Genomic DNA, 61,968 nt, shown 5'->3' on the forward strand with positions numbered 1-61,968 from the left:
AGATCCACACAAGCTCTAATCAGACACAGAGAAGAGGGGGGTTGTAGCCCCCTCTGCTAACACTGTGCTTCTAACCTACTTTAAATGTCACCTTGAGAGAGAATCGACAAGCCGCTGCTCTGCAACCTCGGATGACGTGTGCGTGAGTGTGTGTGCGTGTTTGTCCACGGTGCAAATAAAATGCCAGACTGCAGAATTGACCTAATTTAGAAATTGATACAGATTATCAAGGCAACTAATGCTTGGCTTCAGGTGTGCAGGTTTCAACAACACTGGGCTGTGCATTCTTTCAAAGTACCCCCCGACACACACACACACACACACACACACACACACACACACACACACACACACACACACACACACACACACACACACGCGCGAACCCTCCGCTCCACCATGCAAGATCAGTTTAGTAAAACGTGAGGTCAACCTCACCGGCTGCTCCGCTCACTTTTACCCCCACTTGTGCATCCCATTGCGTCCCCCGGTGGCACGCAACAAGAATCTCGGCATGGGGAAAAAGAGAGGGAATAAAAGGAATCAGCATGCAACACGACGAGCATGCCTTCTCCGCAGTAAAGCATCTCCATAAAGTCACACTCACTCCCATGCACACCTCGCGGATGCAGAGGAAGAGAGGAGCAAAATATAAAGAAAAAAAGACGGGACTGACAAGTGGAATATGACTGAACTGCACCTGTAACTCCACGCTGTATCTCTGGTAGAAGTGTGTCGGGAACACCGCCAACTGATGTTGCACTTGGAGGGAAACTGTGTAATCCATGAACCAGAAGATGTTGAATAGCGAGCAGGCAGAGCAGGAGACGCGTCTACTGTTGGCAGCGGTACTCCACTGTAGTACAAACAATCTGCCGCTGCTCTCCGCCCCGCTGCGCTCCCATTGGCCACGCGGCGCTCAATGCACTTGAGGCAGAACAGGAAGTGGGAGCTCACCTTAGCAAATGTCATCTGGTCTGCCTGAAAATCACAGAGCGGAGCAGTGGTCGATGATGAGAAGATCTGTTTTTCAAATAAATAAGCTTTTTTTTATTTTTTATTTTTTTTAGCAGCATAGCGTTATTAACCTCTGTATATTATTATTGGTATAATTAGTGGTAGTAGTAAAGTAGTAATTCAATTAAATGTATTTATATAGCCCAATATGTCGTAGACCAGTAGTGGAAGTGGTAGTAAACCAATAATAGTAGTGATGATGGTAGAAGAGTAGTAGTAGTAGTAGTACTAGTAGTAGTAGTAGCTGCAGCTTGTGTACTTACGAGGACTAGGAAGAGAGATCACACTACTTCTGTATTAGCTGCTCTCCAATGACTTCCTGTAAGATCAAGTTTCTGTAGTTTTCACAGTAATATTACTGTATACTGGCCATATTCTTACTGTAGAACTAATATACAGCATGTTGCTGTAGATCGGCAATGCATCATGGTCAAAGTTAATTCCCAACTCCCAACAAATAAAAGTTGTTGTGAATCACAATACTGCAGCAAAATGTTGCTGTGAATCACAATACAGTAATTTTGAGTGTTTTTTTCCTTTTTCATAACCATAATTCGTTTTAACCTATTTTTCAACAAATTTTATTTTTGCTATTACGCATACATAGGGAAAATGACATTGTTATGCTCTTTGTTGTGTTACACAAATGATTACAGTACACTATAACATTGTGTGCCGATGGACACTTGCTTCTCTCAACATAATTTTGGAGCAGAAGCTACATCATTTCTGACCAGAGTCCACTTCAACTTCAGCATCAGCAAGGTAACAAAACTCATTATTATTTCTTAATGTTTACTTTTTGCCAGGCATTTTGCGACTGTAACTACATTAAATACAGACAGCACAGTCTTCTCACGTAAAGTAACTGTGTAACGCTACGTGTCTTTAAGAGGGAAGTATGGAGACATTTTCCTGCACTAGTAAGCTAACGTTAGTGTTACTAATGTTACCAAAATACAGTATTTTGTTAGCGTGTGTCAATTATTGGAAGCCTGGTGTAGCCTCCAGAAGAATTCACCGTCTAAAACAACACCTCGAACAGTCGTAAGTTCGGCTCCACAGTTTTCCGTCATCAACACATCATAAGCAAAGTAACATTTAATTGGCTCTAACCTGTCAAGAGGAGGAGAATCCCATGTTCTCATTTCTTCTCACAGAAAGGGATGTGCAACGTCCAGTCTGCTTCTCTCGTGTCAACTTACTGATAAACAGGTGTGTGTGTTGAGAAGTGCAGGCGTTTCACTAAAGTTTCTTTGAGAACCAGACATTTCTAGACACAACTACAGCTGCATCGCTGTGTTGTACTGACCTCGCTAACCTAACCTGAACTTCACTCGACATGAATATGAAAAGCATCTACAGAAATTTTAGATTCATATTATCAATTTGCACATTAAATTGTGATATAAATCATTTGACTTCATAGTTGATAAATGTCATGCTTTAAGTGTAACTTGTAAATTGATTGGAATCATTTATGTGTGTGTGTTGGTGTGCTAGTTAGCTAAAGCTAGCTCCATTTGCAGACATGCAGCTGACTTCTTTCGTGACCTCCAGCATTCACTGGGGCATTTTGCAGCCGAGTGTGAAGAGGCAGGGTTGAGAGTCAGCACTTCCAAATCTGACGCTATAGTGCTCTGCCGAAAAACAAGTGGATGGCTCCCTCCAGGTGAGAACAGAGAGCCTACCCCAAGCGAAGGGGTCTAGTATCTCAGGGTCTTGTCCACAAGTGAGGGTACGATCAGTGTGGCTGCAGCAGTAAAACAGGCACTGCACCGGACCGTCTTGGTGAAGACCAATTTACACGTCCAACTGGTAAGAGACCCCTTGTAGGAGACCCCGGGGAACAATAATCCAACCATGGTAAATATAGTGGCCATACTAGTCTCTGGAAAAAATATATATCATTGAGTAATATGTAAACCTATTAACCTGTATGTTAAACATGATTACCAAACACTGAAAATAAATATAATGTGAAATGTGTTGTAAAACGTAACAACGGAGCAGAGAATTATCTACATTATTTCACACAATTTTGTACTTTCCCTTACCTCTACAGAGAGTTCCAGCATGTTTTTCAGGCAAAGCAGGCAGCTGTTTTTGAATGGAAAAGGCATTGAAATCTTTCTGTACACTAACAACAGATGGACAGAAGTGACACATTTAGCAACCAGCTGGTGTATACCATTTAGGAGCTACAGACACCGATATTTCCCATTGGAGTTTCTGGGGACCAACAGAGAACTAACAGGAGAATAACTATTGGAGTTACATTCACCATGGTAGTCAGAAATACGACTGTTAAGGCACGCTCGGTATCAAAGTTTATAGCAGGTTAATATGTCAGTGTTGTGTTTACAGCTTATTGTGCTGCCCTTTGAGTACCAGAAATTAATTAATCCAGGATCAATCAAAGATTGTCTAATAACACCTGTGTGAGTCAACAAATTTAGACTCATCTCTCAATATCCTTTGATTCATGACTAGATTTAAATGAGCATAATCAAGTCTTAATAATTGTAGTGCATTGTCATGCCATGTAAAATACCCAGATGTGCTAGAATTGCTTGTAGAATTCCAGCTCTGCATCAGAATGTGGGTTGAGGTTTAAAGGCGGGTGCAATATTTTTGTGGAACTAGAGTTGGCAATGCAAATATCTCCACTTGAGATTATTTCAACTAGGTCACAATATCAGGTCAGTTCAGAAATGCATTAGGTGGAAGAGGGTGGGGGGAGGGGGTGGGAGGGCACACACACAAATGTCTTTCATCTGCCCTTGAGCACGGGGCCCATGGTCCAGATGGCTGGACTGTCACAACAAGCTATGTTTGCAACAGGAAACATGTCACATCCCTGGGGGCTTCTGTGGACCACATTCACATTTGTGAGTGTCTTGCAGTGGGCGAGCAGGTATAGGCGCTCAGCGGGATAACTGACAACTGGAACGCCGATCGCTTAGGGAATCAAACCTGTGACCATACCGTTGGGAACGGAGTCGACCGCTCCATGGTGCCACCCTGCTCCCTGTGGAAAAAAGATGCTCTTTGATCAGAGCTGCATGCTTGGCCACCAATTGGAGCTGCGAGGAAAGAAAATGTGTCAGGGCCAGATGATCTACTTTTGTTCATTTGTACATTTCTTGGCATCTCATTACTCAGTGGAATATATTCATGATATGCGTTGTGGAGGTTGTGTTTGTAGCTCAGTGCTGAGTATTAATTTTTCCCTCTCTTACATACTTCCCAAAATCGGATTCCCACTTCCTTCATAGGCTAAGCCTGTTAGCTCCATATTTGCATCAAGTTGAATGAATTTACAGAACACTTTTAATCAGGATTGTCACAAAGCGTTGCATTTAGCAACAAAGCACATACGCAAGACTCCTATTGAGTGTTAAAAGCACTAAGGTCTCACTTATCTCTATGAAGCATGAGCGGCAAAAAAATAGGCCATTTCTAAAGGTTGAGGATTTATGGATGAAATCCCTGCCTCTGGTAACCGAATACAATTTCACCAGGCTTCCAGAGGAAAGAAGCGGGAGTAATTTTTCCAGTGACAGTGGATCCTCACCCGGAGTTCAAACGAGTGCGCTTCAATGAGGTTATATTATTCTAAACACAGCAGGCAGCTGCAATTAGGCTTTTCAAACTCAGCCCAGTTTGTTGTGGAGAGCCTCTGTGTTAGCCTGCAGCACACATGCCTGTCTGTGGGTGGCATGCTGTTTTGGCTCTCTACTCTTCTTTTTTTCAGTTTGAACTGCCACAAAAGGAAAGCGACCATCAGTCAGTCTCTGCCTCGTAGACAGAAGCAACTCACCAATACCACAGGCATCAAACGGACTGTGACCCTGAAAGCAGGAACAAAAGCCAGCCAGTCCGACTTGTCTTTTTAAAAAAAAATATATATAATATGTATGGATATATATTTACATTAGAAATTTAATACAATATGTGTACGTACATTTCTTAATTGTATAATAATCGTTGTGTTTTCGTTACCTTAGAATGAGATTTATAGTTACATACTATAGTAAGCAGCCCAGAACGGACAAACCAAACACTGGCTCTCGATCAGTGGGTCGCGACCCGGCCCCATTTTTAATGGGTCGCCTTTGCTTGGGAAAAAAAAAAATTGAATTTTATTGTTATTTATTTAATCCTGTGTATTTAAATATGAAGGGACTTTTATGTCATTTTTTTCGCCGGCTCGTCCCTCCATGTTTTCAGAGTGTTATAGGTTGAGTGAAACCAGGGGGATACCAGGGAAATCCCCTAAGGGCCGACAGGGCAGAGGCCCACCTCCATCACCTACCAGCCCTCCCTCTGACTTCGCTGGCCCGACTACATTCTGTGCTTCATAGAACACGTCTTATCTTATTGTTTTGTTATGCATCTTCAACACCTCTACACACACAATAACACATCCAGCATGTAACACTACTGTCTCCATACTATCTCAGGTTCAAACTGCACCATCATGCACATTTAATACATTAGAGAGGTTGAGAATGTTCCTCGATTTTGGTCGCGGCTTGTCATTAAAGGTGATGGTGGGTCACGGAGCCAGACCAGTTGAGAACCACTGCTCTAGATTAAGTCATTCATGTTGTCGGTGTGTAGGATTTGGCAATAATAATAATAATAAATGATAAGATGATGATGGCACCTCGTTGTTGTGTTTTACACAGGAGGCTGTTTTCGGTCACCGCAAGTAAAATTATTCAACCAGTATTTTCTTTCTTTTGTAATGACAAGTTGGGTCTATTGTTTCATGTGTTCATTTATTGTGATCATTTGAGACATTTAACACATCCTGAAGTGTGCCATGTCAAACCAGTCCTGTTGGACCCATCCGCCTCCCCTCCTGCTCACCAATAGTCGTCTTTTTGGATATTATAAAGTAAGTCACTTGCTCTGAGTGTTGCTTAGTCACTTTGCTTTATTTGATTAACAATTACCAAGTAAGTCTGTACAAACAAGGAATTTGTCCTGGCGGAAGGTGCATCATAACAATGACAATAACAACAACAAAGAACATTTAACTATACAAGTGAAAGTATAAAAATTTGGATAAGAACAAGTAATAAGTAAATATGAAGTAAATAAGTACGGATGCAAGTACAAATAAAAAAATAAAGCGATAAAACAATTAATAATAAGAGTAAAGGTGAAGTAAAGTGCACGGAATGAGGTTATGATTTTTGAAAGTGACAGGTGATGGGTAAAGTAGTGAGTGACTTTAAATGTGCGGTGTGAAGAGATGTGCAGGGGAGAGAAGGGAAGGTCCAGGGGGAGACAAAGTCAGTTAGTGGGGGACCCGGGCTCTGTTGATGAGCCTGACTGCTGCTGGGTAAAAACGGTTTGTGTGGCAGGAGGTCTTGGTCCTGATGGACCTCAGCCTCCTGCCAGAGTGAAGGGACTCGAAGAGTTTATGTCCAGGGTAAGAGTGGTCGGCCACAATCTTCCCTGCCCGCTTCAAAGTCCTGGAAGCGAACAAATCCTGGAGGAACGGCAGACAATCACCCACTCGGCAGAGCGGATGATGCGCTGCAGCCTTGCCTTGTCCTTGGCAGTGGCTGCAGCGTGCCAGACGGTGATGGAGGAGCAGAGGTTTGACTCAATGATGGCGGTGTAGAAGTGCACCATCATTGTCTTTGGCAGGTTGAATTTCTTCAGCTGTCTCAGGAAGAACATCCTCTGCTGGGCCTTCTTAGTGATGGAGTTGATGTTCAGCTCCCACTTGAGATCCTGGGTGATAATGGAGCCCAGGAAGCGGAAGGACTCCACAGTGTCAACGGGGGAGTTATGCAGGGTGAGAGGGTAGGGGGGGGGGGGGGGGGGGGTGTGCTCTTCTTCCATCTCCAAATAAGTAAGTAATAAATAAGGCTCCTAATTGAATTACCATTGGGAATATTTTGGTGTTGAGCTACACAAATAAAATGAACAATTTGTGAAACTTAAATCTCCGGGCGCAAAAATTTGCGCCCTAGCCAATGACATGTCAGTGGACATTGTTGAGGTTGTAGAGTTTAATATTTTGTCTTTCCCACAGCAGAACACATGTTGGACATTGTTGGATTTGGGTGGATATCATATCGAACTATAACTTTATCTAAAATACCCCAACAAGTTAGTTTGTGTGTGTGGGGTATTCAAAAATACATCAAAATGTATTTTGATACAAAATACCTTTCAAATAAATGTATCAAAATAAAATGCAAAATACTTGTGCCAGAAAATGTAACAAAATACAATACATGAATTTTGTATTTAAAATACAGGAAATACTTTTTTTTATCGCAGAGCATTATGTTACGCAAACCATTTTTTATTTTTAACAAATGGACATCTACTGTCGTAGCCTGGCTAACTGTGAACTATATTATCTGCCAGTAATTGATAAGGCATTATGACATTCACATTGAAAAGAAACAGCATAACTTGTAATAAATTAGATGTCTCTTGATAAGGTTATCATGGACATACAAGCTTCGAATCTCCCTCTTCCTCTAGCTAGCTACTCGACTGGTAAGTTAACTTGCTAAACACTGGCTATCCATTAGCCTAGACAGCACGCTAGCATCATTAGCATGTTAGCATTCATTGCTAGCTTGACATTATAACTATCATCATGTATATAATACAATAGGCTATGTAGCCAGACCCAGACATAAATTATACATCAAGCTAGTTGACATCTGTCATACTCAGATGCAATATTTACCTTGACAGACAATGTTTTTTTTTTCATATTTGTGGAGAAAATATTTTGAGTATTTTAAATACAAAATTACTGCACTCTAAAGTATTTAGTTACAAATTACATTCTGTGTTTTATCGGCCTTATCAAATAAAAATTCAAAAATACTCAAAGTCTCTGAATTACATATTTCAAATACAAGTAACAGAAAAAAAACTGGCCATCTCTGGTTGTGTAATGCATTTTTTTAATGTATTCAATACATCACATCAGCAGCATTTCTTTGCCCGAGGTAACACCCTCCGCTGCACAGGGGTAGTTTTGATTTGGTTCTTATTATTATTATTATTATTATTAGTAGTAGTAGTAGTAGTAGTAGTAGTACTAGTAGTAGTAGTAGTAGTATACCTGCAGCACTGTGAGTTCATAATTGGAACAAATGTAATGTGCAAAAAAGTTGTTGCCACTTTCATTAACTGTTTATACTGTCATATCAGTATGTGTGAGAAAAGACTCATACTCAGGTTATGTGACTCACTTTCATGTGTCCCCTGTATCTCCAATATAGCAACTATATAAATATAAATAAATATTCATATAGTTGGAAACCATGACACCATGCCGCATATCACATTCTTACCACATATATTATTGCCAAAATCCCCACTGGCATCAACAGCCCCAAATTATCTGCTTAGAATTAAACATCTCCATAATTTTATACAGAGGCCTCACACAAAGTGGGAAATCTGTTTGCACAGTGGGCGTCAGCCCACTGCTGCAGTTGCCCGGTAACACAACATGGACTTCTGATAAACACTGACAAACCACAATGATCCTTCTTTCATTATAAAGTAATTAGTAAACAGCTTGTTTACACGTGAAATCCTTATATGTTGTGTTCAATTATGTACAGATCCATGACAGGACCAAGACAAACAGTATGCATAGTGTGAAAACGGCTCATGGTGAGGTTGTACTACCAGTCTTTTTTATAGTATAGATTTAGATGAGAGGGAAGCGCAATAATGTCTCTTGAGTTTGACTGGCTGATATTCATTTTTTTGGTGAAAGCCAAAATAAGCCTGGAACAATGGGCTCTGGGAACTGACAGCAGAGGAGATGACATATCCTGACAGGTGAAATATGAGTCACACTGATGCAGATGGATGAACTAGTAGGTTCCCAAACACACGTAACCATGCATTTTTATCTCATTGCACAGCTTTACCTTACAAATACATCACTGCAGAGACTTACAGATGGAAGGTGATATTTTTGAGGGCTACAAAGAAAAGATGCTTCCTCATTCTTTCTTGTTCCTCCTTCTGTCTAAACAGCTAAAACCAGCAAAACCTCATAACAAATGTTGTATTACTATTAATGCCAAACTAGCTATAGCAGTGCCGACAACCATCATTGAAGAAATTATCCTTTATTAATCCCGTGGGGGAAAATATTCTCTGTATTTAACCCATCCAACGTATTTAAGTAACAGTGTGGTTAATGGACCTGTACTTGTATAACGCTTTTCTAGTCTTCTGACCACTCAAAGCGCTTATACACTACATGATAATTCATTCACGCACACTGATGAGAGGAGCTGCCATGCAAGGTGCCACCTCAGGATTATCAGCCATTCATTCATACGCCGAAGGCGCAGCTACGGGAGCAATTTAGGGTAAAGTGTCTTGCTCAAGGACACATCGACATGCACTGTTTGGATCTAGCTGAGACTATTTATCAGGGAACTGGTACCACGGTGAGCAGGACTCACAAGCAGACGCAAGGCAAGGCGAGGTAGTTTAAAAAAAACGTTTACTGCGACAAACACTCACGGACATCAAAAGACAAACACGCACAGGACAGGTGGTTGACAGGCATAAGCCCTCAGGAAGTGCGGACTGGAGGGGAAACAAACTCAAAACATGTTAAAGGGGACTGGGACGCGAGAGAGGAATGGGACACTAAAGAGGAATAAGACGCTAAAGAGGAACCAGATTCGGGGGAATCAGACTCGGCGGCGGCCGGGACATGGCCTGGCATCGGCACGGAGGCGGCGGTTGAGGCCTGGGCTGGCAGCGGCACAGAGGCTTGTACTTTTAGGGACCTGGTACCATGGCAAGCAGGCCCCACAAGCAGACACAAGGCGAGGTAGTTTAAAAAAAACAAGGTTTACTGCGACAAACACTCACCAACATCAAAAGACAAACTTGCACAGGACAGGGAGTTGACAGACTAAATACACAAGGGAACGAGACACTGGTGGGTCTTGCAATCACACAAGAGAGCGGCAGACGAGAGCGGCAGAGAGGAGTCTGGAACGAGAGACAAGGTGAGTAACAGACAACACAACTGAAACACACAGAGAACACAAAACTCCCCAGGAGGTCTGGGCGTAACACTATTTGTCCTTGTTTCTGTAAATTAAAGTGACAGATTTCTGTACAAATCAAAGCAGAGAATGCACATCTGTTCACTTGAAAAACACATCCGACTTAATAAATAAATGAAGTTTTATTTAAAAAATGTATTACTTCCTAAATATGAGCGTTTACAATGTTGCCTAGAATTTTCTCCATCCATTATTCGAACCGCTTATTGTCTTTCAGGGTGCGGGGCGCTGGAGCCGATCCCAGCTGTCAATGGGCGAAAGCTGGCCTGGACAAGTCGTCAGTCCATCACAGGGCAGACACAGAGACAGACAACCATTCACACTCACATTCACACCTATGGGCAATTTAGAGTCCAATTAACCTTGGCTGCATGGCTGGACTGTGGGAGAAAGCCGGAGAACCCGGAGAGAACCCACGCTGACACAGGGCGAGACCTCCCAGACCAATAACCCAACTCCGCCCAGACCGAGATCCCAACCCCAGACCTTTTTGCTATGAGGTGTCAGCGCTAGCCACTACACCACCGTGCAGAATTTCTTTTTTCAATTAAATACTAGTCATTTTATTAGTGTGCTGATTGGGCTGTTATAATTACTATAGTTTAGCATCATTATATTTTTAAGTCATTAAGGTGCTTGTACAATACACAAGTTGGTAGGTAGTCAGAGTCGATGATGCACAATGTGCAGAACAGATTAAACGCTTGCTTACTCGTCTGAATGGCTGGGGTAAAGTGTTTTTTCTTCAGTTGGCAGCAACAGCTCTTCTACTGCCATTGTATTGTCATACAATGTATGATATCCAACAAAAGGTACTTCTCTTTTTTCGTGGGTTGTCTTTCAAAAACCTGCAACACATGTCAATTTCCGCTCGATACATGCATATGGTCTTTTCAAAATCAACTTACGTATTCAAAGGAATGCTTCCTTGGTTAGGTGTCGGAATAGATTAAGGAATGCTTACTTAGCTTGAGGAAAATAAAACTACTTAGTTAGGTTTAGGGAACTAAACTCGAGGGCTTTGTCTCATTGGGTCCAACAGGGTAAACATGCTTCTGGAAACCCAGGCCATATCTGGGCCTCCAGTAGCATGTAGACCCACTCGAAGGAAGGGGGGCACAGGAAAGCCAGAACCAACCAATAACACGTTGTCTGAAAATTTGCAGAAACATTCAGTATTTATATTTTTTATATTCTATATTCATTGAAAACATTTTCTATATTGATAACAAAAAAAGGGAATGATATTGGCAACAAAATGGGTTATTTGTTCTTAAATTCCTACCTGGTGAATCATAAATAATTCAGGACCACAAATGTCAAATATAGTGTCATAGAAGCACGTTAGCAGTTTCCCTACTTTAGGATCCCTCAATAAAACACTGAACCCAGCCTGGCTGATCACACAGGATCACACTTGCCAAGTGAGTTACATTGTATCCTCTCTCTCTGTCTCTCACTCTCTAAATATTGCAGGGCCTCTGATTTATATTCTGGGCAGACCCTGGTGGTAAATGAGCAGATATGGTAAGCGGACATAGACACACTCTAGTGCTCCTTTGTAGAGTGCTGGATTGAAATGGCCTGGTGAATCACAGGAGCATACCAGGCAATTACTCACATGCAATGCAATTATGAGACAATATGCGTTTGCAGACAATTGCACAGGGAATTGAGAGGAAAACAAGCACAAAACACACTTTGCTGAGAGATACACGCTCACAAATGAATATAGAGGTTTCAGGGGATCATAGTGGAGGTCTGCAGCTCTTGACAGAGTGGTGTTGTGTTGTCACTGACAATTAACCACTCATCTTTCGGACAACTTGGGTGATAATAGCTTTGAACTCTGGATTTTTTAAATATTAAAAATTTCAAACAATATCTAATAAACAGACTTAAACCAATATTCCATTCTGTAATTTTTGGATTAGATATTATAAAGAGAAGACAGAAGCCTATGAGAGCAACTATACTTTATAAGCAAAGAGATCAGGGACACACAAGCAGCAGCCTGCAGTGGTGAGAAATGAAGGAAGTGCCAAACAGCCTCTTACTAAAAACAACGGTTCGGGTCTCTAATAAAAAAATGTGTTTATATGACATCAGGAAGACTACATCCATATTCTTTAGTCTACGGTGACGCAACATTAAGAATGTTGTTCCTTTACTATTTGTTGCATTCATCTACACAAAAGACATTGGGAGATAAAAAAAAAATCAAATCTCTGCACACCTCATAATTTCAAGACATTTTAACAGAGAAGGATACAGCAGGGCTGGATCTTGTAATCCTATCATACAGACGCAACGGTCTGAGTCAAGCTCTTTGCTATCTGGAAGACAGGCACTCTGAGCCCAAAATAAGACTGCCAGCTCAAACATGCAGCTCTGAGTCAAGGCTCACTTGGCAGTGTACAGGCACTTCCTTCCCATCTTCATTACCTCAAGGGTGAGAGTCTGTGGGTCATCATGAGCATCACTCTACGCACCATATGAAGCTGACGGTCCCTACTGAAGGAACTCTATGACGCCATCCTGCTGTGACGGTGTATGACAGTGAACTGTCTTGCCCGGGGTCCCCTGGATGTTAAAACAAGAAAGGAACGAGTATCTGAGCTGCACACAGGGATGTATCATCAAGCAATTTGGGGTCAATTTTTGTGTTTTTTTCTTATGGAGAACTTTATTTTTTGCCTTATTTAATGTGCAAGTCGAGAGACAGTTGACAAGCTGGTGAATATGTGCCTAAACAGAAACACACCTGGCATGTTTCCAGCCATAACACTGCTTTACTATGCTTAATATGGTGCAGCTGTTTGCATGCCAACACGCACATGCAAACACATTCCACTTAGGTGCACAATAAAACAAACTGGCACATTCGTAGACACACACACACGCACACACATGCTGACAGGCGCATACACACATGCTCTTTAAAACGAGAAAGATGAGGTTGCTTGCCTTTCATTTTGCAATAGTAAAGACAATTCATTGCTGCTTTTATTTCTGCCATCACCCTGGAACATCTCTGGGAATTAAATTCTGTCAAGGGCAAAAAAAAGAGGACTGCAACCATCAGTGTTTTGCTACAATACTTGGCTCTTTCAAAGAGGAAAATGCACGGCAACCGCATCTCACTCAATCAGTCGCTCATCAAATGCTAGGGCTCGATCAGTGCCCTCCGGCGTCTGATAGCAATGCACCACACGTTCAACAAATTCTCATGTAAACCCACCCTCATTATCATTAGTCGCTCAGAGGACTAACTCCCCACAGAGCGGGTGGGGATCACAGGACTATCGTCAAGGTTTGTGTCCCATGCATAACTAAACTTTGACATTTTTTAATGTCAGCTGTTCTTGTTGCCTAAACCTGAATATGTTTTGCTGAGTAAACCTAACTTCTTGTGAAGATGAGTCAACACTATGCATGTAACAAGTGGAAACGTAGGGGACATAGAGCGTCATAGTCGGAAGCTTAGGGCCATTGACTAAGTGTCAGTATTTGAACAGTTGGAAGTGAGAACAGAACACTGCCACTACTATCACCACTGATACTGCAGTGACTCTACTGCCTTCATTTATACCACCACTGCTACTACTACTTTATTCATGTTCTTATGCTGCTGCCACTGTTGCCCATACTATTGCAGTCCGTACTAGTTCTACAGTTGGGAGAACTCATCAATCTAGGAGGCTCTGGATGGCTGTAGTTATGATGATAGTAAAGGAGGAAGTCAGGTTAGGTAGAATAAAGTATAATTGTGTCTTTGCCGGGAGCTAGTTGGGGTGGATGGATGACCGTGTTCTTTTAGTCGACGATGAATTTTGTCGACACACACTAAATGTCTCACAAAATGCCTGAAACATGCATGCACCAATTCCTCCTCCCCCATAACACAAACACACACACACACACACACACAGACAATATGTGTGTGCTTGGGTGCTAACAGAGCCAATTGCATGTAAGATACTTAGTGCAGTGGAGACACAGTTTTATGCTTCACGCTACAAAGCTTAGGTCAGGCCTCTACAGATATGTTTCATGTCAGCCCCAATACTGGAAACATGCAATGTGTGACAAATTAACATGAGTTAGCTTGATTCCCATTGGCTGTTAATGGCTCTGTCAAGCCTTATCATGCAAAGGCTGTAAAGGTCATCTCAGTCCACTGCACTGATCTATATCCCTGTGAGCTGCACTTTTGAGTTAATCTCCTTATTCAAACACCTTTAACTACTAAGAATATAGCAGCGAGAGCAGTTAGCTTGGATGAAACTTTTTGCAGCAGAAGTGCTGTGATCAAGGAAAGCATGACTAAGTGCTATTTTTTACGGGTTGTCTTTGTTTAGGAAAGTGGTGAAGTCCCTGTTAAATTGGGAGCTGGACATTGAGTGCGTATTATCCAGCCTGTCAGTTCTTGGAAGGTGTACTTTGGACCCTACCATGTTATAGCACTCTTTTTTGTGCATCATTACTGGGACTGGGACAGATAGGCCAATGGCCCACTGCGTTTAGCTGACATCCTAGATTACGACTTTGGTGAGTGCACAGGAGAAAGTGATAAGTAACTGTACATAAATGATTGTGGGGAGGAAGGATGCTGAATCTTCTATTTAATAATCTCCAGGCTTACTCACTCAGTCTGCAAAGCCCTGAAGCCCCACCCCCATTGCTACACATTGCGCTGTTTGCTTGTTTATTCAAAGTTTATTCAAATTTACCTTAACCAAATAACACACTGACAAGGAGACTCTTTGTTTTATGGTTAAATGTTCTTTTGTTTAAACTCAAATTGTGGTTTGTCTTGTAGGTGCAACTGGCTGGGTAAAGGCCAAAAATAGAAGCTCTTGAGTTGAGTTAATTGGGAAGATAAATGCAGGTACTGTAACTTAAGCTGCAGTTCTGCTGACATGCGCTAGCTGTCTAATAGCCATGGGTCTAGCTGTCTTATGTTTTTCTTTGATTGATTACTTATGTTCTTTGGACAACTCTTTTTTTATCACCAACCCATCTGAACTGTATTGTTTTGTCTGGCAAAATTAAACTAGAATTACAGTTTTACACCAACTGCTTCAACCACTCAAGTTACAGTTTACGTCCTTGTCTGTCCAAAATATCTTCAGTTTTACAGAAATTATCGAAATTAGTAAATAAATGATGATTGAACTATTATTAATTATTGCCAAAGATGTGTTTTGTAAGGTTACAGTGACCTGCATCACCAAAGTTCACTAAGACAATGTTATAGATGTGAGATCACAGTGACCTTTGACCTACAAAGTATAAGCAGTTGTTCTTACTTAAGAAGGTGGGCGTTTCTGCCAAATTTGAAGAAATTCCCTTAATTCATGACAACCTGAAAAAACATGCATCCAGCCACAGCTATTGTCGGTGCGCAGTCATAAAAAAGTAAATAAACCATACACTACAAATCATTCATGCCTCCATGTGTCTTTCCTCAACACTCAACAAGTTCCAACAATCAGGACTCATCAAACTCCATGAAGGAAGTAACAGCAGAGAAAAAATGCTTAAAAGCGCCCATATGTTTGCTCCTCATAGGTAGAAACTTTCTGAGGAGACAGACCAGACACCATTCTATACTGGCTGGGCTGGTCGTCTCCTTTCATAGCTTCTTTATTTCACTATTATTCTATTTATTTTGATGATATGCATTAAAACCTATAAAGGTCGGGAATAAGGAGTTCTCAATAAAACACACACAAATAAATATGTGGGAGACAAATCTTGCCTACAGCATGGCTTCTGAACAGGCCTATCCGGTACAAGCCCGATGCATGCTCTTATGCAGGAGATGTGGGTGCTCATGGCTGGTGAAGCTGATGAGGACGGCTGTCGTGTTGTCTGATTTATTGCAAAGATTGAAATGATCATTTGTACGGTTTTCCCTCTGTCCATCACATGCAAAATCGGATTTCGATGAAACAATGTGTTTCATGATTTCCTTTCAGCATATTTAGGTATGTTACAATGAGGGGCAGTTTAATTTTAAATAATGAGGCTTACGTCTACCTGATTGCCCTAAAGTCTTTTGTTTTGGGCATGTACCTTGTCGTCGGCTGTAGCTGCGAGAGGAGATGGTGGATCACATTTACTTGAAATCTTCCCGTAGTTGTTACCGTGCACTTATCCTCACCTTGCGAGACATTCAAAAAAGAGAAAGAGGATTAAAGCTCAGTATCTCTGCCAAGGTGATGGTAGAGGGAAGAAAACAATGGCAGGCGGAAACCACTCAGCAAATCCTTCGCTAACCTCATTATAACCTCAATTCAAGATAACTGAGGCAGAAAAGGAAAATCCCTCAGCTCTCAGCCATGACAGAGGGCTGATCGTTCCTTATCGGCAACACAGACCTTCAATTCTCTTGATTAAGGTTTAAGCAGAGGACAGGCTGCCATAAGTCAAAACAGACTAAGCTTTCCTCTGCTTCTAATCCGACTAAAATGAATCACCTGGGTTCATTACGAGGCTAAAGATCCAATATTGGCCTGTCAGCTCTTATATGATTAATATGATGCAGGTGGTTAGATTGCAGAACTCAAAGTTCACTGGTTCTCTACTGGTAACATGTCTCGGGTTAAATTCAGTGCAACATTCAATTGATGACACACATGAGATGAGCTTGTAAAAGTCCAACGAATTCAAATTAAATCACTAAATATTCATAATGAACACATAAACATCATACTTAATGTCTTTGTATCTGCCTTTTTTTAAAGGGGTCTCCACCACATCTTACAACCTTCATTATTGTTTATTTAGAGCAAAATAAAACATATTAAATAGATTCACTGAAAGAAACTTAAGCACTAGAGGGTGATATTTAAATATTCTTTTCACATTGCACATGTTAATTTATATATATATATATATAAATTTGCAGCGTTAATGAAGATATGAATCAGTTATTAGTAAAACAGTGTCTCTCTCTTATCTTTGTTGTTCTGTAAAAATTGTTAACAAACCCACAACAATCCTATGAACTCTGCACAATAGCTGTAAACTAGTTCAATCTATGTCCATCATTATCTTTCCATTGTGTGCTGAAAGAACCATCTCTAGATTTGCCACAAGCTTGTGGTGAGCGTGGACACACAACTGCTGATTAAGAGTTCACCCACCAGAATGGCTTGTAGTTAGAAGATCAATGGTCCTCTGGGGAGGATACAGTGGAGAGAGGAGAGGAAACTACCACATCTCCATGTACAACAGATCAATAGTCCACAGTTAAACATATCATCAATCACTGGGACACTTGGGACCCGGGGCCTGATACCCTCATCCATGATGATGAATAAACTATGAATCCTGGGACTATGCATCCAAACCTCAAAAGAGCCTGTCTGTAATGGCGGTGCTCTTTATTATTCATCTTCTTTCTTATGTCGTTTTTGGATGAAAAATGAGAGACAATAATTAATAATATGAGGAGTGTGCAATATAGAGCTGGGTGATGAATAAAGACCTGACGGGGGTCCTGAATAATATTGGGAAACAGCACCATCTCAAGGTAGTTGGTCTACCATAACATGTATTTTTTCCTAAATTTTATTCGTATTTTGAATTTATTTTTTTTCATCGGGTGATATAGATAAATAGATATGAGACACCTCTGCTGTTCAGGGTCATATTGACCCGCTCACTCAAAATCAAGACAAATGAGTCAAAAAGATTTATATTGAAAGTAAACTTTATGCATGTTTATTTATAGTGTTAAGGAATCTGAATTGACCTCAAGATTGTCTTCATCTCATATTTACTCATGATTAACAATGTGTTCCAGGGCCTCAGGGCTGTCATCCTTTAGTTGCTCATGTTGTCTACAGGAAGGGTACTTAGAAAGAGAGTGTGTGTGCCTCTGAGATTGGGATGAAATAGGATGTGTGTTACCCTCAGTCAGTATATTAGAAATCCAATAGTACCATATTTATTTGGAGAGACATGAAAGAAACCCTTACTTTAGTGTTCCCGGTCCAATGAAGGTGTATTCAGTGAAAAGATAAGCATTGTTTAGTCTAGAAGGTGTGGTTCAAGTGGGGCGATGGGCACATGAAGCAGGATATATATGGTTCCCATAACACACACCTGATTTTTTTGTTTGAAGTTTTACATGTGTACGACTTTATGTATGGGGCTGTGAACAGGTGTGTGTGTGTGTGTGTGTGTGTGTGTGTGTGTGTGTGTGTGTGTGTGTGAGAGAGAGAGAGAAAGAGAGAGAGAGAGAGAGAGAGAGAGAGAGAGAGAGACAGAGAGAGAGAGAGAGAAACATGGTGGGAGGGAGTAAGAAAGACTGCCTCTCATATGTTCAAAGAAAGGAATCATCTAAACTTGACACTTCTGAAACCTCATCGCCATTCACTTTCACTGCCGGGTCAAATTGACCCGAACATCATCTCTGTAATATAAACCTGCAGGTGGGGGAGGGGGGCGTTTACAAATACACTATATTTCTTTTGTATTTTTTTTTTATGTTGATTACACCAATTAAGGCAAGCAGAAGAAGTTTCATACAGAAAAAGTTCTTTAAAGTATTTTTCCTAGATCTTCAAACTTTGAAACGGGTCAATTTGACCCTGAACATAACAGGAGGGTTAAAAAAAACAACAACAACTAATTTCTTGCTTCACTCTATTAAACAACAGTTTATAATGTAAAAGTTTAAGCATTCCTAAAAGGTCTGTTGATGTGCCGTATTTAACCATTGTGTTTTATTATAGATGTTTTTGCGATTTAGAACCTCGGGGTCGTGGTGCACTTTAGCCTCTTGTTGCTCAAATTAGTATGACAACAACAAACACAACATAATTATCCAACCCCTTCCCAACCTTTTTTTCACCCTGTTGTTGAGGTTAAACACACGATTTGATCAGACATGTTTCACCAGAAAGTTTTTCTCACCTGGCTGTCTGTATTGTACTCTTGGTTATACTTTGTATACCGCCTTGTATTTTCTTGAACTCACAGTACTGTTTGTCTGAGTGAGAAGTTTCTTTTCCTCTAATGTTATATGTAGAAATGTATTGATGTGGTAACCCTTTGTCACAAACTGAGCTAGATATAGCCACCAAAGGGATGTTTGATGTTTTATATGGATAAAATATGTATTATTTTTGTTGGGTTAGGGTTAGGGCCAAAAAGTCATTCACGGGCCACTAAAAGCATAGGTGGCCCGTGAATATTACTACATAATACTAATAATACAACATACTTATAGATCGAGAGCCAGTTACACCCCAAAGAGGTCTTTTTTCTTGATTACCTTTAAACTTAACTTTAACCACACATACAATTTAAAAGCAGATTTGGATTTGATACACGCAGCACTGTATAAGAAGCAACAAAAAATTAAACATATAACAATGAATCAATTCAAAACCATGTTAATAAGAGATCCTCTTTGAATGAGGAAAAGTAATGCAGTATCAACTACAATGTTAGCTGTTGAACTTGTTAACCAGTTGGACCTTAAAGTTAACTTGTTTGTACTGAGAAATAATGGCAATGACACTGAAATTGTATTTAACTTCTCTTTACATGAACGGAAACAGGTTGAGGACCAAAAAAGTAAAGAAGAGAAAATGTATCATGGTTAACCCCTCAACACCTCTTTCGATGGCATTTCAACCCAAACCACTGCCACCCGCTTCCAACAACCACAGACAGGCAATGGGACCACTTCCATTTAAGAACAAGATTCCAGGAGGCAGAGAACAAAAAGCCTAATCTTGGGAGGAAAGGAAATAGAGGCACACTGTGAACACACATGGATTTCACCTAAAACGGAATAAGTTGACGGGGGGTTGCTAGTCGCACGCCAGTCGAACCTTCAGTGATAGAGAGCTGCCAGGCAGCTGCATGTTTGGTTTGGCATCCCGGCCTGGAGCAAATAGAGAACAAGGAACCTCCTGTGCTGCCATGCTGAGGATTGAATATCAGTGTAAATGTCCAACAGCATCTCACCTCATCCTCTCCTGGCCTAGTGAAGGAGCGGCTGTATTCCAGAGACCGGCAGTATGTGAGCATCATTTTATCATTTGGTTGAAGCTTCTCGGGGCTCTGGCTTGATGGGATTTACTGTGAATCAGTTGTCAGCCAGATGAGCCAAACTTGAACGAGTATCAACTTTCTGTCACTTTTACCTGTGGCAAAATCTTTAATCTAATAAATATAAATGATTCAAGAAAATTGTGTCCTTGACTTTAGGACAAAACAACCTACATGCGATATACTTTCTGACCAAGATGTTTTTTCCTTCTCCTTTTGGGATAGGATATATTTAGTCATTCCCAACGGGAAATGTGGTTGTGGCAGCAGCAAGCAGTTACATTTAAGATATTTAAGTAAATGAAATAATAAAAGTGCAAAAATGCAAAGTACATGAAGTGTGTAAATATAGTGGTATATACAGTGAAAGCGGTTCACGGATTATTGATGTTGATGGTTCAATTGACGGAGGATCTTGCCAGGGGTGATTTATTTTACAGTCTTATCCTAGATGCAGGAATATTTTCCTGTATCTTTCAATCAGAGGATTGGTGGTTGGATCCCCGGCACTGCTAGCCCATGTCGATGTGTCCTTGAGCAAGACACTTAACCCTATATTGCTCCCATACCTGTATGAATGAATGATGTTACTGATGTGGCACCTTGCATGGTGGCTCCTCCCATCAGTGTGTGAATGGGTGTGAATGGGTGAGTGATGTCATGTAGTGTTAAAGCGCTTTGAGTGGTCGAAGACTAGAAAAGCGCTGTACAAGACAATTTACCATTTATTGTTGAGGAGATCCATATGTTTTACCCACATTTGATAGAAGTAATATTATACTATGTTCTTCTGATAATATACTTTGTAACAGAAAACAACCACATACTTGATCATGAACGTTTGTTGTTGACCCTGGAAACAGTCATAAAAACAAAAAATCCTTGCTTAAGGAACTCCTATCCCCCCGCCCCTCCAATTTCTGCATCTTACTTCCACCTCAGCAGTTGGTAATCTCCATGTGGTAGAAAGCTACTGAAAAAGAAGGTGAAGCTTGAGCTATGTTTCTTTTCAGATAGTTTAAAATGGTTTGGATTGATTTGAAAGGATAAGAAGAAAACGGAAAAAAGAACAATATACACTGTTGTTACGATTAAGTGGTGAAGGACTCAAGTCCTTTTCTCCCAGGAAGCCCACCTCTGAATTGATGCTCTGTTTGGCTGTGACACTGACTCTCATCAAGCACTAGAGGGAGCCCCATGCCAGCCACGTATGGTTCAGTCCTTGAATGTAACACTGACACATAACCATTGAATGACATGTCAGGGACTAGCTCTTTCCAGGAGAGCCATAGTGCCATTAGAATGTGGCTCACATGATGTAAGATATCCATATTGCCTCATAGGATCAGAAAAGGATGTGAACATTAACACAGAAGCCTCATCAATATATGTGTATTTGTATAATCAATGAGTGTTTACAGCTGGTTGTTGCAACAGCTGAATTATACCAACTTATAAATTCCAGGTTTTTAAATACTTCACAAGTATCAAGTCAAACTACAGGACACCTATCTGTCAATTGTCCTTTAAACTTGCATTGGCAGATGTTTTTGACCAATCCTGCATGACTTTCCATGTGGACTTTTTACATAACTTTTTATGTGGAAAGAAAACACAAAATGATGTTTTATGCTACTTTATAGCCGGCATACCTTTTGACTTCTTGTTGAGATGTGTGCTATGCCTTCCCATAATTAAGATTTATGTCAGCCATTAACGTAGGAACTGTGATTGTATGCGGGGTTTCCCTCTGCTACGTCAGGCTACATCAGAGAACGGTGGAAAGTGTTCGCTTTGGTGAAATGACCTTTGAAAGGAAAGAAAACTACTCTTAAATGAGAGACAGGTGTAGTGTGTCGGGAACCATGTGATTATTAAGGCACATTGTCTTCCCCTTCTAATAACTGCTCAGCTCTGTCACTCGCAGCTATTGGCACAAAATCCATCCTGGGTTTCAACTGTATCACAAATCGCTTTCTGCAATTTTTTCTCCTGATTTCAGCCCGCTTTAGTATGTCAACATCGACCTTTTAGATAATTCCTGACATTAGCCAGTCAGTGCCATAAAATGGATTTGATGGATGCTTCCTTCGTGGCTTTTTAAAAAAGGGCTTCAGAGGTTTTTCCACATCGACACGTCTGTCATTTTCTTAAAAAGTGTTAACATTTACTATCAGCAGCTTCAGTAGGAAACCCTGGTTTCAGCTCTCAGAAACCCATATCCGTTAAAGCTCAGTCGGCAAAGCTTTTGCTGACGCTGCTGATCTACGGCATGATACTTTTGCCCTAACAGAAACACTATGGCGTTCATTATGAGCCCTGCAGGTTTGGACAAATAGCAGTTCAATATCTCATTCAGGACCAGTGAAATACGAACTGGCCTTTTCTCCAGACTCATTTTTCAGATTATCCTGCTGTCCACAGTTCACACAGGCATTCCTCTATTTCTACTGTAACCCCGCTAATAATCACCATCATAGCACAAGGTATGCATTATATTACCAGGCAGGGGACCAATTCTAGTTTTTACCAGTCGTTTATTCACTTTTTTCCAGAGTGTAGATGACATGTTGAAGGCTGAAAAGCTTTCAGTGTTGTATGTTCTACTCAAATAAGAACCAAAACCAATGCAGATCTACATGGTGTCACTCCTTCATTGTCTTGTGTGGTCTCCCTTCCTCACTTTATGTCTGATAGTATAAAACCAGTAAGGCTTTAAAACTTGTTCGTCAAGAGTAGAGTCTATTTATTAAACTATGTATTTACGTGCTCTGACACTTTGACTTTCCGTGGTGGGAAAAGTATATTAGAAACTAATTTCATTAACAATGGTTCAGCTCCAGTAGGTGTTCAAACACAACCACAGGACTTTCACCCTGAAGACAACTGATTGTGTCCCACTTAAAACCAAAAGTAAACCCTGACTTAATGCTTGTTACGTAACTCTACATAAGAAAGTCTACTACGGGCAGTTGTTGTTTATTTACGGTAGTTTCACTATTACTATTTCAAGTTGTGGGGCCAATGAGCCATACACACACTTTACAGCCTTGTGCCTCCCCCGTTCTGTTTTAGTATTTTTTTTGCCACCGTTATTGCAACACAGTAAAAATACCGACCACCAACACCATTCAAAATAGGAGTATAGCTCGATGCTGCTTCTTGGAGGGTCACAGTGCACTTTTTCCCCCCTGCACACAGTAGTTGGACGATTATTAACTGTCCAACAGTACATCTGTCAGTGGTGCTCCACTAAGCCAACAAATCTGGCAGGTGAGTTAAAGTAAGCCTGAGTAGGTTTTTACAATCCCATGTTTTAAAGCCCACACTGCCATCTTTTGTATAAAAGATATAGCTGCATTGAGTAGTATAGGAACTATGTGTAGTGGTATATATTGTGAATATTATCATATGATAATATGTCTCGTGTGACTCACCGTGAGGTTCACAAGCCATGCAGTGAGAAACACTGTTTTATTATGCGAGCATGCTAACATTTGCTAGTCAGCACCAGGTGGCAACCTCCAATTCTGCCAAGTATATCCGATGCAGAAGTGTCTTAAAACTTGCATTATGTCTACTGACCAGCAGAAAGGCAACTCCACTGGATGCTTAAAGAAGTCAGATTGTATGAAAGTCTATGAGAAAATGAGACTACTTCTCACTTGATTTATTCTCTGAGTAAATATAGCAAAAACATGAGTGTATGGTCTGCATCTCTCGTTCCAAGTCTTTCTGAATACAGCGTGACATTCATTGAGTAAATGATGGTCTATTTAGAGTCAAATAAACCATAACGTGGAGCATGCTTCAGGGCGGGGCTACTGCGATTGACAGATTGTTGGCGCTACCAGAGACGTATCCCGCATCTTTACGTCACTCATCCGCATTCCAAATGTTGTAATTCCGGTTCATTAACTGCAAAACAACAACATGGCAATTGGCCTTAATCAGAGATAGCTTGATGTTGGTGTTTGGTATGAATGCCACTGTTGATGAAATCTGGATCGACCGTTTGAAACAAAGTGGCAAAACTAAACAAAATAAAAAATGTTTTTGATTGGAAATTAGCATTAAGATTAGGTTTTGGTTTGTGATTTAGGTTTTGACAACTAAAATGTATTTAATGTGAGCTTCTGGTCACTTTAAATGAAAAAAAAATCCACAATAATAGTAAACTTCAGAAAGAAAAAATCCTAGCATGAGTTTTGAATGAATGTTAAATGGACCTGTACTTGTATAGTGCTTTTCGAGTCTTCCGACCATTCAAAGCGCTTTAACACGTCTTCACTCACCCATTCACACCCAGATGGGAGGAGCCACATTATTAACAGCAACCATTCATACACCATAGGCACAGCTGCGGGAGCAAGTTAGGGTTAATTGTCTTGCTCAAGGACAGATAGACATGGGCTAGCGGCGCCTGGGATCAAACAGCAAGCGGCACCGGGGTCTGAAACACCAATCCTCTGATTGAAATCTGATCCTGCTCACCACTGAGCCACAGTCGTAAATGCGTCCATTAATCTAACCTCATCAATGTTGCTTTTATTTCTATGTCAAACTGCTTAGTTCTCAGTGCCAGGAAAATGTGTTTTTAAAGCTTGGACCACAGCCTGAATTCTTGGAGGATTTGTGGATCTATGGCACATTAACACCCTGTCATCACTCTATTGTGACAGGAATTAAATTACACATTGATGCTATTTTCAGTGCCATAAATTCCCTGAAGGATGATACTGAGTCCTTGGGTTCCTAAAGTTTACACGGATTTAAGGAACTGCGTTACTGTTGGCTTTCTGTGGCAAACTCTGGGATTAGAGAAACCTGATTCACAATCAGATTGCTCCTGGAGAAAGCCAATACTTTGGTCATGTTCCAGGTAACCAGGTTTCTAATCCTTTTGTGATACTTTTAAACGGATCTTTAAGATAATATTGTTTTGGGTTTAATATTCAATGCAAGAACAAGAGAAGGAGAGCATTGTTGTTAGGTCAGTCAATGACAACATCCAACAATGACTGTGCCTTTTTGAAAAGCAAAAGTGAAAAGCAATGACAACCGTTCAGTCTGTAGATTATTCAGGGTAACAAGAACAGGGAATCTAAAGGGAAATGTTACTATTGTTTTTTTAATGTAATTTTTAACACCATGATCACTTCATTTACAGAATTTGGGTGTGGGGTAAAATCTCAGAATTGGATTTTGCATAACAGCCGGGCAACTATTTACCATTAGATGTAAATAAGAAGCTATGAGAACACTCCACTTTACCCATCATTAGTGGGTCATTCAAACTAACTTTTCTCTGAACACAGTACACTATATCCACTTAAAGGCGCAAGACGTGGGATTGGGCGCATTTTTTAATTGCCTCTCAGCGTCCTACTGCTAACAACTACAAACTACAACTACGTTGTTGGTTGGCATAATAAGTTGTAATCACAGTATGAGAGCAGCACAGAGCTTACCTTGTGGGTGAGCTCACATGCACTAACGTGTATTCAATGCATGCACGGCCTATGTCAACAAAGCGAGGAGAAACTCATATAGCAACACATACAGAAGGAGATTGACTTTCTTTTTTGCTCAGGTAGATATTACTCCACTCCATCTTTACAAAGCAAATAGTTTTTTGCTGCTATATCAATGTTCAGAATGTTCAATACAGCTCATTTAAAAGAATCATTACTTCCCAGAAGCTACTTTTGGCTAGAGAAGATTTTATAATTTTGAGTTCCTGGAAAAACATCCACAGCGAGACATCAAATCTTTGATTGAACTACTCCCGTCAGTATGTCACAACCACTACTTTTACAAGGAGCTCCAAGAAAGGGACAAAAACAACTAATAGGACTAACAACTCAAGTGTTGACAGAAGTATAAATGTCTCATCAAGCTTATGATGCATTTCCTGAGCTTCAATCCAATTTGATGAAATTTGTAGCCCGAGATCATGAATTGCAAATTTGCCTCAGAGGGGCTTACAATCTGTACAACATACTACATTTTCTGTCCTTGAGCCCTCTCATCGGTTAAGGGAAAAACCTCTTAAAATAGTTCTTAAAATACAATACAACTGAAATGGTAACGAGCCACTCACAGAGGGTTTAGATATAAACACTTTCAGGTTGGCCTTGTAGTTGAGAAGGGCTATCAAAAGGATACGACAGTAATCCAACCCACAATGTCGCTGGAGTTTCTCAAGCTTAAGGGTCAAAGATTTATTGGGTTTTGTTTGCGGTAAAATATGCACATGGAAATTTCAAACACAAGCTCTGCCTTTGCTCTTGATTGCTGGAATGATGCCAATTTATGGACTTCAAAATTGGAGGACCTGTCTGAAAAAGTTGAGAAACCCTGGACTGTGGCTGTTTCACCACACTGTATAGTGCCAAATTACGGTAGACGAACACGTGTCGATGAGGCATGGATTTCACTTCAGTGTGTGTATGCGTGTGTCAATGTACTGGTGTCTGAGAACTCTCACACATGAAACAGAGGCCCCCAGGGAGTCTTTTTTCCCCGTTTAGTGTACTATATAAACAGATAGAGCTGGGAAAATCCTCCCTCGGGATCATCATTCTGACATCAAAATCATGAGTATTTTCTCAGCAGTTTGTGATTGCAAGTTTATTTAATCAGAACAAACACAAAGGCCCACACCGTCAGACATGTTGCGAACAAGCCACTGTTAAAAGCCTTGCACAGACTTGATCAGCTCATCACAGGGTGAGCCCAGCCTCAGGTTCTTTTTCACGAGTGTTGTCTTGGCAGTGACGAGCAGTGTTAACTGGCGTGGTGAAAACACTAACAAATTGAAAAGAATAAATGTTTGGCATGCACACACAAGTCCTGTATGAAATAAATGTTGTGTTTGCACAAGAATAATTCTTAAAATAATAATTTTAGGTATTTCATTGTTCAAAGAATGCCTGTGTAAAATTCCCAATTACTAAATTTGACATGTTTTATACAAATTGTCAAAAGGTTGCACTGGATCCCATATAAATGTTCCTGAGAAAACGTTCAAAATCATATTGACATTTGTGATAACTAAAATTACTAAAAACATCCAGTCTTGGAATGTAGCCTGTATTTAATTTGTCCAGATAGGAATTGGAATTTTTTAAAATAAATACTTCCTGTAAAACATGTAGTTGTTTGTGCTATATGTTGACTAAGAGCAGGACCAATGTCAGAATAGAGAGGATGTTTTTCTATAGCACAGATTACATCTTAAAAGTAAATCAGGTAAGAGGATTGTTGTAAGAAGAGTTAACACCTACCATGCTGGAAAATCTGGTACCAACTGTTTTAAATACATTGTTAATATTGAGGATTCTAACAAAACTACCTGTTTGGGTTTGTTCCGTTTTTGTAATTCCTTATATTTAACCTTTTATTCTTTTCCTGGCAGAGATAGGCTTCCATAGGTTTGGGAGAGTTACATTTTGAGTGCTTGGTTAAAGATACAATCCACATCATGACTTATGATCTAACCCAAAATACTCAAGTTAGTTTTAATTTGCTTTAACAATCACAATAATAGCCATCATGAATCTAAATTGTAGGTCATTAGCCAAACAGACACTAGACTGTCTTTCTACCATCACCTTCCATTATCAACCATAATTTACAAAATTATCTGAGCGTCTGTAATCTAACAATTATGATGTATTTTATTTTCACGTCCCTGAGTCCAAAAGCCTTTTTTAAATTTTTTTAACAATTTCGTTTTTTTCAGTAACTATTTAACCCTTTGCTTACTGTTGCACAGTTAAACACATACAACATAGATTATCTGAACGATATAATTTAGATATACTAGATGTTGCAAATGAAACATGGGTAACACTGTGCATTTAGTTTTTCTCGCCAATTCTGAGTGACTCTTATGTAAATTGTTACCTGGAAAGAGTACGTTCAGAATTACAGCTCCTAAATGTGTGCATACTTATAAAAGACCACCTGTGCCCTTCAACATTTTCCAAAGGGAACTGTGCCAGGAAAAGTAAATGCAATGTGCGTTCATATCAGGCGGAAAACCCCCATAAAGCTGTCGTTTTTTTGCATAAATACACCATGATAACATAATAAGTAGGCGGCCACAGTTCAAAGCCACCCCCTGGAGTGAGTTAAAAAGTCGACGCAGAGAATAATCTCAAATGTACTGAAGTTACAAAGGGCATGATGGAACAAACCTGGGAGAAAGATAGTATTCAGTGAAAGCTGTTATTATAAATGAGTAACTACCCTTCAATACTGCTGGCTCGATGGATCTACTGTTAAATTTCCAGTAGAATGTTTGACTGAATCAAAGACGTAAAATCATGTTTGATTTGTGGAATTTTTTCATTGATGCATGAAACAATCAACCTTTGAACACTGTCATGTCTTTTTTCTTAGTTTTCCATAGAGATGATGTTTAGCCATCCGTCCACCACTTTGCTCCAGATGGAATTATCGCAAAAAAGAACAGCATAAAATGGGGAACAGACATTCACGGTTTCTAGACAAAAACTCCTCTTGCACCACCATGAGGTTGACGTTTGTGGTTTTAAGTGAAACATCTCAAGAATAATGGAATGCCTTGCCATGAACTTGGCTGTACACATTCAAGCCTCTGTTAGGATACACTCTAATCCCTTTGACGATGATCGCGATCTTTCATCGAGCATCATCTTCTGCACAAAGTTGTCGAGCCATTGCGTCTGGCATCAGCCTCAGATGTACTTTGCTTTTATTCCTATTGAGCAAAGTTCTTCCATGCCAACATGTTAAACTAAGATGGCAAACATGGAAACTATTATACCTTATAAACATTAGCATGTAGCATTGTCATTGTGTGCATGTATGCTGACGTTAGTATTTAGCTGACAACACAGCCCCACAGTGCCGATAGCATGGCTATTGATGGCGTGTTGTTTGACAGTTGGTAGCAATCACTGCTCGTGTTTAGAACACAGTTCTTCTGTTCATTGCACACAAACTGAAAGATCAGTGGAAATAACAAAGTGAAACTGAGGGCTAAAACTTTCAGTAGATACAAAAGAATATATATATTCAAAAAATTATTTTGGTCGGATGTCTCCTGGAATCAAGAATGGATATAAAATAGATACTTAATTGAGGAATTATACATTCCCCCTTTGAAAGGCCCCCCTATGGTTTGAAATGATCTTATTACAACTCTTCATTGAAGCTGCATGTTGTTACGGCTGCATCACTGTATCAGATGAAAACATTTTAGATGGGTTATGCATATTTTAATCCCATAATTCAGACTTTATTTGGCATCTGTGAAAACTCTGGATTTGAGCACAGTTTGGCAGCAAGGCTGGAGTTTGTAAAAATTGTTGGATCTTTTTTTAAAACTTTTTTCTTTATGTCATTACGTCATGTGAGCTGTTGTATTCCAAAGCTGCAATTCATCTGACTTTTAAGTTTTTTATTGAAACATCGACTATAGAATAGTTTGCTCTGACATTTGGTGCGCATATTTGTGGTCGTCCCAGAAATATATTTTTTTTGTTCCAAAACTTTGATTTATGACCAAACACCTGTAAAACTATAGGCATTCCTCTCAACTCAGTGTGTATGTATGTCTGCATGCTGATTGGTAGTCAGCAGCTCTACAGAACAACAAGATTGGCTGTACTCTTTGTCTTTTCTTCCAATAAAACTCAAACCATATTTTTTTCTGACAGGTTTGGAAAAACAATGTTGTCCTGTTTAAGGGGTGTCGGTTGATGCATGCCATTCTAGAGGGCATAGACAAACAATGTACTTTGTCATGGAGGCCTTGTCCTTCTGGCAAAAGAAACATTACACAACTCTCTTCCTTTTTCTAAATGGTGCATTGCCAACATTAGTACAAAGTGTATATTTATACTTTTATAAAATCTTGGGTGGATTTGAGTGAAAATGGTTAATTTGTGACCGGAGAAATCACATGACTGTATGTAAGTAATGGTAATGAAGATTCATGTCAGTGGAATGAGTGTGCAGTTAAAATTCTGGTAAAAGTGAGTTTAAGTGGGTTTACGCTCCCCTACATCCTGGCCATAACTTTGCTAAGTAACAGATGTTTGTGGTTTATTAGGGGAACAATTTATGAAATTCACTTGGCTTTGGAAGCAGCAGAGGCATTATTGAGCAACAACTGAACTTTAAACAGGCTGTCAGGATGGATTCAGCTGATTCTGAGCCATGAAGCACTCTCCTCAGTCCTTGTTTATTAACTACTGTACGGTAAGGCTGGCGCAGCTGGAGATTTTGTATTTGTAAATGTACTTTGAACAACAAAACCCACCCAACTTAACTTGCCTGCTAGTTTTTTGCTAACTAGCTAAGTTTTAAATATTTTCAGCAAAATGTAGCAAACTGATGTGTGCATTTTTGTGGGGGGAAAGAGTACAAGATGACCAACATTCTCCTGAATCACAAAAACATTGGAAGATCAGGTCACCAAGTTGACCCAGCCGCTTCCATTACAGCACTCTCAACTACACTACTGATGATTCCTTACAGGTCTTTGTGGTTTTAATGGCCACTGATGAATTCTCATTTTCTCACCAAATATTTTTACAGCCATATTGACACTGGCATTACATAACTTTATCCAGAGACTTGTATTTGCTCACATCCTTGCCCAAGTCCATAGGTTTGAGGCTCCGTGAGATATTTGTGAAGAGGAAGCAGGTTTGTCTGTATGCTGAAGCCTATTAATTAAAATCGAAATGTCAATCAAAACATCTACCACTGCTGTTAGAAGTCTTGATTGTAAGACTAATCCCTCACAACAAAAGGAAGGTTTGATTTTACTTATACATGATCGGGCTCAGGAAACACACCGGTTTATGTTTATTGCAAATATTTGCAATAAACATCTTCCTTAGTGAAGAATAAGAATCATGCAATGCAGGAGTCATTTCAGGGATCCGATCCAGGACTGCAGGAATATAGTTACTGGAAAAGCAACAATGACATCACCCTCTTAAAACTAATGGCTATTATTCAAAAACATATGTCCGCAATCCACATGTGGAGTCCATCCCCACCTCCTCCCCCTGCTTACTTGTGGACTGAAAAAGAAAACAATTGTTTCTCTGTTTAATTTTCCTTGCAAGTAATTCCCTTCTCCCACTGAATAGTTGTCAATTGCATGCTATATCGAGCGGCAAACAGCCTGAGGTTCAGGGCGGTTCACAGCCAGAAGATTGATATGACTAATCTACCCATTTGACTAAGATCCCAGAATTCCAGAAGAACCTGGTCCCTCACGCAGTGCGCCGACTCATCCCTCTTACTGTGTCCTGCAGACAAGCCAGAGACATTAAATGGTTTGTGCAGTAGCTCAGGGTCAGTTAAGGAGCCCAAAACATTGCTGTATTTAGGAGACTTTGTAAATGTATGCAGTCACTCACTGGAGAAGCTATAGTCAAGCTAATGTTGTATTTTTTTAAATGTCTAAATCCAGTCCAAACTGTTTTAAACAGTATGGAGCTGCAATACATTATTTAAAATGTGATTTTTACATATGATTTGACTTCATAATGATGCATATTATGGCTGACTAAGCTGCCCATCAAAATCCTCCTAAACTACCCTTTGAATGTGCTGGCTACTGGTGATGTGCCATAAAACAGAGAATACTGCTATGCCCTTGAATACAAAGACACTTTTAGCAGTCGGGGCAATGGCAGCAGCTTTGAAGCCATATAAATAATAACAGAGAAGTGCCTCACTTTTTAAAACCTCAAGACTCAGCCATGGTTCAGTGATCCATAAAACCAAACATTTTGACCTGGTGAGGACAAAAAATAAAATAAAATATAAAGTAATGTTATGATGGCTTATTCACTGACAATATTGCACTATAAGTCTTTATAACACTTTATTGTTTCCTCCTTCCCTCATGTAAGGATATGGTGTTGCATCTTAAATAGTGGTGTCCAAAGGTTCTCCAGATGTGCCTTTGAAACGCAGAAGGGAGAAGAAAGAGAGGTAAGTGAGCCTTCTCTGGAATGGAGTTATTAGTCACAGACTGCATTCACTGTGATGTCATAGGTTGGACAAGTCTTTGGGAAGCAGTTTTCTAAAATGTTAGGGTGGTAAAGTTTTTGTAGGTACTTCTAAAACTATATGAAACGAGGTACAGAACAAAAGTGTTCAGGCCCAAATAAGTTCTGCACACTTTAAAGTTACACTACTTATAGTCAAAAGAATGACATACCAAAGTACATCTGTCCTTTTATCAGCACTCTCTATACTCGGCCTGTGGGAGTTAGCTCCATTGGTTCCCCTGAAGATGTACAATTTCAAAGGTTTCCAAATATTGTTTTTTTTTTTAAAGGCTCAAAATCAAGAAAAATACCTGATAGGGATGGACCAAAACCCGCACAAACAAACTACGCTCCTTACTGTAAGTGAAAAGCCAATACGTCAAAAACCTCTCTTCAACATGTGATATTTCATTCTGCTCTGTCTCTTTTCCACCATGTTTTTAACAACAGTGTGCCAACTCGGCAAATAGCGACTGTTCCAAACGAGGTAAATCAAAAGCTGTCCGTCTGTATGTAGTGTAGTGTAACTGTTTAGCTTAGCTTGCCATGTATGCTCATAAAATGTGATATCCATCCCCACCTGCATGGTACCAAGAGTGAGTGGAGTAGAGTCAAGTCACACTGTCTGATATGGGAATGAAGCACTTGTCTGATTACCGGTGCTTATTGCAACAGCATTTTCCTAAAGTTCTCAGAATTCTTTCAAAATCAAAAGAAAATAATACAGCAGACTATCGTGGGCAGTCAGTAGTTTTGTCTTGACCCAGAAACACTGAAATCATGATGAAATATTCCTCATCATCAGCTTTGTTTTTTTTTTCTCTATCCAATCAGACTTTCCAGTTGTCAACTTCATCAGCTTTGTCAATTAGAATGAGACGACGAATCCAACAGGATGTTTTTTGCGGATCATCTCTTAATAGGACGAAGCTGGATCTTGGCCGCTGGTTTTCTGGGCCTCGTTTGAAGGCAGCTGAAGTAATGATTAGAAAGTTATGTTCACATCTGAGATATATTTTTCAATACCAAATCCTTTATTGAAACCAGATGGGGCAAGATGTTGGTCCGTTTGATACTTCCTGGTTTTTAACAAGCCTTTTTATTGACAGAATGGTTTCATGTTTTGTTGTTTACGCTTGTTGCACTGGCATGATGGATTTCAGCTCGTAAAAGTTTTTACAATAAATAATCAGGTTACTCAAATCTATATTTTTTGTGCAGTGAAAATACAAATTGCCTCGGTCATTTGATTGTGAATGTTCATGAGTGGAATGGGGAAAGTCCTGCCTCTTCAGCATGGAAACCAAATCCATCATCACAGACTTTGTGAAAACAAATCTTTTAAATTTTACTGCATTGCCGTTTGGTTAAGAAAGCATTGGAGTTTACTATCGGCGTGAGCTGTTGATGTACATCTCGGGATTAGCATTTACACACCACATACCGAGGCGCCAACTGCCTGTGAAACCACAATGAACCCTTCAGAGAGATGGGGGTGAATAAAAACATGCCAACGAGAGAGATCCTTCGGTGTGGAGATCTGGCAACGCCATACTTTATCTTTACAAGCGTTAAAGTGTTACTTTGGCTGAGCTTACCGTGCTCTCTGTTTGACATTGACATAGCAGAAGCTAGCTGTTTTGGCAATGATGTTTTAAGAGCATTGCACGTGCAAGACCGAGCTGATAGTTTATGGTAATAAAAGAGGTCTTTGCTAGAGAGTTTTAAGAAGCCAAAAGTGTAGAAGTAACTAGAGTTACTTCTACACTGTAAAACACATTGATATGGTTCGTATGCACACATAAAGTTAGCAAATTAACTTACATATATACATGCTGTATTTTCATTTATTCTATAGCTGATCGTATGAGTTCCTCCACATAAATTGATTTTACACAAAACAGCTGTAACATTATTACAAAAAGACCTGACATTTTCAATTTTTCATAAAAAGTCCTACTTTATTAGGATACACCGCCTAGTAGCAAATGTCTGAACCGAATTTCTTGACATATTACATTTTTCCTGTTTCTGGTGAAATATTTAATTTGACTGAAGTACCAACCAATCAATATTGCCATCTTTATACAAATCTCTAAAAAAGAGATTAAATAACATAAGAGACACCATTCACTTTTCAATATTTATGTAAAATTTGTATGTACATGTAATAGGCAGAAATGCACTGCTGTCAATCAAAAACAAAATAGTGCTAAAAAAAAAAGACCAGCAACAGTTGAGTGAAACAAACCAGAAAAAGAGTTGACAATATTTGCACTTTGAAAACGTATGCATTTTTAAGCATGTATGACTAAAAGACATGTTCCATTACTATTGTATACTTATTACTGCAGTTAGACTAGATGTAGGAATACAGAAGAGGTGTGTGTGTGTGTATATATATATATATATATCTATATATATATATATATATATATATATATATATATATAGCCAAATGTCATGTGATTTAACCAAATGCCATATGTTTGTTGCTGAGAGTTAGATAAGATGATTAATACCACGCCCAAGTCTGTCGGCTAAATATGAAGCTAGAGCTCGCAGATGGTTAGCTTAAAGTAGCATTAAGTCCGGCAGCAAGAAGAACCAGCTCGGCTGGCTCTGATGTGCCTCCCAGCAGTTCTACAGCTAACTAATTACAAACATTATGGAATTTGTTAAATCTATACAAAAACCTCTACAATTCATGGGTTCCTTATGCTAAGCTAAGCTGACAGCCTGCCGATTCTAACTTCAGATGTATGGTCTAGACATCCGATTTGTTTTAATCTTCTATTTGAGCTCTCAGCAATAAAGCAAAATTGTATTTTCAAACATGTCCAACAATCCCTTGAAGCAAAATCCAATTGACCTGTTAAATGAAAGTATCTACATAAAGTGGAAATGATTTTAGTGAGAAAGGGCTTTCACTACCATGAACTTTTCTTAAAGGAGGAAGAAAAATAAAAAACCCAACCGATTTTTTTGGGGGTGTCATCACACACCACAATCAATTAACAAGTAATAATGAACATTTCACATAACTGTAAATATACAAAGACAGATCGATATATAAACAGGAAAATAGAAAGCAAAGTTTGGGATTTTTAATGTTTGTGCAAGTTCATATGTAGAATGAGATGCGACCAAAAGTAAGGACAGGGGTCATTTTATTTGAAGACATTCTCAAAGGCGGGGCATTTGTAGGTCTTGAGTTTCTTGATGGCCTTTTTGAACTCTTTGCTGGACTTGTCCCACTTGTGGATACCTGTCAGGAGGTACTGCTTATCCACTTTGCGGCCCATGATTAGGTACTGGTTCCCCAGGTTGTCGAGCTGCTGGCAGGGGCAGTCCGCTCCATTCTTCAGGTACAACACCAGCGTCTTCATGTCCTTCTTCTTAAGGTTGCCCTCTTTCAACATCTTTTTTCTCTTCTGCAGGGTCACCTTGCGGTCCATGTTTTCTCGGGTCACCTCCTTGATCTTGGTCTTGAAAGCTGCATTGGAGAAAAGGTTACAGTTACATTGTGCTTAAAGGTGGATTAGTTATTGTACAAAATGATATTGACCTTGGGGAATATTGCATTCACTGTCTTTTCTTTCCTTTATTTTTTTAAAGATGTACTTTCCCTACTCTTAACATAAAATGGTTTAGCCTGACACAGACAATTTCTTGTTTTACACCATTAAACTTTACATCTGCACTTTCTGGACTACTGTTTAGATAGATATATAGATAGATATGTCCTTTATTAATCCTTAAGGGGACTTTTTTTTTGTCAAAGTAGTGTCCCACATTTTCAGACATCAACATCAATGGAATAAACTAAACACACAACTGAAGTAATAAAAGAAAAGCAGGGATGGCAGATATATACAAAATGAAAATAGAAAATATATGTAAACAAATAAAATATATATATATACCAATGGTCCACATACATATACATATATATATGTATATATATATATGTATATGTTTATATATATATATATATATATATATATATATATATATATACATATATATATATATATACATATATATATATATATATATACATATATATATATATATATATATATATATATATATATATATATATATATATACATACATACATACACACACATATACATATATATATATATATAAACATATACATAGAAACATATACACAAACAAATGAAATATGTATATACATACAGTAACAGTGTTTACTGTATATACAGTAACAGTGTTTTTCTGTTTCCTTAATGTCTTATTTTTTTGGTCTTTCTTTTATATTCATCTTTTTTTCTGATTTCTGATTCTGATAAGCACATCCCCTCTGGAATGCGTGGCTCATGGGAACCTTTCACTTCTAATTCAACGAACAAGAATTAAGAAATATTTCATGAAATAATTTAACTCTGACAGATTGTCAGTGTAGTGGTTTTCTGCTAACTTTATATAAACTATTGCATTGAGTATCATTAGGTGACTATCATAAACCAAAGCAAGACTGGTGAGCATTACTGATGTATATTTACATTTATATCCACGCATATTGTGAGATAAAATATTTTCTGAAAAACAAATGCTGATATCATTGATTGATGAAATAACTAGAAAGGATTTAAGTTTTTGGGTAAATTGAGAAAAATAAATATCTGAAAAAGTATTTCACCAAACTGATGCAATGATGATTGACAGCCAGAGATAATAAAGGATACCTGTATACGATGGTTCAAATGGTAGACCAATTAATATATATTTCCCAACGCTTCACAGCTTAATGTTGTTTTCCATTCCATTTCCTATAGTTGTCAAAGTTTTGATGAAGATCCTAAGGAAGTTAGGAATGACCCAGATGTGTACGGAGTGGGACATTTTACATTCAAAAAATGTAAAGCTAAAAAACCTTCCTAATTTCTGTCCTACAATTTCATTCCATTCTCAAACACTGATATTTTGTGTATGATGAACCAATCACCTCCTGCAGCACACGGACGAGTGTACATGTACAACAACATGGAAGGTCCCAAGTAGTCAAACTTTGCGAAGTTTGCAAACGTTACTCCTTTCAATCAGGACAAAGGTAGGGAGACATCACCTCCTTCCGTTCACACCTTTTACAATAAAAGCCTGATGCAAAAAAAACTTATACCAGTGGGAATTCTAAATCACTTAGAGTATTTTGCTTAAACTAGCTCGGGTTATACAACAGGTTAACTGAGAAAGACTGCCAGATACTACTCTAGGTCAATAGGACCAGGGTAGTTGGTCCACTGCCTGCACAAACCTATTTAACCCTTTACTGAGAAAGTGCTGCAACTGTCGCAAATTTGCATTGATGGATTTCAATAGTTTTGATGCAACATATTCACAGAGTATTTTACATTTTCAGTTTGTAAAGGCCTTAATTTTCATGAAAATAAGGTAGAACAGTAAACCAATGCACACCTCTGGATTAGGCTTTTACCTCCTTCTGACGCTGCTGGTTTTTTAGATTGACCATACCACTCTTGATGGTTCACTGAACTCTATTTAATCTTCTAATCTCTCTTTCCCCCAGTTCCCCTATTAAAACAGAGCACAAGTCCGACTTTGGTGGTCCAAATCTCAATAGGCCTTCCCTCCATGTGTCGTCTTGTTTTCCACTGACATTCAGGGATGTGTGTGTGGCACAGACGACCTTGTGACAGGGCAACGTAAAGGAAAAAAAGTGGAGCATGCTATGTCCAATCTAAGGGAAGGAGCTGGTGTCAGGACGAATCATAATTCATGCTGGAGACAAAGTCTTGTAACCTCTAACCTCAATCAGGAACGACATGATTGAGCATGAATCATTTTTACACTCTAGCAAAGATCTGGATAGAAAAAAACAAGTTCTGTCTAATCTCCTAAACAGTTTCAGACATCAAATCCCTCTTGACTCACTTTTCACAGAATTGTGCTTGACATAAAAAACCTGAATTGGCACTTTAGGAAGCGTCCGACATTTCATCCCTTTCTTTGTGCCAGTATCTCCCATTGCTAATTAAAGTGTTAAAACAGAGCTGCCCTGTTTTTCCCAGTATTAAGAATGCACATGCTCGGGATTAAGACTTTTATCCCCTGCCTCTAGTCTCTCAAATGGCCTATGTGACGAGGCTTAGTGTTCAGTGAAATCAAAAAGGGCAGCATTCATAATTAGTGAGTCATAAAAGAGAAACCCCGGCCCACCCCTGAAAGGACTTCATCTTGATAAATCCATCATCCTCGATAATCCTTTGATGCTATGAACTTTCTTTGCACCTTGTGTTGTTTGAGAGCTTACTTGCTTTGGCAACTGTGTACAGTAAGAAGTTAACACCAAATAATTGAACAGTTTTAACAATGCTGTCTTTTGCTCACTCTGTATCTACACATAATTTGAATGTGCAATAAAGCAAATAACTGTTCCATGAAACGTGAAAATCCATGCTGTAGGTCAGGGGGTCCCCAACCCTTTGTCTTCTCAGAGCTCATTCAACAAAACTAAAGTAGTGTGAGCTACTCAGTAACACATTTTCATTGATGATGAATGGCCCTTCCACTAAAAGGCAACTGTGGCTCATGGACATGTTTAGATCAGTGGTTAGAGCCCCTTAACCCTGAATTGCTCCCCGTTGCCGTATAGAGCAAAAATGTAAGCATCAGCTAAATGTAATGTAGCAAAGCCTCTGTTGCGACATTATCAATTTTTTAAATAAATACTGTTGTTTTTCAGTTCCTTTGCTTGTTCGTTAACTGCTAACAGCCCAAAAGGTCCATTAAAGGTTGGTGTGAAGTGGTGCTAGACAATACATTTATTTACTGACTGCAGGCCAGCTCATCCAGCATTTCTTGCAAAAGCTATGTAAATAATGTGCCTCAATTCAGAGATATCCCACAAAATGTCTTTGTATCTTGAGTAAAGATGTACTTCCTTACCTTTTTTAAAACTAGATTTAGGTGTTTATGTATGACTGTAAATATTTTTTCTTTTAAAAATCTCAAGTAATGCACTGTTACAATGGTAATTTGATTCAGAGGATTTCCCTGACCTTTGACCCGATTTCCTCTGCTGGTTCAGAGGCACAGACGGGACCTCCAGCTCCCAGGGTGTCATAAACCCAGCAGGAGGGTGTGTACTGTGCCCCATTCACAATAAAAGAAACACAAGAGATCAGATAATCTGAAGTGATCAGTGATGGGCTGCCCTGTCGTTTACAGCATTAGTAAAGGAAAGGAGCAATTTGGCAACGACAAGAAAGTGAGCTGTTCAAGGCCGTGGAGAGATTTAATTGAAAGGCACTGGAGTTTTTTTGGGACAATGAGGCACCGTAAAACCTTAAGCATCGAGGTAAATTGCGATGGGAACAAAGTGTTGAGTGAGATGAGCTGTAAATCTGTTACTAGCTGAGTGCCGCTCAAAGTGTGTATGTGTGTGTGTTTTTGTTAGAAAGAGGTTCATCACACAAAGTCAGTTCTTCCTGAAGAAAATTGCTGGACCAAGAACCTGATACTTATTACGGTAACTCATCTAACTTACAAGAATTTTTCCTCCCCTGCCAGAATGATTTCACATCCAACCGCCTTAAAACAAAAGCTTTCTCTGCTTTTATCAGCATAAAACTGCCAGGAAAAGTCAATGCGCTGGAGCAATTGATGGGAAGCAAACTTTGTGAAGTATTATCACAAAGAAACTACTTCACACTCAACTGTTACCTTAACTGAGAACAGACCTTTCACAACTTCCAGTAAGTGAGTTTTTCAGTGTCGAAAAATGTTATTTCACTGCCAGGTTGGGGATATTTAGACATGATTGGTCCGTGCAGATGATTAAAGACTTCAGTGCAACTCACAGGTTCCTTCTCTGAGCCAATCTGTGGTTTTCCATCCCTGTGTTCCATGGAGATGAGCAAGACATCGATCTATCATATCTATTTTGTGGTCTTACTACAAAATACATTATAAAAAGATACATCCGCTCCTAAAACTGCTGCTACTTATCAAGTTTGTCCACTTTCAGTTCAGTCAAAAGCAGCAGGATGCAATCAGAATGCTGCTCTATACTGATAATCATGATTAAAGCTTGGGATTTTTTTCATCTGCATATTTTTTTTTCCTTAAGACAAAACATTTACTCATGTTTGGCTTCAGCTGCTGTCAGATATATTTATACAAAACTAAATTCCATTGGCCAACTGGAAAAAGCAACAAACAAATCGTTTAGCCTAGCTAGTGATGGTATCTCTGTGCATTAGATGTTTACCCGCTGTAATCAACTCAAGCACCACGCTGGAATCACCGTGACATGTGTTACATTCCAGAGGAGACTGGGCCCTTGTAGGTTCAAACCTGCAACGTAAGCTACACAGTGTCTCATCCTCGGCCTGGTACTAAATCTGTCTGTGTATCCTCACTTGTCAGCTCGTGAGGGGGCTTATGACAAGCAAGCAAAACAACATCTGTCTTCATCCGAGATGAAACAAGCCAATTATGTGCCACTCTCCTCTTGGCAAACCGGGATTCAAAAAAGGCGAGGCCTATCACCGCAGCATAAACAGCAAGGCAATTCGTTAAACAAATGTAACTTTTAACTTTTCCAACATTGAAGAAAGTCTGTTTCCAATGTGCATCTAGGCTGTGTTTGCCCTGAAAGGCACCTGGAATTCAAGCTGCCACAAGTCTTGGTCCAGCCAAGGAATAAAAAAATGAAAGCCTAACATCTTGCATCTTGTATGCATCATGCGCATATCATTCCTGGAAGTAATCCTAAATCAAGTGGCCAGATCAGCTAAAGACCTTCTCTCTTTCCTTGTTTGTTAATGTTGTTTTCTGTCTTGTTTCTAATCCAGTTGGATGCAGACTATTAAAATGAATATTTTCACGAAAGCTCTCTCTTATAACTCTTACATTTTCAAATATTCCTTGACTTGTCCAGACATTGTCTTCAGTTAAAAAAACTACTCTACCCCCCATGAGCTACTAAATAAATAGCCTAAAATTACACTGATATTGATTTTCTTCGATGGCTAAAATATGTTTTGCTGCTGCCCCTGTTCAGAGCAGTAGCCTATATTGATTAACTTCGGTACAGGTACTCCTGTCTGTTTTTCCACGTCGACCACATTCCACTGTAGGTAATAGGAATATGCTGAATAATACCTCATACAACCCAAATTTAAAAAATCCAAACTATATTTTGAAGGGTAAACCAAATTAAAGGGTTTAAGATGTATTTCACCGCATCAGAATTTAATTTTAAAATTTTTTAAAATTTTTCAAATAGATATATTTGTAGTAGAAGTTATTAAAGAAAAAAAGGGGGTCTATCATTTCTTTCTTCATTTCGGAATACATTTAATGCCAACATGTGTAGAAAGTATTCTGCAACAACAGTCCGTCCAGACTGCGGAACAGACATCCCACTTTACTACTGCGAGGACCTGCCACATAAAACCTTTATTGACCCCAATTCATTACTCACAGAACATTATCCTCAAGCAAACCAGACAGGCATGGTTCATTTGACTAAGAAATAATAACTCAAATGTTATCTTAACATGAATATTTATTCTATAATCTAACCAAGAACATTGCTGGCAATTAAGAGGTTCTATGGAATTCACTGGGTAGGAAATGACCAGGTATGGCTTGGTCTGAAACTAGAGGCAGCTTTACATACTTTGTTTAGGTTTTATGGACTGTTTTAAAGCTTGAAGATGGAACATACACCAAATGCAATCTCATGCTGCTCTTCTGTTTCACGAATCGCTGTGATACATGTCAAGGCGTATCAGAGTGGGGTGTGTTCATTTGCATGTTGTGTTTGTGTTGAGAGGACGCTTACCAAACTCGCTGGCACACATGTGGTCGAGCATGGCGTCTGTTTTCATTTCATTGTCACATGGAGGGCAGACGGGAGAGAAACCTGTGGGTAATTGGTGGGAGGAAAAGAGGCAAAATATTAAATGCAAGTTCCAATGATACCAGCAATGAATCATTCACTTGGTATTATTCACATCACCACCCACTTGGCATGTGGTTAAAAGAACGAATAGAGAATCAGTAGGGAAACAAAACACTCATTCCTCATTTTAAATTACACACATTGCCCTTAAATCCCAATCCTATACATTTCTGCACACACCTTAACTCTGTGCAGGCAGAGATCGTATCTAGTGTCTGGTCGCTTGGGTTTTGTATGCTCTGATGACCTGACCTCAGTGAGGAATGTCTTCAGCTTTTATAGCTAGCTGTAACAAAGAGCTGCAGTAAACACTCTTCTTCACTCTTTGCCTTAATATATTAGGCTGTTTTCTAATGGAGCTTTCCATGAAGCTCAACGCCGATGCACACACCTTAAATGCACAAAAAAAGGATTTGAAAGGTGGAAGGAACAAACGGTAATAATATTCCATCCAAGTTTGAACATACAAAAATAAAAAAAGACAATAATTGCCAGCCTAAGGCCAAAAAAACAGACTTAAGACAAAGAGCCAAAATGTGTTTTTGCCAAAAAGTAATTTAGTCTCGAGGCATATCTGCGAATATTTTACCAACACGATTTTTCACTTTTTTTTGGACTACCACAAATGGTCGCTTCATGCCAAACAGCTGAGTTCACTTTCCAAACCAACTTGGACCTGCAATGCAATTGCAGTGTCCTGCAGCGTCTAATTCAAACCGAATGAATTTCAATGCCACAGCGTGGACCTGTGTGTGTGTGTGTGTGTGTGTGTGTGTGTGTGTGTGTGGGAGGAGGAGGGTGGGGGGGTCTGCCAGTTGTTCATTACATGTGTTTAACGAAAGCTTGTGAAACTAACACCCAGGTGTGAGGAGCTTATGAAAACAGACACTGTTTACAGAGTCACAGGGTCCCTTTGCCTATTTAAGATGGGTTCCCCTTTAAATCAATTATCACCTTGGTAAGCGCTCTTAGCTGACCTCTATTAACAATCATCAAGGGGGCATGACTGAGAAGATTACGTTGCTTTGGTTTCGGCTTCATCAACCTCAACATCAGATATTATTACTTTCCGTGGAATATTGATGGCAGAAAACTGAAAACCTGTGATCCTGCCAAGTAACAGGCCCGGCTCTGTGTCCTGTCCGCAGACTGCTGGCTTTATTTATCACCTGCGCTGACGACGAATGGTAGCAGGTGATGGTTGCAGAGCATGGAGCTTTGTGTGGTCCCTCTTTTCCATTAAAACAGGCCTCTGTCCGTTCATACCACCATGTCAGTCAGTAACACCGACCCCCTCTGCAGTCACGCGGGACATGTTCACTCGACAGATACAGTGAGCACTGTGTAAATGCTGGAAGATCCACAGTCCCCCCATTTATGGCCAATTTATTCAGCCAAAATGTCCTCAAGTGGTGTATTTACAGCTTAGGGTTGAAATATAAGTAAGTTGATGATTTCGTTGATGATTGAAATCCCTCTCTATTTCATGGTGAAAGTCAATGAGGTGGTTGTTCTTTTCCTTCCCTGGTGGTGTTCACCTTACTTAGGCAATAAGAAGGAATACCGAACCGGAGTTTCAAACCAAAACTATTCAGAATCACCCCAGCTTTATCTTCTTTGGACATGTTGCTCTTGTTTTTTTCAGGATTTCTTTGGTATGTGTCTGCTTGGCCCATTGGGTTTGTGCTGAAAGAGCATTTTTCTGGACTCTGTTACTGCATCCCCCTTTTCCCTGATGTTGCATGAGGTGTCTGACTCTGTTTCATACCGACGTACACAGTGCCAACAGATTTGGCGAATTTGAAGCCAGGGAGCCATTAGTGATAGCCTCCAGACTAGATTTTAATATGCCTTATTTGGAAACTGTGTTTTTTGAATTATGTCTTTCCATCTTTCGTCAGTTTTAACGCATTTGTCAGGGATGCTGCGGTAAAATTAATAGATGCAGGTATTCACTGCTGGACTTCCTCCCAGCATTGTACTCCAGCTCAACGAACACCTTGGAATAAATCACTACCATCTGTTAGAGCTTTTTCAATACATTACACCAAGTCAAGAGCGAGCATCTTTACATTCACATGGAAACCAGAGTTTAGCTGTTTAGAGATTGAAAAAGTGAAGGTAACAGCATGAGACGTGTTGGGGTTGGAGGTAAGTTGACATTGTTAAAATGAGATCAAATCCAGGGTGTCACAGATGATTTTCCCCCTAAAAGGTCGTATTTGGTTTGTTTGTATTGGGATTTGCATCTGCAAACAGAACTTCAGCCCTGAAACAACATTCTCAAGCCCATTTAACTGAACGGGTGTCGACAAAAGTGGTGGCTGTTTGTTTTCCCAGTGAGGTAGTTACTCTGAGTTAGGTAGTCAATGTTTGGTTGTATTAAGGAATCACAAATGGCAGCATTGGAGCCGATTAATGGCTAAGTAATCGGTAATCCTTTTTTTTTTACAAGAAACTCTGAACTCGGGGCAGTGTGGAGGCTTGGAAATGTCACTTAGACCTCAATGTAGGGAAATACAATTGATACTAAACATTGTTGAAAGCAAATCAGAAAGCCCAAATCTTATTTAGTGTAGGCGTATGTGTCAGGATAACTTGCTTATGAAATTTTATTAACAGGTTAAGGCCGTGGCATTTGTAATGTGGGATAGTTTATTTGCCACTATTTTCTGGGATTTTATAACCCTACATTTTTATAGAAACAAATTAATAGAGACAAAGTCTTATAAACAGCAGTGGAATCCATTATGAAGAAAGAAATTTAAAAAAAACATTAGTTGATGTCAAAGGAGAAAATAGGCCAAGATTAGTTTGACTACCACCACTTTTTACTTGAAGTACAGACAATAAGGCTTTTGACAATAAATGATGCACCTGTCCATCATTCGCCGCTAACGTGCTCTTAAACCAGGCGTTACAACCACAGATAGACGTCCCAACTCAACACTGGCAACATTTATGTGACAGGTAGGGCTAATAATTAACACCTCCCATCAGGGAAACCAACCCCAAAGTGTGGATTACCTGTTGGATTGGTGGCCTCGGTCGAATTGGGCTGCGTCATAGCAATGCACACTTCGTCTTGGGGAAACTTGTCACAGGTGAGCATTTCCGGCCAGGGGAAGCCAAACGCCTCCATAATGGGGATGCAGCCGTCCCGCACGGCCTCGCACAGCCAACGGCACGGGTAGATGGGCCGCTCCAGGCACACGGGCGCAAAGAGCGAGCAGAGGAGGACCTGCGTGCCCGGATGGCAGTTCTTGTGCACCAGTGGCACCCAGCTGCTGGCCTGCTGCTTCACCTCCGCCATGGTCTCGTGCTCCAACAGGTTAGGCAGCAGCATCTGATTGTAACCCACGTTGTGGCAGAGCCGCAGGTCCTCCGGAATGTCCACGCACTGGGGAGGCTTGCCGTAACTGCGCCCGCCGGTGTACATGTCCGACTTCCAGCTGAGGTACTCATACTCTGATGCTCTGCACGCCGTCATGAGCGCCACTGTCGCAGCCACTCGGATTATCCTCCAGAAGGATTCAGGAGCGGACCTCATCGTTTTATTGTTGTTGTTGTTGTTGGTTTGCAGCGGCAGTAAAAAATAAAATAAATGCAATTCAGCGCAGCTTGGACAGCACTTACTTCATGAAGAAATTCAAAGTAGAAACAAAGTGTGGGAGGTGGGGGAAGGGAGGCTGAGCTCTGCGGATCGATGCGCGTGAAGCGTGTTGAGTTTCTGGTTTGGGTAAAGTCCACAGGCACTCTCCTCTAGCTGCAGCCCCCGTCGCGCTCCTTTGGTGCGTCTGGCTCCTGCGAGAGTTCAGGGAGGTAGAGCACTCTGCCTGCGCGGAGCCTGGAAACAAGAGCGGGTTGTGGAGTACGCTCCAGCCAATCGGAGTGCGTCTGCTCCTTTTGGCTCTGCTGTCAGTCAAAACGCTTAATTACACAGTGTGTAAAAACTCCCCGGGAGCCTCCACCTCCTTTCACTCCCATGCTCCTACTTCCTTTGTCAAAACTAAACACAGAATAAAAAAAAAAAAGTAAATTAGAATGGTAAATGGAGGCACACATATAGATGCTCATACAGGCACCTTTGCGCTTTATCTATTTATTATCATGTAAATTGCATAGCATTAGAGTGCCCTTCTTTCACTCCCTTCCCAAAGTGTGGTGAGGATGAAAGAACTTTTCAGTAAACTCCAGTAATGATTAATGATAATAATTAGTATCCCAACAAGATAATATATGAATACTCCAGAGTCCCTATGTTGTAATTGTATTCCTGTCACAAAAATTGTTTTACAAATATTGCATATTGCATAGTAGATGTGTCACCTTGCTTTTTTGCAAAACACAAGTGTTATTTTCCTTTAAATATATAATGTAAAAGTAACATCAAAATGGAAGAATATATGTAATAAGAACTATGTCATTACCGGCTACCATCTAAGTTTGGATCAACAAAAGAGGAACAACCCCGGAAATGAGTGACAAATCTTTATCTTGCAGCTGACAGAATGTGTTTTTAAATTTCTTAAGTGGATTCTAATTCCTCTATAACTGCACTGCATGTTGTTTCTTAGATAATGCTGACACATGAGAGTCACAAACTAGGTCAAGGGCTTCATTTCTTTCCAGTGGTTCCCAAAATGTGTAGCAGGAACAAAGCGAGTCCCTGTGGACGTAGCCAAGTCTTATTTGAGAAATAACAGTTGTCGTAAGGAGTTCTTGTGCTCATCTTATCTTTTTTACGGGGGTTGGTGATCTAATGCAGCTCTCTTTGTGGTTGTTGGACATGCAAACGTTCGAGAAGTGCTTCCTTATCCAGCCTCCACACTGCAGGCTGAGTCAATTTGCTGAGCCCCGGGTGTCCATCTCCTCCCAGCTTGGCCTTGTTCCGTGGTAAGACTGAAGGTGTAAATTCCCTCTATTTAAATGTGGGCCAATTTGCATTCCATTGTGTTGGTAACAGTTCTCGTGGAGCAACAGAAAACACACAGCACTTAATTAGATTTTAAGTGTGGATGCAGCAAACACAGACCATTTAGAGTAATAGCTTTGCTGAAGTTATTCATCAAATGAATGTGTTCTACAGCTGCCTCCGCGTACCGCAGAGGACGCCGCTCACCTTCTTCTTCCACTACTTGAACGGAGGCCAGGAGAAGACATCCTGCATGCTGCTGCTGAATGTTAAATGCATTATTCAGCATGGATGGATGGCGACAGCTGGCACCGTAATCAAAGTTTGCTGGTTGACAAAAGGTTGACGTGACAAATTGGAGTGTCAGACAATTACTCTCAATGATCATTGAGTTGTAATCAAATCAGACGTCAGGGCAACATAAAACGCTTTGATTGCTCATTAGTTAGATTAGCTATTGACTAAGACCTCCGCATAGCCTTCTGTATGCCAAAGGGGTGATGTGTGCTGAGAAGAAGGCCAGCCGATTCTCCAAAGCACGTTAAAGACGACACCCCTGGTAACATTTCAAATAAACGGTGATGGTTTAATAAGGGTGGCTGTGTTTCTGGCGATGATACACAGACAGCTTTATGGGCCGATGGCATCCAACAACAGTTTGTACATAGCTGGTTGCTACGGCAAACATCACATTTTGGAGACAGGGACAGGAGTTTTTTTTTTCTTCTCCGGACTAGACCTGGCTTTGCTCACATGCATAAGGAAGGCTTGTGTCAGAAGCAACAAGCCTGCTGAAAACACACCAGTGGGTCAGGGGTGAGCCAAAACCTCAGTGAGACAGAGAAAATGCCGTCAGTGGTGAGGTTTGCATTTACTGATTGTGTACGGCAGAGAAATGGAGAGGAAAAAAACTTCTACAAACAAAAGCAGATATGATTATTTAGGTGTAGATGTCACTGTTATCACTACCACGTTCATGTTCCCAAACTCTGTACAGTGTGTGACTAACAATAGAGCGACTAAATATTTGAACTTTCCAGCCTCTGTTAGGATGGAGTCTCCCAAAGACATCTTTATTCACTGGTTTTTAAAGTTGCATATATATATATATATATATATATATATATATATATATATATATATATATATATATATATATATATATATATATATGCATGTATCGCCATGAAAGGACATTGTGAGCCCAGGCAGAATGAACATGTATGTCATTAAGCATCTGTCGTCAGTGAGCGCTGGCTAAACACTAGATCTGCTTTAGAGCACGACGACTTCCGCCATAGACTGACAAGGTGCATGTACATGACGAATGCTCAAATGTAAAAATAACAAGCACGCCTGCTTTATGTCAGGTAACACTAGCAGAGTGCAGAGAGCAATGCAGTTGAGGTATATTGAGTACTGTACGACATTGTTTCATTCAGTGACATTTTGTTTTTCTCTAAAGTATCCGGAGCTCCATAATGAAGAGATGTGTACTTGACTTGACTTGACTTTCCACGAGCAACTTGGAAGAAGGGTTGTCATGGAAAAAAACATAATTGCTACATTGTGGGTGATTGGCAACAGACTTGTCTGAAATTGTATGATTCTCAACATTTACATGTGTTGAAATGTGAATCTGGTGAGCTTTCCTTTGACTAAAGACCAATTTCACTTTTAGAGCGTTCTTTATGAGGTCCTGCAGATCGCCTGTCACTCTCCCCTCAGGCTAATTGACCTTTGGCCCGATTGAGCTCCCCTAATGGCGTCACTACGGTTAAAACAAAGTACTTGTCGGGTTGCGCACTGTTTGAACCTTTTCCAATGACATATTATCACCAAATAATTACTTAGACACATCCAGCAGTTATATAGCAACGCCATCAATCATTTGTGTTGCTGGACACCTGATGAATGTTAATCGCTTAGTTTTTTTATCTCGACCAACTATTTCCCTTTAGCAGCTAAAAGCTCTGCTGTGTTCACTGGCTAGTCTCTAGCGGTGTCTGTTTACTGATGAACAGGTAGTGTACACTATGACGGCGATGAGAGTGAACCAAAAGAGCTTCTTGAGCTATTCAGTCCAGAGCAAATCAACTCATTGTGGAGCTCAGTGATGCCAATTGCTGATTCAGGCGTTAACTACCTCTGGGTCCATCACTCCCAGAGGCCCCATTCATATTGTCACATTGTTCTTACATTCTAATTTGCTACATTGTTCGTATAGAAAAAAAATCCATTATAGCTGGTAAAGATAATAAACCCTGTTTCTGTAATTGTGGTTGGAGAGGCCTGACATAGCAGAATTGCCCCAAGTGATTACATTGCAGCCCGTCTTGCTGCTGCCGGCTGCAGACCTCTGCTTCAATACTTGGCCAGTTTTAAAAAATATGGTCCCCATTAGTCACTTTGACAGAAAAATTAAAATACTTGTCTGAGAAAAAGAACCCCTTGTGATGTTATCAGTGGCTTATCTGGGCTTGAGTGGGGTTCATTCAACCAGACGTCAGTGCACTTGTTCAAGACAACACAGACTGGACTTTTCTCCCTAAGTAAGAAAACTGAACTGAACTGGAAAACATGAGTTTTCACTAGTAGTTTTTAATTCATTTTTGCATTTGGCAGATAATGTCATTAATCGCTAATAATTGCAGAAAAATCATGCGATTAATCAGTTAGTTAAAACTTTGTCCAGCCCGAGTATGTCATCCCAAATCATACTTGATTTGGGATGTAGCTATATAATCAAAATGAACTATAATGATACAATAAATTAAAGTATTATTGTGTGTAGTGCTTTGTAATGAGATATATTTGTTTCAGTACAAATATAATAACAGTAAAAAAATAATCATATACAAATTTCAGAAAAAGAAGTAGACCCAAGAAATAACTAAATTAACACTTGTGCTTCACTAAACTTATTGTTGACCTCTGCTATCGGTTTGAAAATAATAAGCACATACAAAAAAGTGGTTAAAAGAATTTAGAAAGCCTTTGTTCTTTTTACATTAAAAAAATGTTTGCCTCACCAACTGCGTCGTGATTTTCTGTCAAGCTACCAGTTCCGATTATCAAGTATAATCACGCACTCTTCGAGGTAGTTTCGCAAGAGCCGCAGTGCTCGGCTGCCTGTGATGACTTGCCTGAATGCACAGCGTTAGCCGTGACTAATGCAGGCAATTTGTGACATTGTGAATTTGGTTGCAGAGGAGAAGAAGAAAAAGAAGAAGAAAAAGTGAGGAGCGACGTGAGAAGTAAACACACTGCAGTTACTTTAGCTTTAGGATGCTTTAAGACTGAGGCCAAAATACCTCTCACATAACTCATACTTCGTGCCGTGGAGGCAGCATTGCTGCTCAGCAGGGGGGAGAGTCAACGCTTATCTGGCCCACAGAGAGCCGAGAGTCCTACTCCGAGACAGCTCATTGTAGGCCTCAAAATGTCACGATACTGCTCTCGATCATACTCTGATGCATGCTTGTTTGTTGAATGTTCGCTGGTGAAACACTTTCATACTTGATTTGGGATGTACTTCCACTTCGTGCGCCCGCCTGCACATACATTGTTTAAGTAACCGCCGCGAATTTGGAATGGAAAAAAAGAAGCTTTTTTTGTGGCAAAGCCCTTGATTCAATGGACAAGCGTGACCATAGCTCTAATAAAGCACAGAGGAAACCGTTTGTGTTGCAGATTATGTGCAGAGGAATTGACTGATGAGAAATGTATTTGTAAACACACACACACACACACACACACACACACACACACACACACACACACATTTCCTCAGGGATTTATTAAACTGGTGCGTGCAAGAATCACTTAACTGTAATTCTGCAAAACCACAATACTCAGAATGCAGACTTGGCCGTCAAGCTTTGAATATGTGCATCCCTTCTTCTGTTTGCAGATAACTACATTCTGAGCAAGCTTTCCTCCTCTGATGGTGGCCATTTCCACTGCAGTCATGAAGCTGTATCGAGGATTGATGGAATAGCTTCATTATGATTCTGTTTGTGCTTCCAAACCTGCCAAGATTCCATGACAACATGAGAAAACCATCATGAACAATCATGTTGAAAGACAAAAAAAACTGAGACATCACAGTGAAGGAAGTCCAGATTGAGTGTATGTGGTGAAAAGAGGGGGCTTTCGCTTAAAGCCATCCATCTGTGCAAAAATGACATGGACTTCTGCTCCGGCAATGCTCTATTCGTCATCAAAATGTATGGCATTCATTTACAATTGGGTAATTGTAATTGTCTACTCACTCAGCATGAGTCCTAATCAACCAGGATTTTGTATTCAATGTTTTTTAGCTGCATTTGGGGACTTTTGCACTTTGATGGACTCAAATGACATTCAGAGAACACTGCTGTGATCATAAGACATGCGCCAAAGTGACATCATGTCTTCCTATATCTTAGTCTGGCCTATCAACCTGGATGGTCTGCGAATGTTCCATTCTTCTTTGGTATTAGTCGTCTTTGGAAAGTGTTTGGAAAAGGGGCAGCCACTTTGAAAAAATACTTGGCAGGCGATTGGATAAACCATCTGTCAATCAAACTCTTGCAGAATTCCAGTTGGGAGAGAAGCGAAAATGTCTTTTCCAGGAGAAGCATTCAGTGACATTCTTTATCTCCTTTTAATGAGGAAATAATCTCCAGTTCTGATATAACTGATGAATTTGCAGCAACTACACTAACCTCTGTAGGAGACTCTTACTGTTGTTGACACCGTGGTTACCTGAAGCCTAACAAGTTGGATATTAGTTTGATCTTGTGATCCTGTGTAGAAATCAAGCTGCCAGGCAAAGTACATCTTCTGTGAACAGTACTGTCTGAGTACTGTCTGTTTTCATCTGATCAGCATTATAATAAAAAAAAAAATGTCATCTCAAAATCTAATAGAATTTTTGCCTGGCTGTTCTTATGAAGAAGTACAATTGTGAGGTGCATTGGCTTTAAGTTAAGTGTAAATTTGCACTGTTGCACTCAATAACGAATCATGTAACGGTGCAATTATGTGTTAACTTATATGTTGATGGTATTAACTTATAAGTTTATGGAAATGTTTAATTTGGCCAGAAAGGGTGTATATAAAGGTCTTTTAAATGTCCCTTATTTTTGTAGTTTTGTCATTCATTTATCAGTTATTACTTTTATACATACAAACTCCCAGCCCAGTAGAATATAAATAGATTAGAAAACCAAGGCTTCCTATTATGTGATTAGCCAAACTTTTGATAATTAAAAGATTCATACCATTGTCATGTCTTAGGCCAAAGCTTGATGGTTGGCTTCGCTTAGTTTAGCTTATCATAAAGACTGTAAACTGTGGGAAACAGCTATGCTGGCTCTGTACAAGGTAACAGTATCTAATTTGCATCTCGTAAACACATGATATATACACTATATTACGTTGATCCATGTGAATATAAAAGTAGAAAAACTATTGATTGTAAATGTAAAGGGGTAATGTGATGCTTTCTTTTTTTAGCTGGGAACAGTGACTTTCTGGAGTCACCACCGGCTTTCATGCAAGCCTATGATAAAGGCTAAACCTTTCAGTGGGACCAGAAAGACTCTTCACACCTCCGAACCTCCAATGTACCAACTGCGGCTGTAAATCTGTACTGTGTTTTCTAAAAGTTGTAACAAGTAGTTGTGAAAATAATTTAAAAAATAGAGTCTGATCAATTACTGTGTGATAGGAAAGCATTTTTTTGTGATTCCAGAAAGTTGCAAGATTGAACAAAAACAGCCTCCTTAATTCCAACATGGGAGAAGTGTTGGGGGGGGGGTTCCGGCACACGCTTGACAACCAAGCAAGTACTTGGTTTAAAGTACACTCGCCCCATTACACAGTGCGGTTACATGCATTTGAATTACTGGCTTAGTCGGACTAAAATTGAATTATCCCGTTCAAACACCTTTGTTCGAATAATTGCGGTCCGACTACAATCCGATTAACACCCCTGGATAACTCGATCTGACTCGATGGATAATTCGGACATCCCGGCATGTAAACGGTGAATCGTATCGGAACTGTACAATGCGCCTTTGCGCATGCTCAAGATCCCGCCCCACCCTCCTTCCCTCCCAGGTCGTGGAAGTCGTAAGAGACGATAAGTTGTCACAGCCGGCAGAAACAAACAACCGTAAAAGTCGGGTTACGAGCCGATACTACCTTCGGTGGGTGTCCCCGCTAGCTCCCTGTTGTAGCCAGCTAGCGCTGCTGCTAGTTCTCTGTTTGCTCCTCGCTAGCTCCCCGAACACTGCCCGAGCTAGCGGGGTTCTCTCTATTATGTAGAACAACAGTGCAACAGTGCAACAGTCGAGCGGAGATGGCTGTATCACCACTACATGTAATGAAAACAGCGCCACCTATCGTATCGGATATGACATGCATTCGGCCAATAATTCGATTTATTCACTGCCATGTATATTAGGATAATAGCAGTTGCCCTGAAAGAGAGCATAGTCCGACTAAAGCAAGATTCAAATTGATACCATCATGTAAACGCACTAACAGTCTTATCACTTAGCAATGATGGAATGCTCTCGCAATTTGTCAATGCTGTGCTACACGATATACTTTCTGTAAGTGTAGGCTTACAGAATGGGTTTATTTTCACATGTAAAATAGATCTTTAACACTCCACTTTCCATTTTATTCAATAACAACATGTCCCACAACGACTTGATGTCTAAACAACGTGACTCAAGAAAAGCATTGACAGCTGAAATGGATAGCGATCTGGCATAATGGGGCCTTTTTTTCAACTTTCCATCTTTGCAGCACTCTCGCAAGGTAGGTGTACCACTTGAGTGAAAGCAGTTGAGGACCTGCCGGCAGAGGGCACGCTGCATTGTGGACACAGAGGTGGGCTCTGTGGCACACTGCTCTCATATACATCCACACACGGGTCCTCCAGGCTCTCCTAAGATGCATGCTGTCTGTTTGACACAAAGCAGGCTGTTCTGGCTAACATTAACATGCATAAGCATTACAATTAATGAGCTACTGTGACAGCACAAGCTCAATACCTCCCACCCTGCCCTCTCGTTAACAGATTTTTTCATGTGATCGATTATGGCCCATCCCTCACTTTGAGAATAATGCTGCAACTAAAATGTGCAATGATAAACAATCCCAGCTGCACTCCCCCTCCTCACACACAAACACACAGACACACAGACACACAGACACACACACACACACACACACACACACACACACACACACACACACACACACACACACAGTGCTGAGAATAGCTTTTCAAATGCAAAAATCTCTACATCATTCCTTTTATTACTGCAGCACACATAATGGAAGCAGCTGATTCACATAAAACAATGACATATCTGAAAAACCACAAATTGCAATTATTATATATATATATATATATATATATATATATATATATATATATATATATATATATATATATATATATATATATATATATATCCATGTATTAGATTGAATTCAAATTGAATTCACGTTAAATGAGCCGTCTGGTTGTTGCAGCATTAAAAAACAGTCAGCAGAGGTAAGTGAGCATTAAACAGAGAAAGTGCTGATATGCCAGCGGGTTTTATTGTATTTTATAATGAGCTGTTGCCCAAAGCTGAGGTGATGCAGGCCAAATGGATCAGTCTTGTCTTAGAACAACCAAATAGGAAACCTTCCAGTTGTTGTCTCCACCCATTTGAACATACCCCTCCCAACTTTCCCTAATTACCCACAAACTCAAAACTCTAATCTGATTACTATTTCATGTGACACAAACCTGCGCTGGACCTTCACATGTTGTCTTGGTTTTGGGCAAGAATATAATGTTTAAATGGTCAATTACTCACTGGAGGTGCTTGTGCACATCAACTGAAACTCTTTGCCTTTCATCAGACATACAAATTAACCTTGCGCATCAACCCAAACATTTTGTTTGTTTGCATTCAAGCTGCTCCACTCAATATTTGTATTTTGACCGTAGATAAAATGATTACAAATCATACAAAATGTTTGACCATAATGAGAGAATCCACAGAGAATGATCACCCAATGCTGTTGTCAGCATTTATAATACCTGCTAACCAGGCAGTAATCCTCCAGTCTGCTGCACTGCGGTGTTGATGAAATCATTATTTATCATGATATCCTTTGATGAAATAAACATAAACAAATGTTATCGACAATAGCTGTGTGATCATCCACATAGATGATTGAAATGGATGATCGCAGAGGAAAAGGAGAGGTAACCAAAAATACCTCCATACAATTAATCGGCAGGTTTGAGCACCAGGCTTGAGTGTTTAAACAGAGAGAAGACGACTGAATGATGAATGAATGAATGAAGAAACCTAATGTTGACATACTGTTGACTTAACTCAAGCTTCCCTTTAACCTAAAGAGGCCCTTAGTACCAGAGGCAGAGACATGTCGGTGACTGGAGCTATTCCCAAGCCATCAAGTTCCCAGCCCCTTCTGCACCATGGGAAAGCAGCCAAGTGAGCGTGGGTCAGGTCAACCTTGTCTCCTCGCCTGACTGTCAAAATAACAGTACCTTCCCCTCCGGCTTCCAGCACTGTCCGTCAGAGCTGGGCTGCTGAGAGCTGTGGCACAGAGGGGTGGAAAAGCAATTAAATCAAACATGGGTGAGTAGCTGCGGGACAAATGCCTCGTCAGCGTTTTTCAGCTCAGCCAGAGAAAAGCTGCTGTTTTGTTGTTTTCTTGAGAAGCGGTATTGAAAAGAAGTGTATTGAATGTGAAAAAGAGAACCCTCCAAAAGAGAGCTAAGACATTTTGTGTCAGCAGGGGACCATTGCAGGAGTTAGCTTAAGGGTTAAGAAAGACATTGGCCCAATTCAGAGCTTCTTTCTTCCCAAGTGATGGCCTAAAACTTGGGGTCAGACACATACTCCGACCCCTGACCCCCCGGTCCACATCTCCTCGTAATTACCTTTGCGCATCAACCCCTCGGCCACCCCCACCCAAAGACAATGCAACAATTTGTCTTTTCAATTGTCTGTCAGTCACTCTCTTGCAGGCCTTTTCAGTGGGCGTATATGGTTTCTTTTTCCATTTGTATTTATTTATTTATCTTGCTTGGAGAGGTGGGGGTTGTCTGGCCCCAGAAACAGGGAGTCTTTGTTTGGGCTGGTTTCACATGGATATAACCCCCCCTCCTCCTCTGCTCCCCCTGCCTTCTCGCCAGCTCCCCATAGTCAGACCCAATGGATTTGTTAGGGGCTCGAGGGTGGCTGATCTCAGGGTCATTGTACATGGCATTTCCATAACCATTCACCAATCAATGGGACTTTTCTCCTTCCCGTGGACCACTGAGGTGCTTTTTAACTGCTCTCTACAAGGTATGTGTCTATACTGTTACCCCCACGCTCAATTACTTTGCCTCCAAGTTTACCTGCAACGAAACAACAAGCTGCCCAAACTCTCCAAAGTGGTGATTTTGATTTAACAAATGAATGCCAAACTTTGCTGCATAATATTCAAATGTATATTTGATTGTACATTTAATCGTAAATGTAATATGTCTCGATTTCTTGCACTGTGTTTATTGTCTAATGCAGCGGTTCCCAAACTGAAGAATGCCACAGCCCAATTTGAAATCTGAAAATCTTCTGCAGCCCACCCAAACAGTGGGTGGTGGGAGGGCGTGACTTAAGACCGAAATGAGTGACATTCATGCTCAATGTGTGACACTTGAACTAAACTAGAAATTATTAAATCACCTCAAGAATTTAACCGATTAAAAATGTATTAACCGACAATGTATGTTTTGTATACCATTTTCTCCGGAACTCATATATATGTACTTTAATACTACAAGAGGGCGCCCCTATTTTTTTCACGTCAGTCAACTGTACTGGTCATACAAACATGTTTTAAAATGTTAAACACAAAAGTACGTCAGTGTCAGCTGCAGCTGACAACCCAACTTAGAGAAGACCGGACCGCGACAGGGGCTGTTACCGTCCCGGACCTGGCGCGTAGCGGGCTGTTATCGGCACATCAACCTCACATCGGCGGCCAAGCAGTCTTCAGACCGGCCCCGTTACCGGCCTCACACCGCCCCTTTTCTTTTCTTTTCCTCCGCAGAGTTTAGAAATTCAAATATGCTTAAATTCAGCGGGAAAGCAGAAAACAATAACACAAGCACACGATTATAAACAAATTTGTAATAAACAATAAAACTAAAATACGTGTATAATCAACGTATTTGTAATACGTCAAGCACCGACGTAATCTACTAGACACAAGAACAGCTTCTTTCCACTGGCTGTCAGTCTGTCAAACAGCCAGCGGGTGAAAAAAAGTCGGTGAGCACCTTACCAGTGAAGCCACCGGACTTCAGTGAGCAGGAGAAGCTGCCAGTGGTCGCTTCCCATCTCCGCGCATAATATGGCAAACAGGTGCAGTGGAGGACTTTTGATTAAATTCACTGTTCTCACAGCTTCATCCAAAACTGCCTTTAATTACGCGGGTATTGTCTTTGTTGCCAGTGTAAGCTATTGTATTGTGTTTCCGGGGCTTTTATTTTGAAGGAGGAAAACGGAAGAAGAGATGCGGAAATATGTTGTTGGTGAAATAGCGAAGACGTTAATAAAGAAGTTGCCGGCTTGGCTGATTATAATCGTGTTATTATTTTATTAGTACCACCCAGTATAGGTACAAAAAGAACCCTCGGTTACACGAGTAAAAAAAAATAACACCTAAGTTAAATCATAAATATTTTTATATTCATTTCAAACTTTTCAAAATTGAAAATCAAAAACGTTTTATTGATTTATAAATGACCTCTCGCGGCCCACCTGCAGTACCTTCGCTGGTCTAATGTTATGCATCACCTGCCATGACAAATTTCTTGTAGGTGAAACATAATTGGCAATAAATGGTTCTGATTCTGATTCTGGTTGTTAGTAAAAGTATTGTCAAAGATTTTGAGCCGATACAAGTCACTTTGTACAATTGCAAATGCATTTTACAATCTTCATCAGCAGAAGTAGTTTTGCAATTTATCAAGGAGGCTCAGTTGTGACCAGAGTCTGGAAGTATGTCAAGAGATAACAACAGGGCCATCTTCTTGACAACAGATGAAAACCTTACAATGCAGCTGAAAGCTAGCAAGTGGAAGGAACTTTTACGCTTAAGAATATATAATGCTTCATTTTTTTAAAGTTGCATTGGAGTAATGAACAAATAGAAGTTCAGTGTTTGAAACCATGTCACTGCATGCGTGCCGGCACCCACCCTGCTGCAGTGCCCTTGAGCAAGAGGTCACCCATTATGTAGCTGACCTTGACTGCCGGTAGGTCAACAAACTAAAGATGTTTCCCCTTTTTGAATTTAATTGTTGAAATAGGAAAAAGAAAAAACACCACGGTTCTTATTAAAAAAATAAAAATTGCATTTCTGGGTAAGCTAAATCAAATGGTTTATTTTCAAAGTTCCACTCTTTCATGTATGCTGGATAGCAACACAAATAGGGAATGTCATATGAAAAGACTGTGTCTTTGGAAGATAAACATATTTGTCAAACTTACACTGCTGAATATTTACTTTGGCTAAACTTTATTATACATTCGTATAGAGCGTATTGAGCATTTAGGACTTTTCTCTATTTTCTTATTCTGTGTTCACACACACACACACACACACACACACACACATACACACACACACACACACACACACACTCACATACACACACACACACACACACACACACACACACACACACACACACACACACACACACACACACACACACACACACACTGACCCTTAAAGTTGGCAGTTTCTTGTAATATCAGCATAATGGGAAGAACAGCTTCCAATTATTTCAAATTGGGAGTCTTTGTTCTTAATTGGAGCCTTGTAGCCACACCTTTTAAATAGCCCAATTAAGCAACTTTTTTGTGTTACATATTTGTAGCAATTAAATATCAAGTAAAAGCGGATGCAAACCAATTATTGTGTTTTAAATTAGATGTATTCATTATTATAGTGGTCAAATTAGGTTTTGCAGCCATGGTTTTGCAATTTGTTGACTCTTTTGTAAAATGGCATGAAGCCATTATATGTGTAATATTCAGGAAAAAAAGTGTGTTGTATTTCTGTAGTTCTTTTCACCATGTGGGAGTTATCAGAGCTGTCAGAAATTCTGGGTATCACTGACTCAGGATAACAACTTGGTGGCTTATGTGTACCATTGTTCCCACTTGGTGGCTTATAATTGTAATCTGAACGATATGAATGCAGCACTGTGTGCTTGTCCTGAAGAAGTCATTCACATACCCTTTTCATTTACATAAACCTTTTTGTTTTTCATGTCACCAATGGTGCACAAGGAAAGGGTTTGTGTTATTCATAGCTCATTTACGTTATATAAGTACGCCATCAATGACAATCAGCTTTTTCTTTCATGTTGGTAAAGTACTTCTGTTTCACAAGATGATGAGAATAAGTGTAATTGTCATTGCGATGTGTGACAAAACGTTGAACTTGTCACAATTTCTACAAATCATGCTGTCAACAACACTTCTTTCTGTTCTTGAGCAGTGGTGGGCAGCATCAGCAAGTATTTCGAGTTTCAATTCACATATGGATTCACGTTATGCGATTCTGTGAGGTCCCACTAGAAAGGGATCACTTTACTGTTGGTATGGCACATTACGAGTTACTCTCTCACATGCAGTGTATACATTGCATGTGAGTATTATGAGGACAAAACAGAATACAATATTTTAAACCCTTTGACTCATTCCTAAAAGGACAATTCCATTGAATATTCACTTGAAAGCACTTGAAAAATATGCTCCCTAAGTTCTCTTTGAGAGAACTCCTGCTTTTGCAAGATACAGAGAGGCGTCTAGAATGGAGAGTGGTAGAAGGGGAAGGGGGGGGGGGGGCGTTTATAACAATAGTCACCAGACAGCTTATTGTTTGGCAATCACTACATTACATGGAATGTACCATTTCCCCACAGAAGACACAAGAGTTCTGAAGCGAGGTAATGAAAGCCAGAAGAGAGAGCAGACAAGTCAATCTTAGACCATGACGTGGTTTTATGAGGGATAAAACACGATCGGTCTTCTAAACAGCTTGGTTCGCGCTAGCCCCTTATTGCGGCTCTTTATTATCTTTCTTCTAAAGCTTCTTATAAAGCTCATAATTACGACAGTGTGGGGAGGGAGAGCTGTACAAAAACTGCAGTTTGCTTTGGTCTAATCTGCTCTCTTTGAGGGGGTGAGAATCTGTTTGCGAACGGTTGCAGTTGGTAGATCTAAAAACTGAGCAATGTGAAGTCCAAACAATACAATGCAGTTAATTGCCTGTGGTATTTCAAATTGTGCAACAGGTCTGGATAAAGTAGGAGTAGAAGTAGGAATAAAGTAGTGGTTAAAGCATTGGGCTATTGAAGTAAAACTGGGCCAGAATGAATTTGTGCTTCTACAAAAAGACCTGCACTAGTGGCAAAAATAATCCCCTGAGTTGACGAAAACAATAATTGCAGACCAAGACAGGCAAAACATAAGACCTTGCAAAAGATAAAAAACTAGAGCGTTAAGAGCCTTTAACTTCCTGCTAGCGACCTGTCAATCACAAGGTAGCCCCGGCACAAAGCATACCCTGCTTTATGGACTATTTGACTAAATGAACATCATGCTGTATTGATGATTCATGATTACGGATGCGTTTTTACAAGTGGAATCACTTTTTTCTTCAAACTTTGCTTTTTTTAGTGGGAGAGTATGTTGCCATAATCAACACAATTAATTTAAAACATCTGTGTGTATCTCACCAATCAGCACCACATGATTGTTTGGTCTCTTCCTTGAGACACACTGCCAAGCATCTAATTTCCGCCTTCTCTCTTCAACTAATTGCAATAGTACTTCTGCTGTAACATGAGTTCTGTCCCGCAGCACATTGGTGTATATTGTAAACTTTAAGTGCATTATTTTTATTGTGATCAGACCAAAAGCTCTGCAAATGTATTGACATTCTTAAAAGTAAATCAAGCACTATGTCTGTACGGTTTATTTCCCATGCATTGGACGATTAGCTCAACAAAATGGTACAGTTTTGAACCTGCATGAGCTTTAAACAAAAGCATTTAAAACTATATGCAACACATAACATGAAGCACATGTTTGACAAATAAATAAACATATTTTCTCAAGGTCCACTTCTTAGCTTTAATTGGAACTTTCAACCATATTTTTTTTTCAAGTTTCCGGATAAAAATGATGCAACTTAACACTAGTTACAATTAAAAACTACTAACTTTGAACCAGTCCGGTAAAGCTTTATTTTATGCCTTCCTGATTTCTGAATGATATCCTGAAAGAACTTTGTTCTTTAGTGCTAATTATTGTTGAATTGGTATGTCCTTGAAGTCACTTCCCTTTATTCTAAAATTAGTATTATTATTTATTAATAACATGTACAGTATATGTTATCATTACTAAAATGTATGCATTATTCTAGAAAAGCTTTATTTTACAAACTTTCCAAATTATGCCGTGATACATTTTACAGGAGAGAAAGACGTGATTGTGGTACTAGCAGACAGACAGTGTACGTCTTTTAGTCAGTGCACATCAGCTAAGTATGCAAAAGATTGTCGACAGAAAAACATAGTTTGTTGTTTTTACAGAAGCCTGCCTGAAAACAGCTAATCTTGTCTGGGTAAAACAAATGCCATAACATGGTGACAATTGGGAATTGCTTTTGATAAACGTTCATATGGTTGAATGTATTTTACCAGTAAACCCTGCCGACTGTAAATCTTTA

The 61,968-nt window shown here is 39.9% G+C and overlaps 2 protein-coding genes across 2 annotated transcripts in view; both read right to left on the reverse strand.

Moving 5' to 3' along the window:
* The window catches only part of LOC137805053 (zinc finger matrin-type protein 4-like), a 167,477-nt gene extending 166,649 nt beyond the window's left edge, over positions 1–828 (reverse strand). Inside the window, exon 1 of the mRNA XM_068604720.1 lies at positions 701–828. Coding sequence (XP_068460821.1) covers positions 701–787 — 87 coding nt within the window. The 5' untranslated portion in view covers positions 788–828. The remainder of the gene's footprint in view (positions 1–700) is intronic.
* A 33,894-nt stretch (positions 829–34,722) lies between these two features.
* sfrp1a (secreted frizzled-related protein 1a) lies at positions 34,723–46,048 on the reverse strand. Its single transcript, XM_068605392.1, has 3 exons — positions 45,252–46,048; positions 42,105–42,185; positions 34,723–35,759 (listed from the first exon to the last, which is right to left on the reverse strand). The coding sequence occupies exons 1-3, from the start codon at positions 45,772–45,774 to the stop codon at positions 35,434–35,436; spliced, it is 930 nt and encodes a 309-aa protein (XP_068461493.1). The 5' UTR covers positions 45,775–46,048; the 3' UTR covers positions 34,723–35,433.
* Between the last annotated feature and the right edge of the window lie 15,920 nt (positions 46,049–61,968).

This window comes from Clinocottus analis, unplaced genomic scaffold (genome assembly GCF_023055335.1).
Source record: "Clinocottus analis isolate CAN_PGR_092001 unplaced genomic scaffold, fCliAna1.0.p SCAF_7, whole genome shotgun sequence".
Lineage (NCBI taxonomy): Eukaryota > Metazoa > Chordata > Actinopteri > Perciformes > Cottidae > Clinocottus > Clinocottus analis.

Coding starts and splice junctions, on each gene's coding strand:
- sfrp1a (XM_068605392.1), bottom strand. CDS start 45,774: ATGAGGTCCGCTCCTGAATCCTTCTGGAGGATAATCCGAGTGGCTGCG. Junction 42,186..45,251: donor CGAGGCCACCAATCCAACAG/GTAATCCACACT, acceptor AATTACCCACAG/GTTTCTCTCCCGTCTGCCCT. Junction 35,760..42,104: donor CATGTGTGCCAGCGAGTTTG/GTAAGCGTCCTC, acceptor TCTCCAATGCAG/CTTTCAAGACCAAGATCAAG.